Consider the following 64,542-nt stretch of genomic DNA (forward strand, 5'->3'; position numbering starts at 1 on the left):
TACCTCAGCTTCCAGTGGCATTTGTCTCATGGCCTTGGAGCTGCTTTCCAGCTGTGACTTGAGCACTTAGCAGGGAGGATATGGACCACTGAGATGAGGCGTTGAAAGCACAATTGGTGGCCACTGCCTTCCTCGGCAGTGGCCTAGTTTTTAGACAAGGCCTAGTTTTTAGATGGACAGCAGCTGTTTTCAAAATAAAAATTGGAGCTTGAGCGGACCAGGTTGGTCCTGTGAGGTTTCCTGGGTAGGACTCCTGGGGAGGCTGGTGGTGTCTCCTCCGTGGGGCTGCAGTCAGGATGGGATGCCCAAGGCTGGTGCAGCTCTGCCCGGGCTTGTCACGGGGACCGTGACAGCAACCTGCCTGGCCCGTGAGCAGTCCTGATACTCACCCCGCCCTGGGTGGGTGCCCTGCGTCACTCCTCCTGGGACTGCCTGGCACACAGGTCCCCAGTCCCACCTCAGGCACCAAGTGTGACAGGCACCTCTGCCCAACCAAACCCACGGGACCTAAACGAAATCCCCCTCACCTTTTCTGTTTACTTTTGATTATTTTGGGGGAGAGGTAATACATTCAAAATTTAAGAGGTACCAAAAACTGTACTATAACCAAATCCCCTCCCGGCCCAGAACCACAGCCCCTTATTCCTCTTCCTGGAGACAACCAACCTGAACTTTTTAAAACAAACTTAATTTGCTCCCCCCTTAGAACAACTGTAAGCACTCAAAGCAAAAACTAACTTCAAACCGAACCCAACCCAGCCCCCACCACCATGGAACACACATCCAGACTTTCAGCATTTTATTTATTTTTTTGAGGGGGGGAGGGGCAGAGGGAGAGAGAATCTTGAGGTTGCACGCCCACTGCGGAGCCCAACACGGGGCTCAATCTCATGACCCTGAGATGACAACCTGAGCCAAAATCAAGTAGGACACTTAGCTGACGGAGCCACCCAGGCGCCCCCAGACTTCCAGTGCTTTAGATGTCCTCAGACTTTGCAACACATATCCACTTTCCAAAAAATGAAAGCCAAACAGAAGATCAGAATCACAATATTGATTTTTCAATCTTTTTTTGTTTTAAAGATTTTATTTCTTTATTTGACAGAGAGAGACAGCACAAGAGAGGGAACACAAGCAGGGGGAGTGGGAGAGGGAGAAGCAGGCTCCCCGCTGAGCAGGGAGCCCGATGCAGGACTTGATCCCAGGACCCTGGGATCATGACCTGAGCCAAAGGCAGACTCTTAATGACTGAGCCACCCAGGCGCCCTGATTTTTCAGTATCTTGCCAACGTCTTGGGAAGTTGTCCTCGTGATTTTTCCTTCAACGACATTAATAGCTTTGTGATCTTCCACAAATATGGATTTGTTTAGCCAGACCCCAGAGATGGGCACTGGGGATTTCTAAGTTCCCTATTATGGGCTCTGGGACTTCAATGTCTATTTGTTTACCGTAATAAATTACTAGAAGGGAAATGCTAGGTCACAAGTTATGGCCATTTTTTAAGGCCCTGGATGCCCCTCAAACTGTCCTTAAGTTCAGCAGGACTGGATGTCCAATCCAAATCCTCAAGGTCAAGAAATCTTGGTTCCCACCCCTCTCACCAGCGGCTGCAAGCCCCTAACCCCACCTCCACATCTTGACTAAGGCCTGAGGCCTCCTCTGGGCCCAGTGACTTGCTTTGTTTATACACTCACAGGGCACTTACCTAGGTCCATCCGGGTGAGTCAGCTGACTGGGGAGCGGGCACCACCCTTCCCAGAGCAGGAACCTGGCTGGGACAAGGGCCACCCACTTCCAGACTCTCTCGGCAGTGACTGGCGGAGGACGCTCGGCAGCACCCAGCTGGCAGGTAAGAGCTGGGGCCCACATTACCCGGAATCAGGTTAGTGAGGCTGGGTCTTATGCCGTCTGGCCGGTCCTGACCCTTCTGGGGCCTCCCAGGCAGTTTTCTTTCAAGGTGCCTCCCTCTAGGGGCACAGGGTGAACGGAGGTCTCCTTCTCTGACCCCTGCCCTGGGTCAGGTTTGAGGGCTGAGCGATCTTTATCCAGACATCATGGGGGCCGCAGGCTCCTTGTTACCTCCTGTGGCAGCGCTCAGGAGATGCGGCCCACCCCCTGCTCCTTGAAGGGGACCTTTGGAAGGCCATGCAGAGTGGATTTCCACAGGGAATGGAGAGTATATGCCTCAGTTTCTGTTACGTCTCTGCCCGCAGCGGTTTCCACCCACTACCCTAAGTACACGAGAAAAAAAATCTGCTGGGGAATGTGGCCAGTGGCTTGACCTCTCTCAGAACCGGTTGCCTCGTGTGGACACTGGAAACATCCCACACAGTCGGGAGCGCTGAGCCAATGGAACTAAGGGGGACAGTCTGTGCCCCTGCACACTGCAGAAAATGGAGCTTCAGGCGAAGCTGCTCTGCGGGGGAAGATGCTGGACTGGCTAGTTACGTAGGGGGCGCCGAACTAACGAAAACAATTGTTTTTGTTTTTAAAGAGTTTTTCTTTGTTTTACATTTCCGATTTCCAAACTAATAATTCTCACACCACCATCACCATCACTGCTCCCCGGGGCTCCCTGTGTCCACCCTTGCCCCTCTGGTCTGTTCTCCCAGTGTTAGCCAAAGGGGAGGGGCTGTTAAAATGTAAGCTGGACCATGTCACTCTGCTGCTCAACGTTCTCCAGTAGCTCCCATCTCGGCAGAGTAAATGCCGAATGCTGGCCATGGCCCCCTGGGGACCTGGCCCCCACACATCCTATCCCACCTCCTCACCACTACTCCCCCTCTGAACAAGACTCCAGTCTCATCGGCCAGATGGTCTCTAAACAAGAGGCACCCCCACCTCAGGGCCGCCGCAGTGGCCATGCCCTCAGCCCTGATGCTCTTCTCTACCCCTCTAGGCTTTTACACAAGCCACTTGTCACTCCTGACCCGCAGTGAGGCCCTTCTGGACCTCTCAACACTCTACCCTCCTTCCTGCTTTATCTTTCTCCCGATGACTTCCTACCACCTAACACAGCAAACACACTTCTCTAACCAGCTAGAAAGAAACCCTCACGGACAGACTTTCCTCTTCCTCACTGCCTCAGTACCTAGAACAGCACAGGGGCTTAGGCGCTCAGTAAATGTCCTGAATGAACAGCTAACGATGACTGCAGGCTCTTTAAGTGGTAGGTACTGTGCTAAGTGAGCTCCATATATATCTTCTCTCTTTTTAAGGATCTTTAAATCTTCATGATAACTCTGGGATGCAAGTACTGTTACCCATATCACAAAGGAAGAGATGACACTCAAAAGGGACTTGTCCATGCTTGCTTTCACAAATTAGAGGCAGCAGTCTGAACCCAGTCCTGCCTGCCTACCAAGTTTTGCTCCTACTTTGCCCCTCAGGGGCCTGCATTCGGGAGCATCTGCATTCCCCACAGAAGCTCCCAGCTTTTCTCCAGCAGGCAGTACAGCCCTGAAGAGAAGGGGGTATATGCTGGTGGCCTAGCAACAGCCTCTTCCTTTCTAACTCACCACATCACATCCCTGGGCTAATCTGGCCTTCCAGGAGCTATTCCTCTGACACTCTAACCCACGCTTCCCTCCCGCACACACTGTCTTCTGAAGGATGGATGAGTTGTCCACAGGAACAAGTAGGAGTCCCACAGTTTCAGCTCTTTGGAACAAGGTGTTCCAAAGGAGTGTTCTCATTCCAAAACCCACAGATGGGAGCTGATGACCCCTTTCAGCCCTGCTGATCTCCAAGGACCTGACTGCTGGATTGCTGTGGGTGGTGTTACTGCTTTTATCAAAAAATACAGAGAAGTTCAGAGATGGAAATTCTGTAAAGTGCAGGGGAAAGGAAAATTCCTTTGAGAGAGATGGGTTATTTTCCTTTCACAGGAGCCAATTAATTGCAGGAAGCCAGCACTGAGCTGAGGGAACTCTTTCATTGTCAGATTGTAGGAAGCAACCTTTTAATCTAACTCATTAGGGCAGTGGGGTTTTTTCCTCCCTTTCTAGGCCCAGAGTTTCTCTTCAAAGGACTTTTTTTGGGGCTTTCTCTTCCTTCTGTGTCTTGCTTTCCCATTCCTTTAAGAAAGAGTAACTGGATTCCTGCCCTGTGCCAGACACTGGCCTCAGCACTGGGGAGGGAAACAGGCAAACAAAAACACAGAGGAAATTCAATCCTAGGGAATGCAGAAGACCTGGCTCACAAAAAGTGTATAATAAACATGAGTGGAATGAAGGATGAATAGGTGAATATGAGGTTCTGGGGTCTAGAGAAGGGAGGTCAGCCTAATTCTGTGAGTGTGTGTGAGTGTGGGGATTTGGGGGAAAGCTCAGAATTGGGGGAACAGGAGTTCACCAGATGAATGAGAGGGAGGGAGAAGGCGTGAATGTCATTCAAGACAGAGGGACAGGCACCTGAAAAGGCAGGGAGGCATGAACTAGGAGTGTTGAGTTCTAGTGTCAGCAGGCAGTCTGGAATGAATGAAATGTAGGGTGAGTGTGGAAAAGTGAGGTGTTGACTGCAGATGGTGCCAGGAATCGGGTCAGGGAGATCTGAATGCCAAGCTGAAGTTTAGAGATTTATCCTGAGAGCAAGAGCTGGGCAGGGCTTCAAGAGCAGAAGCTGAGGTTAACTCCTAGATTTCTGGCTCAGACCAGGGGGTGGGCTTGGTAGGGCAGCTGTAGAGGGGCAGCAATGCTAGGAAAAAAGGAGTTCAGTATGAATAACCTGGGAGGTGTTAAAGATCCGGAAGACAGCTGGACTCTTGGGTCCGGGCCTCCCTATCCCTGTAGTAGCACATTCCACACCCACTCTCCTGAACCCTCCTTCCTCCCTTCCTCCCTTCCTTCCAGAAGGCTTTCCTGGTCACCCTAGCCTTTTGTCCTGCACTCCGTAAGCCTAACTGCCTGAATCCCCCATAAAGAGCAGTGGGTCCAATTCTGTTTTGGGAAGTGATCTGCCTGGCCAGGCACAAAACCCCTACTCTGGGTACGGGGCTCAATCATTCAGCTACTCTCGGGTGGGATCCCCGGGTGAACCCGCGTAGAGTGGGGGCGGGGCACTTGCAGCTAAGCACCTGGTCAGAAGTCGGGGCCAGACAAAAAGAAAACAAACAAACAAACAAACAAAAACAAAACCTAGTGGGAGGGTCAGTGATGTCACAATGGGTAGGAACTGAAAGCGCTTCGCAAAGCTTACCGGGCGAAAGGGCTTCTATTCCAGCAACAGGCATTGGGGAGCGCAGGCGTGTCTATACCCTCCTTCCCTCCCACGGCTGCCTTAGAAACAGAATCTTATCAGCCAGCAGGGAGCGGATCACCCGTACCCTCCCTCCTCTGGAAGCCGTAAATGGTCTTCTAGGGTCGGGGGCGTGGGGGGATACTCGCCGCTTTAAAGCTCGATTTGTTCCGCGCGGCCTCCAGTCCAGTAAAGAGGGGACAAGGGGCCCGATCGAGCCTTCCCATCCCTTACTCTGCTGCTTTACCTGACTTCTTTTTGTGGGTGACAGCGCCAGCCAGGGGCACCTGGAGAAAGCGAGAGGCCTGGTGGAGTCTAGCAATCCAGCCAGCTACCAACCCGCCCGACGAGAAGGTCGCCATGTTTCACCCTGCTGCCGCGGGGCAACCTGGGAACCATCCGCAGCAGCGCGCAGGCCTGGGTGGGTGGGACGCATGCGTTTTAGACGCCGCAGCGCGCCCTAGCGGCCTGGCGGGGACTCTGCGCAGGTGCTGTAGCCCGGAGCGACCGGGAGACGTCACTTCCGGCCGAGTTCCGAGCGTAGGGTGTGTCGGAGTGGGAGTAGTTTGGCGATTTTTGAGCGGTGCGACAGGAAGGGAAACTGAGTCCTGGGGTGAAGAACAGGCTCTACGACCCGTGGGGCATTCCGCGGTCCCCGCATTCATGGACTTTGTGCCTGGTTGCGCAAAGCGAGAAAACAGACTGAGGGAGGAGGCGGGTTCGTCCCGAACGTTGGTTCCGGGTGGGTGAACCAACATGATGCCCTGTCGTTATTATACAGGCAAAACACGGGCAAGGAAAGTAATTTATAGTAGAAGAATATGCCTTTCACTTTGCAAAAGCTGAAAGAGGATTACACCAGATCGTGTTTGTACCTAACTCAAACCGAGTAAGTTTGGATTTAAGAGAAGACGGTATTCAACTGAATTTTGCCACAGTTTGTATTTGACGTCTCCAATCAAAGGCTAAGTATTTGTGTACAGGTGTGGAATTAGTACGACAGCCACAGTGCAGGCACAGATGGGCGTGTTCTGGTGACTCACCTGTGGTGAGAAGGATTGGCACTGATTTTCCAAAATGGTGAACAAAACAAAGTATAACCTCCCTTGATTAACCTGATATATGCGTGTTTGGATAACATATTGCATATTAAAACCAGGAAGTACTGTATTTGTATATGAAACAGGTTACAAGCAGGCTTTATGCCCACGTGAAGGTTTGGGAGGACAGTTTGTTGTGGTGAACGTTCTGCGTGTTCCAAGAAGTACAGATATCTGTTCGCTGCTTCCTAAATGTTAGTAATGTCCCCTCAGTCTTATGACACCCAGAAATGTCCGCAGAAATTTCCAGTCTGTTCTTGGAAAACTACTGTTTATTCAAATAACAATTTTTGCCACCGTGCACGTTTGCCGTTGCTGTGGTGGGGAGGTGTACTGTGTGGTCAACGGGATACGGCCCCTGCCTGCCCTTGTGAGGCGGGGTCCGGGGTGAGAAAATACCCAGATGTCAATCATGTAATATGATAAATAGCTTGACAGTAGAGAGCACAAGTCAGGGTTAGGAACACAAGAAGACCCAACCAACTAGCAGGGGGTCCTACAGCCTGAAAAAGGCAACCCAAGAAATAGATTTTGAGCTAAACCTTCAAAGAGCACCACGCAGGGAAGGGTGGTGTACCAAGCAGATGGCCCAGGATGACTAAAATAGGTCCAGGGTCCCTCGTGCACGGTAGATACTCATGCTATGAGTGGATAGACAGGTGATTGAATGAGGCACGGCCTATTTGCTGGCTGGGAGCCATTCCCCACTAGACCATACATGTTAAAAGGCAGGGGAATACCTGTTTCCTCACTCCGCCCAGAGCCCGAAACTGAGTTGGGACTCACCGAAGGTGGAGGTGGTGAAGGTCCCAGATACAGAGGAAGTGTTGTGTGGTCCTGGCCTGGGAGTGATTTCTAGGAAGTGGATCTCTGGTTCTGCTCTCCCAGGGGGCAGCCACTAAAAATATAACTGCTGTGCTGCTTCAGTGTTAGAAAAAGCAGGGCAGGGGTGGCCTCTCATTTTCACATAAGCTCTTCATGCATGATCCCGGTAACAGGGCTTGTTCTTGGTGAATGGTACCTGCTGAGGACTGTCCCAAGAGAAAAATCTCCCAGAGTGTGTGCACAGTGGGGGAGGCCACAGGCAAAGGGGTTTATTACCCCAGCTGGTCTAAAGGAGGTCAGAACCAGTCTTCCTCTCCTCCATGGGACAATCTCTGTCCTCTTTGGATGATCATTTCTGCCGCAAAGACCAGACTAGGGCAAGGATCTGGAGCTGCCTGCCTCCAGGGCCAAGCAGGGGATGTAAATCGCTGGCCAGGTACTTTGGGAACCAAGAAAGCACAGGCGGCCTCATCTAAGAGGCTGGCTGCAACTCAGCCTGGACTGGGTGTTGCTGTGCATGACTCCTGGTGTTGCATTGCCAAATATTTTGACTTTTTTAAGTACAAATTAGAAGAGAAGAATTTTTTTTATTCCCAGACTTTAAAATGTTGACACTAATTCAAATTTGAAAAAATAAGAAACAAGACTGAGAGGTGAATGAAATACATTCGGGGCCTCTGGTGCTCGTTTCCATCCTAGGAAGGTGGGAGGCTATCACAGCAGGGGTACACAATAAAGGGGTGCCTGGAGTGGTCACAGGGAACTGAGTGGGCTGCGCCAGGGGTGATGGGACTTCAGCCCTGCCCAGGTCCAGATCCTCTGGGCATCTCCCCTGAGTGACCCACAGGTGCTAAGGTCATCCTCATCCATCATTTCTCCTTCTCCTTCCTCTGCACCTGCTGCCTTCACACCCCTCCCCCACCACATACACACCATTCCTTCTAACTTGCCATCAAATCCCTTCTCTCTCACATCCCACCCGTAACCCCCAAGCTGTGTGCAGACCGCCATCATCTTCCGGCCCCTCCGCAGGTGACACAAAATCCTCCAATGGTTCTTGCCTCCTCTTGTGTTCTCCAGATGGCAGGCAGTAGGCCCTTCTGCATGAGCCTGGGATGTCTTACCCCTGCTTAGAGCCCCCTGGTGGCTCCCCACTGCTCTCAGTATCTAGCCCACATTCCCTAAAGTGGGCCACACAGACCTCTGATTCCTCCAGAGATTGGAACTGGTGGCTCGCAGGCCAGATGCAAACAGGTTTAATTTGACCTTGCAGAGTACTTCATACATTCAAACTAGTGGCCTAAATGCAAAACCTAAGACACATTTTTTAAAATTTTTTATTGTTATGTTAATCACCATATATTACATCATTTGTTTTTGATGTAGTGTTCCATGATTCATTGTTTGTGCATAACACCCAGTGCTCCATGCAGAACGTGCCCTCTTTAATACCCATCACCAGGCTAACCCATCCCCCTACCCTCCTCCCCTCCAGAACCCTCAGTTTGTTTTTCAGAGTCCATCATCTCTCATGGTTCGTCTCCCCCTCTGACTTACTCCCCTTCATTCTTCCTCTTCTGCTATCTTCTACTTTTTCTTTTTTCTGAAAATATGTTGCATTATTTGTTTCAGAAGTACAGATCTGTGATTCAATTGTCTTGCACAATTCACAGCGCTCACCATAGCACATACCCTCCCCACTGTTTATCACCCAGCCACCCCATCCCTCCCGCCCCCAACCACTCCAGTAACACTCAGTTTGTTCCTAAGATTAAGAATTCCTCATATCAGTGAGATAATATGACACATGTCTTTCTCTGATTGACTTATTTCACTCAGCATAACACCCTCCAGTTCCATCCAAGTCCTTGAAAATGGCAAGATCTCATTCCTTTTGATGGCTGCATAATATTCCATTGTGTATATATACCACATCTTCTTTATCCATTCATCTGTCAATGGACATCTTGGCTCTTTCCACAGTTTGGCTGTTGTGGACATTGCTGCTATAAACATTGGGGTGCACGTACCCCTTCGGGTCCCTCCATTTGTATCTTTAGGGTAAATACCCAGTAGTGCAATTGCTGGATCGAATGGGAGCTCTAATTGCAACTGTTTGAGGAACCTCCATACTGTTTTCCAGAGTGGTTGCACCAGCTTGCATTCCCACCAACAGTGTAGGAGGGTTCCCCTTTCTCCACATCCCCGCCAACATCTGTCATTCCCTGACTTGTTAATTTTAGCCATTCTGACGGGTGTGAGGTGGTATCTCATTGAGGTTTGGGTTTGGATTTCCCTGATGCCGAGCGATGTTGAGCACTTTTTCATGTGTCTGTTGGCCATTTGGATGTCTTCTTTGGAGAAATGTCTGTTCATGTCTTCTGCCCGTTTCTTGATTGGATTATTTGTTCTTTGGGTGTTGAGTTTGATAAGTTCTTTTTTTTTTTTTTTTTAAAGATTTTATTTATTTATTTGACAGAGAGAGACAGCGAGAGCAGGAACACAAGCAGGGGGAGTGGGAGAGGGAGAAGCAGGCTTCCCGCTGAGCAGGGAGCCCGACGTGGGGCTCGATCCCAGGACCCTGGGATCATGACCTGAGCCGAAGGCAGATGCTTAACGACTGAGCCACCCAGGCGCCTGAGTTTGATAAGTTCTTTATAGATTTTGGATACTAGCCCTTTATCTGATATGTCATTTGCAAATATTTTCTCCCATTCTGTCGGTTGTCTTTTGGTTTTGTGGACTGTTTCTTTTGCTGTGCAAAAGCTTTTTATCTTGATGGAATCCCAATAGTTCATTTTTGCCCTGGCTTCCCGTGCCTTTGGCGATGTTTCTAGGAAGAAGTTGCTGCGGCTGAGGTCGAAGAGGTCGCTACCTGTGCTCTCCTTTAGGATTTTGATGGACTCCTGTCTCACGTTTAGGTCTTTCAACCATTTGGAGTCTATTTTTGTGTGTGGTGTAAGGAAATGGTCCAGTTTCATTCTTCTGCAGGTGGCTGTCCAATTTTCCCAACACCATTTGTTGAAGAGACTGTCTTTTTTCCATTGGACATTCTTTCCTGCTTTGTCAAAGATGAGTTGACCGTAGAGTTGAGGGTCCATTTCTGGGCTCTCGATTCTGTTCCATTGATCTATGTGTCTGTTTTTGTGCCAGGACCATACTGTCTTGATGATGACAGCTTTGTAATAGAGCTGGAAGTCCAGAATTGTGATGCCGCCAGCTTTGCTTTTCTTTTTCAATATTCCTCTGGCTATTCGGGGTCTCTTCTGGTTCCATACAAATTTTAGGATTATTTGTTCCCTTTCTTTGAAAAAGGTGGATGGTATTTTGATGGGGATTGCATTGAATGTGTAGATTGCTCTAGGTAGCATTGACATCTTCACAATGTTGGTTCTCCCAATCCATGAGCATGGAACGTTTTTCCATTTCTTTGTGTCTTCTTCAATTTCTTTCATGAGTATTTTATAGTTTTCTGAGTACAGATCCTTTGCCTCTTTGGTTAAATTTATTCCTAGGTATCTTATGGTTTTGGGTGCAATTGTGAATGGGATCGACTCCTTGATTTGTCTCTCTTCTGTCTTGTTGTTGGTGTATAGGAATGCCACTGATTTCTGTGCATTGATTTTATAGCCTGCTACTTGACTGGATTCCTGTATGAGTTCTAGCAGTTTTGGGGTGGAGTCTTTTGGGTTTTCCACATACAGTATCATATCATCTGCAAAGAGTGAGAGTTTGACTTCCTCTTTGCCAATTTGGATGCCTTTGATTTCTTTTTGTTGTCTGATTGCTGTGGCTAGGACTTCTAATACTATGTTGAATAGCAGTGGTGAGAGTGGACATCCCTGCCGCATTCCTGACCTTAGGGGAAAAGCTCTCAGCTTTTCCCCATTGAGAATGATATTTGTTGTAGGTTTTTCGTAGATGGCTTTTATGATATTGAGGTATGTATCCTCTATCCCTATACTCTGAAGGGTTTTGATCAAGAAAGGATGCTGTACTTTGTCAAATGCTTTTTCTGCATCTATTGAGAGGATCATATGATTCTTGTTCTTTCTTTTGTTAATGTATTGTATCACATTGATTGATTTGCGGATGTTGAACCAGCCTTGCAGCCCAGGGATAAATCCCACTTGGTCGTGGTGAATAATCCTTTTAATGTACTGTTGGATCCTATTGGCTAGTATTTTGGTGAGAATTTTTGCATCCATGTTCATCAAGGATATTGGTCTGTAATTCTCCTTTTTGATGGGATCTTTGTCTGGTTTTGGGATCAAGGTAATGCTGGCCTCATAAAATGAGTTCGGAAGTTTTCCTTCCATTTCTATTTTTTGGAACAGTTTCAGGAGAATAGGTATTAATTCTTCTTTAAATGTCTGATAGAATTCCCCTGGGAAGCCATCTGGCCCTGGGCTTTTGTTTCTTGGGAGATTTTTGATGACTGCTTCAATTGCCTTAGTGGTTATAGGTCTGTTCAGGTTTTCTATTTCTTCCTGGTTCAATTTTGGTAGTTGATACATCTCTAGGAATGCACCCATTTCTTCCAGGTTATCTAATTTGCTGGCAGAGAGTTGCTCATAATATGTTCTTAGAATTGTTTGTATTTCTTTGGTGTTGGTTGTGATCTCTCCTCTTTCATTCATGATTTTGTTGATTTGGGTCATTTCTCTTTTCTTTTTGATCAGTCTGGCCAGGGGTTTATCAATCTTGTTAATTCTTTCAAAGAACCAGCTCCTAGTTTCATTGATCTGTTCTACTGTTAAACCTAAGACACATTTAATAAGATCAGAACTTTACAAGGAGAAGAGTGGAAGCCTAGGCTAAGATCAAGGCTGGAAATGGGTGGTATACAGTAGGAGCTCAAATACCCAGAGGTGAACAGGGGTGTGAGGGGTTGGGGAGAGATTCTAAATGCCCTGCTGCCTTTCTGTTGTAATTAAAATCCCACCTACTTAACACTGGACGGAATTCTGTGTAGTTGGGGGATGATGCTGTACACACCCCTAACAATACGTTCCTGATTTCTTTCTCATCCTGAGAGTCCTGAGTGGCACACATGAACGGGAGGTAGACATCCATGCTTCCTCTCACCCCTCACCCCTCCTCACCCTCTGTGCCTGTAGGGTGTTCCAAGGAGCAGCTATGTCCACCCTATACCCATCCCTGGAGGACCTGAAGATGGACCAAGCCATTCAGGTAAGCCGCTAGGCATGTGTTAGCCTAGGCCACCTCGAAGGGCCTTTGTGATTGCCCCAGGGTAAGTAAGGGAGGCTTGTCTTGGAAGGTGCTGGGTGTTGGATCCCTGGGCATGCAGGTCACTACTGCAGGACCTGCTAGTGGACAGGTGTCCAGAGGTTAAGGCAGTGGAGTTACAGCAGGAATGGAAAAGCCCAAACAGCAGACAGGCCTCTCTTGTGCCTCCTAGCACTTCTATCCCAGTTCAGGTAAACTCCACTGTAGACAGGCTTCCAGAGTAAACCCCATGGGCATGGCCTTTGGCCTGCTCATCCGCAGAAGCCCCCTTTTCCTTCCATTCATCTGTGGTTCCAGTGGGTTTTGAGAATTTGGGACTTCTCCACTGAGAATTTCACTGGGAGGTGGGCCTCAATGTTCTGGCTGCCTCAGGTAGTAAGCAGGTCATGACGTTTGGCGGGTTGCAGGCTACGGGGAGAACCTTCCCCAGAAACACGGACATGTGCAGAGGACACATTTACACACCTCCAAGGTTCATGGATACCCCACCTTAGGCCCGCCAGCATAACTAATGCCCTGATCCCCAGGGAGCCCCAGGCTCCAAGGGTTCTGGGGGTCCTGGCGGTCCTGGCCACAGCTGACCAGTGCTCCTCACCTCTCCCAGGCCCAGGCCAGAGCTGCACCCAGAATGCCTGCCCTGCCAGTCTCCCAGTCTTCAGGTGAGTGAGCCAGTCAGGGTGGGGTGCTCCTGACTGACAGTGACCTCTTGTGGCCGCTTCCAGCACAGCCTCTTTCCTGCCCCTGTGCTGTGGGCTTCCTGAACATTTTATCCCCACCAGAGCTCTTTGACGGGGACCCCGAGGAAACTGTGGCTTAGTGAGAGCATTAACTCCCTGATTTGGGGCTACCTTCTGTGGCTGAGTGAGGAGACCAAGGTGTTTGTGGTGGCCCCTTGAGTTGTTGGTGGCAGTCTTGATTCAGGTCGTGTGGCAGCTAACTTGACCTCAGGCCCACTCTTTCCCTGCAGTTTCCTGGGAGCTGCCCTGGGGTCAGATGCCTGCCTCCTACAGCCCCTGCAGCTCCTGCAGCCCCTGTGTCCCAGGCTGCTCCTGGGGAGACCCCTGCCCCTCAGCCCTTCTGAGGAGAGAACCCACATCACCAGCGAGTGTTCCCTTGCATTCTCGGGGATAAACAACATCCCCAGGCCCTGTTTCTTAATACAAATGAGTGACCACGGGAGCCAGGCAGGTGTGGCCAAGTTCACGCCCCTGAGTAACACCTTTCCTCTTCCTTCCATTCCCTTCCCGTCAGTTTTGTACCCAAGCCTGGCAGAATTGGAAAATTATATGGGTCTTTCCCTCTCCAGCCAAGAAGTCCAGCAGAACCTGCTTCAGATTCCAGAAGGTGCTAGTGTAGGTATTTGTCTCTTGCCTACTGTGGGCACAGAATGTGCCAACTCTCCCTCCTTCTTGGTCTTGCCATTCGAACAGACTGGAATCTCCTCTTCCTTGGCAGGCCTGGGCTCTGTTTCTTCATGGCACTTTTCATTCTGAGCCATTGTTAAAAGTGCTGTGGGGTTTCCTGCAGACCTGGACACTGGAGGACCATTGCCTGCCCTTGGACCCCTGGCTTCAGGCTGCTGGATGAGAAGGGAAGGCATTAAACCCAGCCTGAGCCTGGAGGCTTCTTTTTTTTTTTTGACTATTTTATTTTTTTATTATGTTATGTTAATCACCATACATTACATCATTAGTTTTTGATGTAGTGTTCCATGATTCATTGTTTGTGCATAACACCCAGTGCTCCATGCAGAGCGTGCCCTCTTTAATACCCACCACCAGGCTAACCCATCCCCCCACCCCCCTCCCCTCTAGAACCCTCAGTTTGTTTCTCAGAGTCCATCGTCTCTCATGGTTCCTCTCCCCCTACGACTTACTCCCCTTCATTCTTCCCCTCCTGCTATCTTCTTCTTTTTCTTTTTTTTTTTTTTAACATATAATGTATTATGTGTTTCAGAGGTACAGGTCTGTGATTCAACAGTCTTGCACAATTCACAGCGCTCACCATAGCACATACCCTACCCAATGTCTATCACCCAGCCACCCCATCCCTCCCACCCCCCACCACTCCAGTAACACTCAGTTTGTTTCCTGAGATTAAGAATTCCTCATATCAGTGAGGTCATATGATACTTGTCTTTCTCTGATTGACTTATTTTGCTCAGCATAACACCCTCCAGTTCCATCCACGTCTTTGCAAATGGCAAGATTTTATTCCTTTTGATGGCTGCATAATATTCCGTTGTGTGTGTGTGTGTGTGTGTGTGTGTGTGTGTGTGTGTGTGTGTGTGTGTATGACATCTTCTTTATCCATTCATTTGCTGATGGACATCTTGAGCCTGGAGGCCTCTAATGAAGGAGTTGCCTGTGCCTTGAGAGCTTTGCATGGATGGCAGAGCCGAGACAGGGAGCAGCTTGTCACCCAGCTCTGGTCCCCAGATGAAGCGGCAATGCTTGCTTGATTCCTGTTTTCCATGGTTTTGGGGAGCAAGGGAAATCATGACACAGAAATGTTCCATCCTCAAAATATTTTCATTTAGAGACCAGTCCCCACTCAAACCCCCCGCCAGTGGGCTCCAGCATCCCTGTGGGCCGTTGGTCGGGGGCTTGTCTGCCATCCTGTCCCCACGTGGGTGAAAATTGGTGGCAGGGCCCAGCTGCAGGTCTTGCTGAGGCTGCAGGGTCTTGTGAAGTGAGGGGGCTGAGGATGAGAACTGCCTTAGCCACTGGCAAATGAGGGTCTCACAGGAGAAAGTTGGCCAGGATGGGGATGCGTGGGGCCCTGGGGTGCTGTTCCACATTGCCCCCCGCCATAGTCATGCTGTGAAATACAAACAAGAAGCCAAGAAAGGCATGTGGTATGTACCTCACTTGTAAGCCCTTGACTGAATTCCTCTTTGTTCCAATAGTGAGGACATGAGTGCATTTCACCTCAACATTGATAAAAATATGACAGATGAATTCATTTTTATAATTAAAAATTTTTATGTTTAGCTTTTTATTTTTAAATGATCATAGATTGCTGGGAAGTCCCAAAGATAGTACAGAGAAGGGTACAGAAGATTGTACCCTCCACCCAGTTTTCCCAGTTGTTCTATGGGCGGTGGCTGCATAACTGTAGGGTAAGGAAAGCAAGCATTTTGCCTTGGTCCGGTGAGCGTCTGTAGTTCCGTGTCACTTTGTCACCTGTATAGATAGACCCATGTAGGTACCAGTGTAACCAAGGCACGGACGAGTTCATCACCACAGAGGTCTCCCTCAGGCTGGCCCTTCGCCATCATGCCCACCCTCTCCCCCTGACCTTCCCTAACCCCCTGGCCACCACTAGTCTGTTTTCTGCCTTGATAATTTTGTTTCAGAATGTTATCTACGTGTTTTCAGATTGGCTTTTTCCACTCAGCATAATGCCCTTGAAATTTTTCCAGGTTGTTCACTCTATTAATAGCTCGTCCCATTTTATTTATTTATTTGTTTGTTTGTTTTTATTTCATTTTATTTTAATTCCACTATAGTTAACCTACAGTGTTGTATCAGTTCAGGACAATATAGTGATTCAGCAGTTCTATACATCACCTGGTGCTCATCGCAACAAGTGCATGCTTGATCCCCACCCCATTACCCCCACCTCCCCTCCCCCCCCCAGTTCATGCCGTTGTGTTGCTGTGCAGTATTCCACGGTACGGATGTACCGAGGTTTGTTCAACCCACTGAGGGTCGTTTTCGTTGTTTCCCATTTGGGGCTATTACAGACTAAGTTATTATGGATATTTGTGCACAGTTTTTTGTACAGACATAAGTTTTCATTTCTCTGGGATAAATGTCCAGGAGTGCAGTTGCTAGGTTGTATGATAAATGCATGTTTAAATTTTTAAAAGATACTGCCAAACTATTTTAAGAGTGGCTCTACCATTTTATTTTCCTGCCGGCAACACGTGCCGCTCCAGTTTCTTCCCATCTTCACCAGCTTCTCACTAATGTTAGCCGTCATGATAAGTGTGTAGTCATGTCTCTTCACAGTCTCAGTTTGCATTTCCCCACTGGCTAGTGATGTTCAGTGTCTTGTCATGTGCTATTTACCAGCTGTAAATTCTTTTCAGTAAAATGCTCTTCATATGTTTTGTTCATTTTCTCAATGGATAGTTTGTTTTTTTAAGTCAAGTTTTGAGAGTTCTTTATGCTAGAGTCCTTTGTCAGGTCTTTTATAAAAATTTTCTCCCAAGTGTAGCTTCTTTTTTCAACTTATTAAAAGGATCTCTGGCAGAGCAAAAGTTTTTAATTTTGAAGAGGTTCCAATTTATGGATCTTTTTTCTTTTTCTTTTTTTTCTATTTTTTGTGGATCAGGCTTGGCTGGCCTGTCTGAAGACATTTACACCAAGCCCGAAATCCTGAAGGTTTTCTCCCTTATTTTTATCTAAAACCTATGTTTTACATTTTTAAAAAAGATTGTATTTATTTATTTATTTGAGAGAGAGAGCGTGCGCAGGCAGGGGGAGGAGCCTAGGGAGAGGGAGATAATTTCCAGCTGTGAGCGCAGAGCCCATTGTGGGGCTCGATCCCAGGACCCTAAGATCATGACATGAGCTGAAACCAAGAGTCAGATGCTTAACTGACTGAGCCACCTAGGCGCCCCATGTTTTACATTTAAATTTATGATGAAATTTGAGTTAATTTTTGTATAAGGTGTGAAACTTAGGTCAAAGTTCATATTTTTGTCTATGGTTGTTCAACTGCTCCTTTCGCCTTTGTTGAAAAGACTATTTCTCGTCCATCGAACTGCTCTGGCACCTCTGTTAAAAAGCAGTTGGCCCTACTTATGTGAGGCTATTTTTCAAGTCTTTGTCCTGTTTCATTGATCCATGTGTCTGTCTCTCCACTGTTACCAAACTGTAGCTAAATAATAAGTCTTGACATTTGGTGGAGTGATTCCTCCTGCTTTATTCTTTTTGTCAAAATAGGTTTAGCTACCCTACTTCCTTTGTCTTTTCATATAGAGTTTAGTTTAACCTTGCCTATATCTACAAAACATCTTGTAAAGATTTTGATAGAAATTGCATTAAATCTTTATATCAATTTGGGGACAATTGACAGCTTTACTATGTTCTTCTAATCCATGAATAGAAAATACCTTTCCATTTTTTTAAAAAAAGATTTTATTTATTTATTTGACAAAGAGAGACACAGCGAGAGAGGGAACACAAGTAGGGGAAGTGGGAGAGGGAGAAGCAGGCTTCCCGCTGAGCAGGGAGCCCGATGTGGGACTCGATCCCAGGACCCTGGGATCATGACCTGAGCCGAAGGCAGACGTGTAACGACTGCCAGGCGCCCCTCTTTCCATTTATTTAGATCTCCTTTGATACCTTTTTATCAGTCATTTTTTGTTTTTGTTTTCAGTATATAATTCCTACATATGTTTTGTTAGCTCTACTCCTATTTCTTATTTTTGAGTGATGATAGTTGGTAGTGTACTTTTAATTTCAGTTTCCAGGTGCATGTTGTTCATGTATAAAAAGTACAGTTGATTTTTGTGTGTTGATCCTGTATCCTGTGACCTTGCTGAACTCCCTTATAGTTTTAGGAGTTTATTTGTAGATTCCTGGGAATTTCCTAGTAGATCATCATATCATTGGCAAATATTTCTTTTCCAGTCTGTATGCCTCTTCTTTTCTCTTCTCCCCTCCCCTCCCCTCCCCTCCCCTCTCCTCTTTTCTTGCCTTATTGCTCTGGCTAGTTATTCCAGTACCATATTTAATAGTAGTGGTGAGAGTGACATCCTAACTTGTTCTGGGCTTTAGGGGCAAAGCATTCATTTTTATACTTTTTGCTTACATTCTTTTCAAGACAAAAATTAAATCAAGTCCTTTCCCCCCCTAATTGCTCCCTATTTGCTGCAAAATTTTATTTTTAGTTGGATTTCAAAGGGTCTTCTCCTGATACCAATGTGCCTTGCAAAATGAGGGTCCCTTTTCTGTATACCCATACTCTCTCTTGTCTCTCCTCATACTCTTAGCTGTTTTTCAGGGACGTAGACTTTGATGCCCCCCCAGTGGCTTCAGGGAGCCATGTCCCCTAGCAGCCCCTGCAGAGAAGAGTGTGGTCTGTGGATGGGATAGGGCCCAGGGACCACTGCATCCTTCTTTCTTCATCCTTACGAGGCCCCAGGGGCCAGCTGACCCCACCCTGGTGTCTGCAGATGGTGGGCTCTGGCTCCTCGCCGGGCCAGCTGGTGGCACCACTGTCTGGGAACAGCCTTGGCACACGGCGTGCGGAGATCAAGCCTGGGGTGCGTGAGATCCACCTGTGCAAGGATGAGCATGGCAAGACTGGGCTGCAGCTAAAGGCCATTGACCAGGTAGGGCTGGGGGCTGGGCAGGAGAGTAGGGGGCATTTCCCACACACATCTCCCACCAGCCTGGGAGGTGGCAGTGCAGGCCCTGTCCACAGTAAGGAAGGTGCGGAGCAGGCAGGTGAGCCAAGGCCTACCCCATCTCAAGCCCAGGCTCTTCCTCTCAATCTCCCTCCCCCAGGTCCTCAGGGCTGGTGCTGGGTTCCAGCAATAGGGACCATCCACTTACCCTTCCCGGGCTCCAACTACTCAGAGCCTCCCTTTCCCCCTCCCCTCCATCAGAGGGATCTGGCTTCCAGGCAGCTGTCTGTAGACAGTGGAAGCCAGGGGCGCCAATGCCATTGTAAGAAGCCAGGCAGTCTAGAGGCTGGGGGTGCAGCCTCCAGCCAGGGTTGAAAGCCTGACTCAGCTGCCCCCGGCTATGTGGCCTGGAGTGTTTCCTCCCCAGGAAAATGGGGTAACCGCTGTCCTGCCCACACAGAGCTATAGCTCCTAGATGATCAGGAGCACAGCCACAGGAGGGACCTGGGCTCAGAGTGGGCTGTGGAGCTGATGGCAGGGCCCTTCCTTCTCCAGGGGCTCTTCGTGCAGCTGGTGAAGGCCAACAGCCCTGCGTCTCTCGTGGGGCTGCGCTTCGGGGATCAGATCCTGCAGATTGACGGGCGTGACTGTGCCGGGTGGAGCACGGACAGAGCCCACCGGGTGCTGAAGAGAGCATCGGTGGAGAAGATCGTCATGGTCGCTCGGGACAGGTGGGTAGCCAGGCCCCCAGAGCCTCCCTGTCTGGCCCCAGCCACGTCCCAGGCCCAGCTCACTGTCTTTCCCCGCCAGGCCCTTCCAGCGGACCGTCACCATGCACAAGGACAGCATGGGCCACATTGGCTTTGTCATCAAGAAGGGGAAGGTTATCTCTGTGGTCAAAGGGAGTTCTGCGGCCCGCAACGGGCTCCTCACCAACCACGCCGTGTGTGAGGTGAACGGGCAGAACGTCATCGGGCTGAAGGTAGGCCAGCGGCTGTGCCCTGGCCCCAGGGGCTGCAGCGGCTGAGAGCTGGCTGGGTGGACAGAAGGTTCATGTCTGCGGGCGAGCTACTGTCCCCACCCAAGCCTCAGGTCCCTCATCCTCCAGTTGCTGTGGGGGCGCAATAAGATGAGGTAGGTAGAGCTCTGAGCACAGTGCCAAAGCCCATGGTAAGTGCTCAGTAAATATGAGCTACTGTCACCAACGTGTGGAAGCCAGACGAGAGGCAAGGAGGGGGTGAGGGTGGGCGGCAGGACAGAGCGCCAGGGGAGGGGCAGCTGACTGCGTGGACGCCTCCCTCCTCAGCACGGCGCTTCTGTCTGCATGGTGGCTCACAGTCCATAATGGAGTATTTTAGAAAATTCCTGCTCAGAAACACACTTCTGACCTCTGTTCATCTTCTGAGGGGGTGTGTGTGTGTGTGTGTGTGTGTGGCGTTTTATTTTTAAAAAGCAAGAGAGAACAAGGGGCCCAGGGTCTAGTGGACGCTGACCAAGGGGTGGGTGCTTTCAGGCACCAGGGATGATGAGTCATGTGGCTTTTGGTCCCTGAACAGGTGAAAGTGGTTTGATCCTGACTTGCTGCCGCCAGGACTGAGAACAGGGCTCCCCTGACCGACGCGGCCTGGTCAGTGGCATCTCGAAGCCAGCACAGGCTTCGAAGCCACTTCTCCACCCCTCTTGAGGGCCATCACCAGGCCATTCCTGCCCCGTATCTGCTTCCCGTGCTCAGCAGTCTCCCCACCTTCGTTGGAAGCTTGCTCTGGGGGCTCATGAGCATTGTGATCAGGAAGTTCTTCCTGATGGGTGTCTAAGGTCCCTCCCACGGTGTTTCTCCCCCGAGCCAGGGCTCAGGCATGACCAGCCAAAGGGAGCCCTTTATCCCTAAACAGTTGACTCCGCCAGTACGGATTCTGAGTCACTGTCTCTCTCTGGATACTAGCAAATCCACTCCTTTCAAAGCATTCCAGTTCTTTGATCTTAACTCTTCCAGAGAGCAGTTGTGCTACAATGTGCTGCAGATTCTCTCTTCCTCCCCGAAGGCTCGGGGCCTCGTGATGAACTTGTCCGTTATCCTGGCAAACCGTGGTGCTCCGAGGCTCTGAGGACAGGGGCTCTCCCTTTCCTGAATGGCCCCGCGTAGCTGTGCTTTTTGAGATGGTCTGTCTCCTGAAAGCGGACCCGTTTCCACCCTGCGGCTGTCACTAGGCCCATCTAGCATGTCTTTGCCGCTTGTCCTGCAACAACTGAGTGCTTAAGCAGGTTAGATATACGTGACCAGTCCTAGTCTCTGAGTAAGGGCCAGAAGCTCTTGTGTGGCCATGCCTCAGAGTTTGGTCTATTTGGCCCAGTTTGCGTAGAGCCTTGACCTTTCTTGTTCTCCCCCTGGTCTGAGTGGCGTCCACAGACCTTCCTTTCTTTACTGGGCAGCAAGGTGTAAGAGGAAGAGGGCCCAGGAGGGCCCTGCTGGGCTGGCGGCCAGCAGGAGCACAGTGGGTGGGTGGCTGCACCTGATGGCCCCCACTGCATGGTAATTTTCCCTGTGCTTTGGGGCCAGAGCCTGAGGGTGACTGACTCCCACAGACAGGCCTTCAGGGGTAGGGTGGGGAGGGGCGTGCTCGCTTTTACTGCAGAGATCCTCAGGTCAGGGGACTTATGCTCTTGCTCAAGCAAGGCTGCACCCGGGTTTCTGCCTGAGACCCCCACCTGATGGCAGCAGGGTCCTCTAGCAGGGGGCCGTGCTGAGCGCCCCCCCCCCCCCGCAAAGGTGCCTCAGAGTCGCCCCTGGCCCCAGGGTGACCCCTCACTCACCTCCTCTCCAGGACAAAGAAGTCACAGAGATTCTGGCCATGGCCGGGAACGTTGTCACCTTGACCGTCATCCCCACTGTGATCTACGAGCACATGGTCAAAAAGTAAGGCTGCCCCTCTCCTGCCTTCCCCCTCACCTCCCCGCCTCCCACCACACCAGCCTCCTCCCTCCCCTGCCCTCCCTTCCCAGGGCCCAGTGGCTGGTGGCTCCCAGTGGGGGCCCTGAAAGTCTTAGAAGTGGACATGAAGGCCCCCTGGGGCTGTGCCGGCTGGTAGGGAGGAGAACCTTTTGCCAGTTTTGGCGACTGTCCTGGTTCCTGTATCTAGGTTGTCCTCGACCCTGCTCCACCACGCCATGGACCACTCGATCCCAGATGTATGAAGCCAGAGGAGGGCCGCTCAGCCGGCCCACTCTCCCACCCTCCTGCAGGAAAGGGCAGAGTCATCGGAGGACAGGTGTGGGGGGAGGCCGGCTGCCTGGGGCGGGGCTGTCCTGAGGGGCGCACGCAGACCTCCTCGGAGCCTCAGACTCGGAGATGCGCTAGGGCCCACAGGCAGTGACTCTCTGTGTGGTTGAAATGGGTTGAAATGCGGGGCACGTAGGCAAGCCGGCCAAATGCTTCTTAAAGTTGCAGCTGGGTCCCTTGCAAGATTTTTGCTGCCTCTACCAGAAAAACAGTTTCACGTTTTGAGAGAACATGACCTCGTTCTTTGTGAGAATTTTTTCTTTTCCCCTTGCGGGCTGTGTGTCACAAACTGTACATAGTTACAATCCTTCACTTCTTTTGAATAAAGATTTGCTTTTAAATACAAGCCCTTCTTCAAAAGTAATTGAAAATTCCAGAATCCTTGGTCCCATGACATGCCAGGCCTGGTTTTCTTCTAAGCAGTGGTGACACATGGTCTCTGAGAGCAGAGATTTGGCTCTGCCACCATCACGTGCTGCCTGCCGGGGTGACTGGAGAGGGGGAGCCGTGAGGGACTCTGGAGGAGGGACACTGGTTTCAGAGCACCCCTGCTTAACCTGCTTCTGCATCTGCAGAGCAGATATGAGGTCCACTTTAGGGGTGCCGGAGGGGATGCGGTACGCTTACAGGCCCCAGCAGGGCTAACCCTCAGTGGGGGGGCTGGGGCAGGCCCTTCTAGATCCTAGATCCTTTGTGTGACCCAGGAGGGGAGTGACCCTCAGCTGCTGGGACAGGCACATGGCAGCACTGAGCCAGCATGCGGCTCTCTGGTTCCCGCAACCTCAGAAAGGATCTCTCCCCTCAGCCCTTCCCTGTGTGCTCACTGTGCCTCCCAGCTTGGCAGGGATGGTTTGAGCCCCCTGCCTCACTCCTCGGGGTGGAGGGGAAACACGATATAAAGAAAACAGGCCGAGGGTCTTGCTGTGTTTTCATGCTTTAATTCAGAGCTGTCTGCTGTGGGTACAACTCTGTCTGAACAGAAGGACAAAGGAGACAAAATGGAGACCCTCCCCACCTTCCCCCTTCCCGTATCCCCTGAATTCTCCATTGAGGGGATGGCCCAATGGGAGAGTATGCTGTGACTTCTTGGTACTGGCCCTCTAGGTCAGAGAAGGAGGTCCTGAGTTCCCTGGGCTCAGGCCCTCGGTAGACCCTTGTCCCAGAACTTCGTGGATGCCCACCCCTCCCCAAACGCTGTCAGATACCCTGGTGCTAGCGATGCCTGGGAAGGCTGTTCAGTGAAAAGCTAAGTTATCCCCTTGGGAGATGCCCGGAATAAACTCCGCTGGAGGCCAGCTCTCGGTGCAGAGTCCCAGCCCCGGCTCTGATTCCTGCCTGAGCCCGGAGCAGAGGAGCAGCAGGGAGGCCCAGACTCAGGCCCTCCAACTAACAGCAGCCACTTCTGGCCGCTGGGCTCCAAGGGACCAGCAGTTCAGTAGGTGGTTCTTGGGGAAATGTCCTTTAGGACTGAATCAGCTCCAGCCGGAGGCCAGGGGGGCAAGGGCCCCCTCCCCCGAGGATTTCTGCGTTAGGAGCCGAGGGCAGAAGGGCAAGGCCATGGCCCAGCAGGAGGAGGTATTAAGCAAGAAGGTAAAGGGGGAGCTTTGGAGGAAGAGCACTGTGCGGGCGGCCCCCTCCCCCGCCCCCCGCCCCCCGCCCCGGCCCTGGCCTCGGCCTCCTGCCCCCGGCCTCCTGCCCCACACTCTGTGCCCCGCGGTGCCAGGGCCGGCCAGCAGGCCGCGGTGCCCCCAGTGTTCGGAGCTGCGCGCGCAGCGCTGCCCCCCCCCGCCCCTTGCATAGATGCGGCTACTGAGCACGCACGCGCGTGCGCACCAGGGCCCGGGCCAGGGCCGCCTGCCCGCGTGCTCTCGGGGTGTGTCCCCGGGCCGGGCGCAGAGCCACGGCCTCCACTGACCCGAGGAGGAAAAGCCCGTTGAAGGCCCCAAGAGAGAAGACCCTCGACGCTGTGGGCGAGGGCCCCTCAACCCAGAGCGGCGGCCCCACTCACCTCGGGCGCGGCCCTTCAGCAGGGCGTCCTCCGGCGGGACGGAGCGGCTACGGCCCCGACCACGTCCACCGAAACACAAGACACGACAGGAAGGCCACAGATAGCAAGACACAGGAGCAGAGGGGCTGCGCGGCTCGACTGAATTCCAGTGTGAAAAATACATAGATTTCATGTTGTCAAATAGAGTCATACATTTATTTTCTCGGCAAAGCTTGGGCTACTTCTAAGGAGACACTACGCGCAGCTTCGCGAGTACACGGCACAGGAGGCTGGGTCCACGGCCAGGCCCGGCTTGGCTTTGTTCACTGCCCCTCCGTGTCACGACCCCAGCGTCTGTGGGGCAGCCCCAGCCAGGCCCCAGGAGTTTGGGTGTGGTTCGGCGAGGGGGGGGGGTGGTGCTCCACAAAGGACGGCTGGTCTGTCTGAGGCCCCAACCCGTGGGGGGAGCTTTGGAGGCACAAAGCGTGTGGCAGAGGGGGCTGTCGCCCCCATGGCTGAGCTGGCTGCCCACTCCCAGTGCATGCAGGTGCCCCCCCCCTTGACTGGAGGACGCAGAGAGGAAAGGCGGGGCCCCTAAGTGAGGCAGCAGCTGGCTGTCGGAGCAACGGGGGTGGGTGAGCAACCTGGGCAGAGAACCAGAGTGGCCCCGGGGCCAGAGGGATGAGTGAAACACGGGGTCCCACCCCCCCCAGATGTGGGGCCTAACCTCTGAAGAGTGGGAGGGGCCGCCAGACAGGTGTAAGCCCCTCAAGGGAGAAGGAGTGCGTTCATTTTGTCAAATAATAGTGGTGGTAAAACGTCAGCAGCTTTGCTGGAGGACCACATGGGGTCCCAGGGAAGGAGGGGGGACAGTGAAGGTCCCAGGCCGCCTGGCCTCAGGCTGTGAGCAGGGAGGCCGCAGGGCTCCCACCTGCCCTGCCCCGTCCCTGCCTGAGACAACCCGGGGCACCCTGCTTTGGTCGGGAGAAACATCATGGCTTCAGTATCCCATCGTGCCATCCGTCCTGCTGGGAGTCCCTCCAGGGGCAGGTAGGTCTAAGTCTAGGAGCCCTCACCCTAGAATGCAAGCAGCCCCTCAGTGGAGATGCTGGGGTGCATGAGAGCCAAGCCCCAAAGTGAACATAGTGCAAAGCAGAAGTTGGGCCCGAGGCCCCCCAGAGAAACTTCGGGTGAGCTCCAGGGGCAGTCGTCTGGCTTCTCAAAGCAGCTGAGGATTGCCGAGTCCAGCCCCGCCTCCCCGACTGCAGGACCTTGTCTCAGAAGGGCTGGAGGAGGTCCCCCCCACACACACACACAGCTGCCAGCCGCCGCCTCCTCCTCCGGGGCCCGCAGAGGCTCCAGCCCCAGCACTAGCCTGTCCGGCTCAGCTCTCATGGGAAGAACGATCTGACACAGCCAGACGCGCCGAGAGGGAAGCGGAGCCTGGGGAAAGGTCCAGGACGAACAGACACAGAAGCCACGCTGCGCTCTGCCGCCTCGTGCCCAACATCGCCCCGTCTTTCCTCCGGCCCGCGCCTATCGCCAGACTAGGCTTCCGAATCCCACAGCCGGGAGCAGCCTGAAGACGCTGGAACTGCAGCCGGGGCCCAGGGGTTGCAGACCCCGTTTCCGAGTCCTGGGCCGGTGGCCTGTGCTCTGGGCGAGGAGGTAATACTGGCCCAGAAGGCTGGACTGAGGGCAGGGGGCGGCTGGAGAGGAGGCGTGGGCGGGCCGGATCGGGACACGGGGGTGGGGGCGCGCGGGAGGCTCCCGCGGGCACCTCAGGCCCCGCCTCCCCACATCGACAGACCGGAGACTTTGGGGAGGGGGCGGTGGGCGGGCGGCCCCGTGCGGAGGTCCAGGTGGACAGGGCCGGGTGGGGGAACCTCCCCACCTCCCCTCTCTGCAGTGCGTCCCTTCGGCGTGCCTCCCTGCCTTTGGTCTCTCTCCCCTTGTCCTCTGTCACGGTTTGGGGGTGCCTTCTCCCAACCCCGACTCCCAGCCCCCTGACACTGTTCACGTCCCGAAAAAGCCACTCCCAAACCCCAAACTGAAGTAAGATGAGGCCCCCGGGGCACGAGCGGGAGGGAGAGCGGTCAGGCCGCGCTCACAGCTGGGAGCTGCCTGCCGCGGCGCTCGCGCTCGGGCCGTGTGGGCTCAGCGAGCGGCAGCTGGCCCTGCGGATGGAGTGCAGGGCCACAGTGCAGCAGCCCCTTAGCAGCGAGCTGATGTTGTAAACCGGCTGGCCCTGGCGCCGCTGCGAGCGGCAGAGCCAGGCCACCGTGGGCACGGCCGGCACCACCACGGCCAGCAGATCCACGATGTAGTGGCGGCTCCAGTAGCTCTTGGGCTCCTTCTCGGCGGCGGCCGCCTCCTCCTCTTCCAGCGGGCACGCCACGCTCACCGACGGGCCAGGGCTGCGGTTGGCACCCGGCCGGTGCGCGCTGGGCCCTCGGGTGATGGGCTCCGGGGCCTCCAGCTCGTCACCCACCGTCACCACCACGGCGGAGCTGGGGTCTTTGGGCCCCGGGGGATGGGGCTCCAGCTCTGGATCCCCGACCCCCAATTCAGGGACTGCCCCGCAGACCTGGGCCTGGGTCACTTTCTCCAGGATGGCGTCCAGGTCCGGCTGGTACTGCGCGAAGTCCGTCTGGATGGCGCGCTCCTGCATGCAGCTGGCCTGCACCCCGGCCTCCAGGCCGCACAGCAGCTTCTCGTAGGTGTTGCTGGCGGGGAAGCGGGGGCCCAGGCCAAAGCTGCTGTGCAGCGAGCCCTCCTCGGGGCCGCAGTCCACCCCCGACGACAGCAGGCTGCTGGCCTCCAGCGCGTCCGTCCGGCTCAGCGTGTCCTCGGTCAGCCCCGCGAAGCCACTGTCAGCCCCGTCCTCGGCAGAGGCCCCAGGGTGGTCGCTGGGGGGGCGGTCGCCGCAGACGGCGGGGTCACTCAGCTTGGTGTAGGTGGAGCTGCGGGTGAGGGAGCGGGCAGGGGACCCGCCGGCCGACTCCCCGGTGCCGTCCTCCTTGGCCGTGCCGTTCTGGGCCACTTCCATGCTGTGTAGCAGCGTCTCCAGCTTCTTGTTCTGGATGTTGATGTCCACGAAGTACTTCTGCAGCCCCTTGTCCTTATCAATCAGGTTGTTCTTGACCGTGTCGATGACCTGCTTGAGCTGCTTGATCTCCTTGCGCGCCTCCTTCAGGGCCAGCTGGGCCTCCACGCGGTGGCACTCCTCCTCGATCCAGTCCTCCTGCATGCGTGACAGCTGTGTCTTCAGGTCATCGATCTCGGTGTCCCTGGGAGCAGAGAAGACACACATGCTCGCTGCCCGGCCTGTCACCACCACCAAGGACAAGCAGGGGGAGGGGCTGTCACCCAGGACAGAGGGCCTGTGTGCTTCCCGGCCCAGAGCCAGACAAAAAAGCCCTGACTCAGTGCCTCCTTCTCACTCCAGAGGGGGTGAGGGGGCAGCCAAGGGGCCTCCTTCCCCCAGCCCCCGGGGTCAGGGTCGGGGGAGAAGAAATGTCTAGGCCCCTTTGCATCCTCAGCCCTGTAGGCTGAAATGCAGACGACTGTCCCCACTTAAATCCATTACCTACAGGAGACGTTAGACAAGAAAGATGCTCAGTGTATAAATAAATGCCTACTGCTATAAAAACCAAACACATCTATTTTAAAATCTTAACCGAAGACAGTAAGAACTAAACGTAAAATATCTGCCCCTACGAAAGCCGGTGGTGCAGACTGTCCTCGGGGGTCCCCCGCCGGAGCCCCCGGGGGAGAGGCAGCGGGCTGCCCTGTTTTGCTGTGGAACTTACTGCCACTATGTGGGGTGGGGGGAGGCTGCCGGCCTCACGCCTCCCCTCAGTGCGGGGGATGAAACGTGGTGGGTGCGACAGAGGAAAACGGTGACCACAGGTGGCTCTGTTTTATCCACACTGGTCATCTCTGCTTTGTATCTACTGTGAAGGGGATGGGCCCAAAGGATGGACAAGAAGGCACAGGCCGTTCCCGAGAGAAGAGGCCAGCGCCAGGCAAAGCAGACACAGGCACCTCAAGTCACAGACGAATCCGGGGTGCAGCGGAGGGAGGCGAGTTAGAAGAACATCCTATCAAGTCTGGTAGAAAAGGCAGCATGAGGTGGGGCAGGATGCGGTGAAGGCCATGAGGGTGGAGGAAAGCCACTCCTGAGCCAGCAGGTCTTGCGGGGGGTGGGGGGCAGGGCGCATCCACCCAGGCACCCCCCCCCAGCCACGCGGCCCACGTGCCCCACGTTCACGGAAACGCAATGCACGCAGGGCTGACCGTCGCTCAGGGTGAGGAGCCCAGCAGAGGGACCATCCCCGATCAAGCACCGTGTGCTCTGCGGAGTCAGATGGGAGGGTCAGTTCAGGAAATGAGGCCAGGAAGTGTGCTCTGCAGAACGTCGAGGGGTCCGGGCTGAGGGGCTGCGGTGGCTGGCAAGGTCAGCAATGCCATTATCTGGGAAGGGGCGGACTGGCCCGCCCACCCGGACACAGCCCTGTGATGGCAGCGGGGAACCAGAGTCGCTCAGAGTGGCCATGACGGACGGACCACTGGGCATGGGGGCCCTTACTGGGGTTCATTCTAGGGAAACCTGCCACACTGACGCCGAGTGCCGGGAGGGAAGACCTGCTTGGAGGAAGGGGTTGGGCATGCTCCGTGGGGCTGGGCCCTGCCCCTCTCTCCTTGGAGCTGGTGGGACCCCAGGCCAGGGAGCTCTAGCTTCCCCACCATGTCTAGGACATTACAGTTGAACTGAGCCTTGAAGGATGAGTTTGCCCAGGGAGCAGGATAGGGGCAAGGCCATCTCAGGAAGTGGGGACACAGCAAACAAAAGCACAGGGTGTAGAAGCTTCTTTATGGAGAAGGTAGGTTACGGCAGGAGATGGGTATCAAAGTGAACACACGGAGCACGTGTGGCAAAGAGCTGTCACGGGTCCCTGCGGGACTAACAGGCAGAGAGCGGCCGGGGATTTAAGGTGGGGCGCGTCCACGCCAGGGGAGCGTGCCCAAACCACGCGGGGCAGATGGTCCGCCCGAGCCGCTGGGCCAGCCCCAGAAGGGAAGCCAGGAGACGGGCTGTCTGCTTCCCGAGCCCATGAGTGCAAGTGGCCAGGCAGACCCAGGGCATCACCTAGAAGATGATGGGAAGTAAAAATAGAAATGCCAGCTCGACAGAGGAGGCCACAGAATGCCACCTGTAACTTCCCATAGTTCAGAACCACAGCAGAGCCAAACCGCATCGGCTGCTTGGCAAAGCTCTGGCCACGGAAGCCGCGCTCATGCATATTACATGCTTCCGTTTATATGCGGTGTCCAGAACAGATGAATCCAGAAAGACAGAAAGACGAGTGGTTACCAGGGGCCTGGGCCATGACTGCTACCAGGAATGGCCTTCCTTTCTGGGGTGCTGAGAATGTTCTGGGACCGGATACCGGTGAGGGTTGCGTGATTCGGTGCCTATATGAAACATCGCTGAGTGGTACGCTCGAGAGAGGGGAACTGTACGGGGTGTGAGCGACATGTGCATCACCCTGCATAGTTTTACAAAAAGAGCAAAGAGGAAAGCAGCCATGATCGTGTCGGCCTGCCCCGGCCCCCAGTGCCCGGGGCAACTCAGTCGGCTGCATGTTGGAACGGACACCATGCAGAGGAGATGGTGAGGAGTCAGAGGGCAGCGCTGAAGCTGCGGTCATAAAGATGAAGCCGGCGGCCCAGACAGGTAGCAGCCGAGAGGGTCGGGATTGCCCCTCAGGTCCGGAGAGTGAGCTCAGAGGGGGTCGCGGGGGCTCCCGGGGGGACCCCTGGGCTGAGTAGGAGCTCGAGAAAGGTTTCTCATGATCTCCCATTGTCTGTAAGTACATGAGCAGAAAGGCCTCTGCGGCCTGAACCGGTGGGCCAAGAGCCCCCTGGTGACTCGTTGGGCGGAAGCAAAGGGGCCGGGGGGTTGTTTCTTGCCCCGCAGGGAAGGTGAGCCAGGAAGAATGCCCGGGGCTCCTGCTCTCCAGCTGGAAAGGAGCCAGGGGACAAGAAGTGGCCCAAAGGGGCCGCCAGGCTCAAACTGAGAGAGCACTGCCATGGGTGTGGGGAGGACCAGCAGGCCGGCCGGGAGAGCAGCGGAGGGGAGGAGGTGGATGGCTGGGGGCTCTAGAAAGGGGCTCCTACGGGCCTTTGCCGGAAGGGAAAGGGCAGGCTGGGTGCCGGGAAGCCCTCAGCCACTCCTTCCTCCCAGAAGTACCCCGAGGCCCTGGGGCCTCTGAGCGTGGAGAGGGCAACGTGTCTCCAGGGCTGCCTCTGATGGCAGCTCACCGGTCCTGCAGCCGGTCCTGGGTGTCCTTCAGCCGGGCCTTCAGGTGCCGGATGCACACCTCCTTCTGCTGCAGGGGGGTCAGGTACTGCTCCGGGGTGGGGGGCTTGACGCCGTGGTTGTCGCTGCACAGTGTGTACTTCATGGAGCGCCTGCAAGGGGACACGTGTCAGCCGGGAAGACGTCCCTCACCATCCTGGTCCCACGGCCACCAGATGGCTCCGGGCTAGGCCTCCCCTAGCGGCCCGTGTGGGCCTGAGAGCATCCAGGCCTTCAGGAAGGCGGGCTTTATTAAAGCTCTTCTGAGTGAAGACCACAGTGGGGAGCCCGGGGCTCCCCTAGTTATGGGTGGGGATGCATGACAGAGCAAGCGCATGGCCTGGCACCATGTGGGGCATTCCACTGATGCTGCCATCTCAGTCCTGGGCGGGGGTGGGGGGGTCCCAGAACTCCGGTGTCCGGTCTCTGAACCCAGAGAACGAGGTGGGGGCCAGAGGCTGGGGGGGGGGCCTGCGCCTTCCCTGTGTAATTCTCCCAGGGCCTGCGGCAGCGGGGTAAGGACTCAGCCCTGTGTAGGAGGGCGCACCCCCAGAGCGGAGAGCCTTTACTGCCCGGCCTGCTGGGCCCTGGGGGGGACCGGGAGCGCAGACACACGTGTGGGCGCAGCTGTCTGCAAACGCACTCTGGTGCCCTCCTCACTGTGCTCACGTACACACGGGCTCCCACGAGCATGCACATGCCTGGTCCATGTGTGCCTGCCCACCTCCGTGTGTACACGCCCGTGCCCGTGCCTCCCCACCGCCCTGCGGCCACCCTCAGGGACATTCACAAGGACCAGCACAGCAGCCCAACACACGGGTTCACACAAATGCAGGTGCTTTCCACCCCGCCCCCGCACACACGCGTGCTCTGAGGGCACACACACACACACACGTGTGAACACCCACCGGCTCCGGGCATCCCCTCGTTCACAGCTGTGCCCTCAGGTGGCAGCAAGCTGGCTCCACATGCTGCCCAGCCTGGGGGGGGCACAGACATGTGTGTGTGTGTGTGTGTGTGGTGAGCACACCCTGGTCTCAGCACTGCACAGTGGAGGACCTCTGGCCCAGTGGAGGAGTGGGGAGGGCCAGGCCTTGCACCCAGCGAAGGACAGCACCCAGTTCCAGCGTGCTACGGCCCAGGTGCCTCAGCCCACAGCTTCCTGCTGCTGCGTGTGCCAGGAAGCCTGCCTGGGTCTCGGCCTAACAGTTCGGGCAGGCTCTCACACAGCCCACCAGAGGCCCTGTGGCCACCCAACGCTGCTCCTTCAGGGGACGCGGAGCCCCGGGGTTTAGGGAGGGGCAATGACACCCACAGGTCTGAAGACAGGCCAGGTTTGCTGAAGCAGCCGCGGTGAAGGCAGTTTGAAAGGTTCCGCGGGAGCTGCCTAATGTTTACGGAGGGAAAGTATTCATAAACCATCAGCCACTGCAGAGAGCGTGGGGCTAGAGGTGGAGAGAAAGAGGCGGATTCTCTTCTACTGACTCACCCCGTGGTCCCTAGGTTTAACTCAAGGCCTATCACACGCCAGCCTGTTTTCCGCGTGACAAGGGGCAGAAGGGTGGCGCGGGTCGGAGCTGGGGACGCCCCGTCTGTGGGCCGCCGTGCCAGGACTCGGGCTAGTGGGGCGCGGAGCTGCGGTGAGTGAGAAGGGGCTCCTCCCCGGGCCCCGGACAAACCAGTTAAACTAGTACAGGTGAGAATTAGAGAAGAAGCTGTTCTCACTCTTCCCATTTGCTTTCATGAGTGGTTTTTTCTAATATAACATTTCACACTCATACATTTTTAGTCATTAGCTCTATCTTTGTGGAAAAAATATATAAATAACTGAGAAGAAAATACTATAATCCGTGGGTCTCCGCTGTTCCTGCCTCAGAACACCTGTTTGCACTGAGGCCACAGCCGAGGCCCCGCTGCTCGCCCATAATGGCCACCATCCACATGGGCAAGAAGACCCTCCCATGGGGGCAGTGCCCAACCTCAGGGCTGGGACAGTCCCTTGTGCTGCAGTTATGATGTGCACTGCAAAAATCTGCTACTAATGAGAAAGTGTTCAAGTTGCCAGTCGTATACTTTGCAAAATGTGAGCGCATCATCCTGCTCACACCCCTTGCACTCAGGATGGGGTCCCAGCCAGGAGGCTGGGGCATGGGTCCTGCACGTGTGTGTCACCCATCATGTGTTGTCGAGGTGGAAAACTCTGAGAACGGCTGCCTCAGCGTGATCTGAACATCACTTCACACCAATGACACCCTCTCCACTGGAAGGGCAAGACTAGCCTTCCCACGAGGTGCTCTGGCCGTGGGAGCCGCAAGCCAGCCTTGGTGGCCCAGGACGCTCATGTGGGACCCAAGTCCTCATGATGGCAGCTACCAGTTCGGGCCACCTGCAGACATCAACTCACCGAAGCCTGCGGGATGTTAGCCCCACTTGACGGATAAGGGAAAGACTCAAGGACTGGAAGTATGAATGCCCAGCCTGCGCTCCCCAAGCTCTGGGCTCCTCTGGGGAATCAGGATGGAGTGCTCACCTTCCCTTCACCTGCCTCCCCAGCCTGCTCTTCCGGTTCCATCCCGCCTCTCCGGAGCACACAACATAGCATGTGCCACATTGCAACACACTCCGCCTCCCAAATCTGCTGTACTTCCGCCACCGCGCAGGTGGCCCCCCAAGGAGAGCAGGATGGCAGACGCCCGAGTGGCCTGCCACTCTCCATTCTTGCCTTTCCCCCCAAGAGAACCCCAATTCTGTGCACGGTGGCAGGGTACCAGGGACAATGCTGGTGCTCCCTGCACCACCTGGCTGGCAGCCATCACCCAGTCCCATGTCTCAGTGCCAGCCGGCAAGGTGTAGACAGAATTCCTGGGGAAGTGTCCCTTCTCAGAAAACATGAGCTTCTTGTCGGGGGGGTGGGGGGTGGCCCTTCTACCTTCTTCCTTCCTGGCCCTGATGCTGACCTGATGCCTGGAGGTGTAGGAGCCTCTGGTAAGGGCGAGGACAAAAGCTGTACCCCAAGGACGGTAGAGCAGGAAGATGGGACAGGGTCCCGGAACCTTCAGGGAGCTGCCTGCCGCTGGGCCCCGGTTCTGAAAGCATCACCCCCAGCTTGTGCAAGGCCCTGTCTTTGGGACAGGGAGTCCCAAAGTGTACAGCTGGGCATCACCCTTCCCTCTCTCAGGCAGGAGCTGAGGCTCTGGGGGGAATGGGCTGCTGGAGGTCACACAGCCAGAGCTGGCCGGTCCCCACCTGCGCAGCCGGGGTGCGGGGTGCAGGTGCATCGCTGGCCGGGCACGGGGAGTGGTTACCTGGGCGTGGGGCTACTGTCGCTGCCCTTGCAGGAGCCCGAGTTGCTGCTGCTGCTGAGAGAGGAGGTGCCGTAGGCGTCCCGCACGCTCACGGGGGGGGAGGTGCGCCTGGAGGCAGGAAGAAGAGGCAGGTGCTCGTTCGGGCTGGCGGGCAGCTGCGGACACTGGGCGAACACCGCCAGGCCGCTGCGGCCCAAAGGGCCCCCGCTGCAGGGTCACGGGCCGGGGAGAGAAGCAGAGGGGAGAGGGGGACGCACAGACAGGGGTGACAGAACAGACAGCGGAAATCAAGATGGAAAACCAGGAGGAGGCTGGTCCTCCCGGCTCCCCAGGACAGGAATGGAGGCTGGTCCTCCCGGCCCCCCAGGACAGGAATGGAGGCTGGTCCTCCCGGCCCCCCAGGACAGGAATGGAGGCTGGTCCTCCCGGCTCCCCAGGACAGGAATGGAGGCTGGGCAGGGCCGAGGGTGGGGTCCCATCAACCCTCGCCCAGGGGTCCTCCACTTCCAGGGTCCCCCCGAGCCTGGGGGCTGATGCAGGTGGGGCAGAGGGGGCACGCAGGGGTAGGGACAGGAGGAGGGGCACGCACAGGTCAAAGGGGGGGCCAAGCGAGCCAGAGTGGAGGACAGCACCAGTCCCCCCTGGTCACTGCGAAGCTCAACAGCAATACTGAGGATGGCATGGGTCCAGTGGTTTACTGCTTCGGAGAACTTTATATCCACTGTGTCCCTTGAGCCCTTCAGTAGTTCCCGGAGGAGGTGAGTGATAGCAAGCCCATTCTAAAGCCGGGAAAACTGGGGAAATGACTTGCTCAAGGATACACTGTAAGTTCGGTGGCAGTGGGGGCAGAGACCCTCCCTCCTCCCGCCCTCCGAAGCCAAGGGGACACTCACCTGCGGGATCCAGCAGAGGCCCGTCTACTGCCCGGCAGGGACATGGCCATGAGGCTGCGGGTCCGGGTGAGGGGCGGGATGGGTGGTGTCCCCGGGGCTGAGGAGAGAGGGCGCGTTGGGGGTGCCGCGGGGAGGGCCGGCCCAGGCCATGTCATCCTCTCGTTAGGGCCGCTGCCTGGCATGGCTTGTCCTCTTACCCTTTAGCAGGACACCCCAGGACCGAGCGAGGGCCCGGTAGGCCAGGCGTTAGCCACAGCTGCCTCCGCCAACGAAGTTAGCACACTCCTGCCCCCTGACTTAAAATCTCGATCGTCAGGGCTTCAAGGGCAGCCAGAAATCATAGATCCAACCCCGCGTTCTCCAGATGATTGAACGTGGAGAGAGAGCTTGAAGGCCTTGACCAAGGTCACAAGGGCATCGGGGCAGGGCCTCCCGACCCCCAGCGCAGCACCAAGTCCTCTACGCTATAAGCCAGGCCCCCCGATCCCTGACTCGGACCCCAACCCGCGCTGGACAATCCTCCCTCCTCGGTGGGGGCTGCAGGCTGGAGGACTCCTGGAGCAGGACCAGGAACCCCAAATTAGGCTGGGCTAGTCTTGACGTCACCTTCCCAGAGCGCCCGTTGGCATGTGGCTTGGGCCTTCCTGTCTATAGGGGAGACAAGACAGACCAACATACCAGCACATGTGTAGAAAGACATATGGATACACACGAATGTGAAAAGGTACTACGTCCCTGCCATTCCAAGACAGGCCGCACCCGTCTCAGGGAGCATGCTCGGGATCTGCCCACGATGCAGGACATGCAGCCGGGCCCTCCCGCATGCATGCGGCACACAGGCATGCCTGCACCCATCCATGCAAACATGCATGCTGACTTCGGCATGTGTCAGGACCTCAGAGCACAGGCTCAAAGAAGATAAGGAAGGGGGCAAATGGGTACAGAAGCCCTCCTCTGGGGGTGGGGTTGGTGGGCTGGAAGGAGTAGGAAGTGACCAGGCCTGTAGAGACCCATCCTTGGCAGTCTTGACAAGCAGGTAGAGGCTTAGGCTCCAAGGGCAGCCCTACAGGGGTTGAAGGAGGGGAGAAGGCCCCTGTTGGGCTGGGCGTTGGCTGTTATAGGAAGGAGTCCTATCCTGGGCATCATCCCAGAGACGGAGGGGCCTGGGCTCTTTGCAGCCACGAGTCCTGTGCCAGCCCCAGAGACCCCTGTTCCCTCCTTCCATGCTCAGAGCAGGGACTAAGGACAGAAGCCTGGGTTAGTGGAGACGTGGCCAAGGACACCGTGCCCCGACCTTTCCCCATGCTGGAGAGAAGCGGTCACCGAGCCCCGCTGCGCACAGACCCCGGGCCAAGCACATTACGTACAGTGCACCATTGGTTCCTCCCAAAAACCCTATAAGGAAGTGCTGTGATTAGTCCCCTTACAGATGAGGAACCTGAGCCTCTGAGAGGGAGGCACGCACCCCAGTCACACCCCCAGCGTGTGGTTGGGCCAACAGGGGAACCAGACCAACACCAGGTGCCCAGGGGCTGGGCCTCAAACTCTGGAGTCCCCTGGCTGAGCGCCACCCCTTCCCATGTCAGGGCCTCCGGGGAGCCTGCTCATCTTGCCCAGTGGTGGGGCTGCCTCCTGGGGGGACAAAGGTACCGCTCAGGTGGCCTGTTTCCTGGCTGTGACACCAAGCGGAGCCTGTGCCCCTGGAGGGCCCGGACACAGCCGGCATTGTCTGCCCAGAGGTATTGGGTGCCGGGCCCAAGAGCTGCTGACACCAGGCCTGTGACCTGAGTTGCTCGCCCCAGCTCGGGGAGGTGTCCCACCCATCGTGCCCCGGTCACTCAGGCACAGTCGGGCCAGCCCCTGGAGGAGGAACCATAGGACCACAGTGCTCCCCGCACTTGTCAGGAAGGCCACCAGGGGCTCCACGCCTCCTGGCATGGCTTGGGGGGCCCAGAGGGGCGATGTGTTATCACATTTATCACATCTGGGCCCGAGGTGGCTGAGCTGCAGGGCCAGACAGACCCTGGCTTCTAGTCCCAGGCAGCCTGGCTTCCCTGGCAGCCTCCTCCCTTCCCTTCTTGTTTTTGGGAGGTTGCACTGAGGGGGTGGTGCCTGCAGGAGGACAGCCTGGCAGAGGCAGGACTCAGGTCGGAGGACCGGCCTCACTCTTCTGAGCCAGCTTGGGCCAGGGTTGCTACGGAGCCTGGAAACTCCAGGTGGAGTCCCAGGCCTCTGTACGGGGAGGCAGGCAACATGCCCGGTTTGCCTTGGAGCCGAGTGTGGCCTCAGTACAATGAGGGCTTTGTCTCAGCTGTCCCTGCTCCTACCTCGCTTGACAACCCCACACCTCCCTCCTCTTGTGCTCCCTCTTCCTTCCTCCCTGGCCCGGGGGGTGGTGGTAGGGGGACAGGGGATAGTGTTTGTACCTGGATGGACCCAATGGTCTCCTGGGAGGCCAGACTGGCCATTCCTCCGGGACAGAGACTAGAGTGGCATTTCCCGTGCTGGGATGGGACTTTGCAGGCAGGGGTCCCTCATGGGAGGGCAGAAGCCACCCAGGCCCGAAGGGAGCCACCTCTCCAGGATCCTACTCAGAAGGCCGCACGTGCTCTCTCCAGTCCTTCCTCCACTTCTGGGCCCCAGAGAGGAGGCAGGTTGCCATGGCATATGTCGCCAGGCCGCCTGCCTGCTCCCCTGGATCCTGCAGCCCTGTGCCCAGGCCGCCAGAGGCTGCTACTTGGAAGGGAAAGGAAGGCGTACCTTGGGGAGCTGGGCTCAGAGTCTCTTATCACCTCAACACCAGAGTAAAGCCAGCCCCTTCCTCCAGCCTCCCTCCACTTCCCCATCCTGCCCGCACCATGACAACGCTGCTGCACGCCCCCTTTGATCAGCCCCTCACACACACAGCAGGTTCCCGAAGGCCTACAGTGGGGGTCCAGGGGATACAGCGGGATCCGGGGAATGGGAGACAGAAGGATGCAGAAATAGAGTCAAACAGATCTGGGCTCAAATCCCAGCTCTGTCACCCTCCAGGTGCATGCCTTGGGCAGGTCACGCCACTTCTCTGCATCTCAGCTTACTCATCTGTGACAGAATGCACCTCGTGGGCTACTGTGGCAGGATAATGCATGTCTGGGGCTCAGCCCAGCACACAACAAAACACACACTCAAAAGCGGGAATCGCCAGTATCTTGGAAGTAGATCATTGCAACACGATGTGAGCTTCAAAACAGAAACACATTCAAGGCATCATGTGACCTCTCAGGGGTCAGAGAAAGCTTCTCCAAAAAGAAATTTACACTGGGTCTTGAAGGATGAATAGGAGTTCGTCAGTCAGAGAAAGCAAGTGGGAAGGAAGGAGAAGCTGGGCAAAGGCAGTGAGTAGTTCAACGGCATGACAGCCGAGGAAACCAGGGTGCCTGGTGCGATCAGAGGCACGGTGGAGGTGAGGCTGCAGGACGAGGCAGCACCAAGCCACACAGCGCCACCTAAGGCAGGATCCTGTTGTCCTGTGGGCAACAAGAAGCCAGGAAGGGCCTTGGAAGGGGGGGGGGGGGGCGGGGAACATGATCAGACTTGTAGTTCAGAAAGCCCCTGGGTAGGGGGCCTTTGTGGAGTGTGGCTGGGCAGAGTACGGGCAGGGAGACCAGGTAGGTTATGGAGACCTCCCAGGTGAGACACGAGAAGAGTCTGGGTCAGGGCGGCAGCAGAAGCAGCGGAAGCCATGGAACCTCCAGATGCAACAGGGGCCCCCGATTATATAAAAATTGGGCACAATGCTTGATTCTGGCATTCAAGGCCCGCTCCTCTATACCCCTGCCCCCGTGCTCTCAGCGGCCCCCCAGAAAGGCCCCGTCAGTCACTCCCACAGCTCCACACGGGCTGTCGGTCCAGCCTGCAGCCCGCTCCCTGCCCTGTCCTCATGCACACATCACACGCCTTCTGCAAGCCTCTGCCCTACGTGTCTTCTCCCCTGGACTTCTCCCATCACTCACGGTCGTGACCACTCAGCATGCCATGCCTTGGTTCGAATCTCAGGGAACACCACCCTCTGGGAGAGTTCATAAAAATAAACACAATCAACACACAACTGTTACTGACACAATGGTCTAAGCAGGCACGTCTGGGAGGCCAGGAGTTGGATTAGATGGTCTCTAGGACACTTCTGGATCCAACCTTCTCTGATTCTGGGCTGTTAATGAAATGATGGACTTCCAACGAATGCTTTCTTCTCCTTCCGTTACTAGGGCTCCTGGGTTTCAGCTTCCCCCCCTGCAACATGAGAAAGCTGAATTCTTCAAAGACTCAGTGGCCTTTTACTCAATCAGCATGTCATGGGGGAGAAACCAGGCACTTGCGTTAATCTAATATTCTAGCTAAGTGAAAGTCCCCGTATGTACTAGAAATGATTTTTTTGCAAAGACTCGGCCATCAGTAAAAGAAGAAAGCTATCCTGAAATCCAAGGGAACAGAACAATCTGTGTCTCATGACTCAAGCCTCTGACAGCTGTGGAAAGCAGAGCCTTGCGATCCACAGAACAGAACTTGGGGGGGGGGTCCTCTCTCTGCCAAGGCAACATGAGAAGGCAGAACATTCCTCCCGGCAAACAGCAGCGCGCCTGGTGCCCCTCGAATGTCAAAGCTGGGAGAAGCAGGAGGTGGAAGGCTGGCCTGGGTCAGTGCCAGGAGCCGTGCTCTGTGTCTCAGAGGATTAGTGCTCCTGGGGCTCTCCACAGCCGAGGAGCTCAGTAAACCCTCCACTGGCTTCGTGACCTCACCGGCCCCCACGGTTGGCTGCACCCTCAGAGAAACGGAGGACCTTTCTTCCCGAACTTGGGAAGGGGGCTGCGGTGGCACTTCTCCAGCTCGCTGCCTGTGCCTTGCACAAGGTGCCCTCGGCGCTGGACCAGGAGCTGGGAGCAGGACAGACAGCCGCCGGGGGGCTGACCGAGGCCAGCTGGACCCGGCTGAGGGCTGCGAAGGCCACTCCACAGGAGGCCTTCAGGGATTAGACTCGGATTCCCGTCCTTGGAGAGCATGGAGCCCCAAGCCCCGGGGGCTGCAAACCACCCAGAGAATTTGCCTCTGGGGCTGTGGGGGTGGGGGGGGGATGGGCTCAGGGCTCCTTCCCCTCTTTGCCTGCAGGGACCCCCTCCCGCATCCGTTCCACACAGGCGAGATCTGCAGTCAGATTGCTGCTCTAGCTAAAAAGGTTTCGCAGCTAAAATCTCTGTACTGTGTATTTTCCACAGTGAGCCACTTCACATCTAGAAGGATGGCTATTATCAAAAAGACGGACAATAACCAGTGTGGGGGCGGGAAGGGAGAAGCTGGAGCTCTCATGCCCTGCTGGTGGGAAGGCGGGGCGGCCTAGGGAAACAGTGGCAGTTCCCCAAAATGTTAGCCGTAGAGTTACTGCATGGCCAAGCAATTTCCCTGGTAGGTAGATACCCCGAAGAACAGAAAACAGGAGCTCACACAAAAACTTGTTTAGGAATAGCAGCACTCTTCACAGTAGCCGAAAGGAGAAGATCAACCCAGGAGTCCGCCAGCGTCCAGGGAATGGATGAACCAAATGTGGTACGTACAGCGGATGGGGTATCAGTCCTAAAAATGCCCGGAGGGACACCTGCCACAACACGGGTGACCGTGAAATATGCCAAATGAAAGAAGCTAGACACAAAAGACCACACATTGTCTGATTCCATTTATATGAAAGGTCCCTAACAGGCAAATTGGTGGAGACCCAAAGTGGATCAGTGGTTGTCAAGGGCTGGGAGAAGGAGGGAGAGGGCATGATGGCTAGCGGCAATCTCTTTTGGGGAAGAGGAAAATGTCCGGGAATTAGATAGCGGTGATGGATCACAACTCTGTGAATATATTAAACCCCCCTGAATTGTACATTTTTTGGGGGGGGCACTCCTTTTTTAATTAATTTAAATTAATTAATATATAGTGTATTAGTTTCAGAGGTAGAATTTAGTGATTAATCAGTTGCATATAACACCCAGTGCTCATTCCATCACGTGCCTCCTTAATGCCCATCACCCAGTTACCCCAGCCCCCCACCCACCTCCCCTCCAGCAACCCTCGGTTTGTTTCCTAGAGTTAAGAGTCTCTTATGGTTTGTCTCCATCTCTGATTTCTTCTTGTTTCATTTTTTCCTCTCTTCCCCTATGATCCTCTGTTTTGTTTCTTAAACTCCTCATATCAGTGAGATCATATGCTCATTGTCTTTCTCTGATTTACTTATTTCGCTTAGCACAATACCCTCTCGTTCCATCCACACTGTTGCAAATGACAAGATTTCATTTTTTGATGGCTGAGTAATATTCCATTGTCTGAACTGTACATTTTAAAAGGGTGGATTTTATGATGTATGAACTTTTATCATAATAAAAAACACATTTTTTAAACCTACATAATATATATATTTTAAATGAACAGTTGTAAAAGGACAGGCCTGGTCCAAAAAGGGGAAGGGAATTGCCTAGGGTGGCCCGGCCAGGTGCCACGGGGTGAGCACAAAAGAAGCAGCCCCTCCAACCCTCCGCCTGACTTCATGCAGCCGGCCCTGGGAGCTTTCCTGGCACTCCTGACTCTGGGTCAGCCCGGAGGAGACAGGAGATGGAGGATGCCCCTTTTGAAGTTCTGTGTCTCCACCAGCCCATCTGATCCTCGCCTGTCCCCTGTGCAGGGAGGCTGGGTGGATGCTGTTCCATCTGACACGTGGGAAACCTGAAGCCACAGAGGTGGCAAGACTGCCCAAGGTCACACCTTGGACTTCCAGGCTGTTGGCACCCGCATTTCTACTGCATCAGAAGGTCTCATAATACAGTGGAAGTGGGACACATAGCATTATGCTGCACAAGAGAGGAGAAATCTGCTTTCCCAGAAGATTCTAAGAGTGTGGTGGAAGAGAGGGGGTGATAGGGTGCTTCTACAAGGTAGGACACCACCAAAACAGGAGGTAAGCAGAGCAAGGACCAGCGTTAAAAAAGAAATTTCTCATGTGCCTCTCCCCTAGCCAGTGTCTCTCCCTGCACCCCCTGGTACCCAGGCAGAGGGCAAAGGAGAAGCCCTCACCATGAAGACCACCGTTCTCACTTCCTCAGCAGAAGCAGCATCCTGCCTCTTAGCCCAGAAGGGCTCAGTGAGCCCTCCTCCACTGAGAGACCCTCAGCATCTTCCGGCCACCTCGCCTGGTTCCTCTCGGTGACCTTGAGTCTCAGCCACCGTGCATTTGGTGGGAGTCACCCTTCTGACCCCACCTATCTCTTCAGGCAAGGGAGCGGACTGAGGGATGGCTGGGGAAGTCCTGGGCCATTGGAGGACTGAGTGTTTCCAGCTATTTCTGTCATGGCCTCCCTCCTGAAGGGGGATCTCTCTTTGCCCTTCTACAGAGAGAGTCTTTGCTTTACCACCACCTCGGGCTCATCAGAGCAGGCCCAGAAATGACTCTGAAATTCCTAGCACCTTCTCCCAGGCCAGCTGCCCCAGGGTGGCCTCCTATATTGGAAGGGGGCGGCAGGGAACAATGGCTTCCATCCCGCCCCCCCCCCCACCAGCTGCTCCAGTGCTGCCTGTCTATAGACACCCACGGGGAGGTAGGGGAGCCAGGGGGCTCTGGTGCTGGCCCCAGCTCAGTGGCTTCCTGGCAAGTGACTCTGGCAGACGGAGGTCCTCAGCGACCTTGGCCGCAGCATATGCTCTCCTGGGCTTCCTGGCTGATAGAGCTGTCAAACCTGAGCCTGGCTCCTCTCCCTACCCTCTCCTCCCGAACTTCCAGCTCTAAAGCATCAGAGGAAGGGGAAGATGGCGGGGCCTCCACGTCTAGGGACTCCCCCATTGGTCCAGGTCTCCGCCTGGCCCCCTTCTCCACTCCCACATTTACCCCCAAGTACCAACAGGGCGAACACGCTCTCAGAAGTCCAGAATGGAAGGGATCCTGGGTAGACTTTGTCATGACCTATCATCGTACAGCGAGAAAACAAAACCCAGAGAGGAGCCTGAGATCTGTCTGAGGTTTGTGTCCAGCACCAGGCTGGGAGCCCCACTCCTGACGCCAGTGACGAGCCCCCACCCCTTGCCCTCATTTGAATCCAGGCAGAAGTTCTATGAAGTAAGAACAAAAGGTAGCTTTTTGGATAAAAAAAAAATCATGGAAGAGAGGCCTAGAGGTAAGACAATGTATGTCCCACCCACTTCAGGGCAGTTCATGATGGCACATGATAAAGCATACACTGAAACCGGGGAGGGCAGAGGGGGTGCCACAGCATGATGACGACGCACCGTGGATGAGGTTCAGACGCAGCTCTGAGCTTCCTGGTCACCAATGCAAAACAAGAAATTATGCCCAGTCTTCTTGTTCTCGTGGTTATGGGAGAGCAAGAAGCAGACCAGTTCTCCAGGAGACATAAGGATCTTAAAGTGAATGCTACAAGAGACACTTCGGCATGGGATTTGCGGTGGAGAAGGACTGCCCCCGGGGAACCTGCAAGTTCAAGGAGAGACAGTGCCCTCAGAGCCTACCCGGGGTGCCCTGTGTGTGCTGTGCTCCGCCTATGGGAGGCTGCAGGACACATAAACACGTGGGACACAAGAATCGAAGGGATGTGAGCCTCTCATCCCCTCTGCCTGGGACCACAGCCCCTTTCCATGGAGACAGCCCTTCCCAATCCGAGATCAGAGGGCTTCCATCTTCCCGGGACCCACATCACCTCCAGCTGCCTCTGGCTCGCCCTCCCTCCCTCCCTTCCTCCCTCCCTCTCTCTGGGCATTGCCTCACAATCTAGTCCAACTGCCACACTTTCTTAGCAGAAAAACGCAGACTTGCCAAAGGCCACGGTGTGAGCTGCGGGACGGGGACATGAGACTGAAGGTGGGTCAGCTGATTCCCATCCCACCAACCATCCTGGGCACGCCGCTCCTGTTGGGAGCCAAGTCTCATCCAGATCCTTGAAGCTCCCGGGGGCTGCATGCGGGGATAATAGTCCTGCTTGCCCAACCGTTCCTGTTTGAGCCCAGGAGCCATGGCCCCCTGCACCCCCTTGTCAGCACGCTTCATCTCTCTTCCCAGGGCCCCTTTCCTTCCCAGCTGCCGGCTTCCCTGCCATCCTCAGCAGCTGATCACTGTCTGGCTCATTTCCAGCGGGCATTTCCCGTATCAGGCCCAATTCTTTCACCTTCGCTAAGGTCTGGAGCCTTTGGTGGGGCCCGGTATGGCTCACACTTGCTATAGGAGGGTGGGTAACTATAAACCCTTCTCTCAAGAAGTCTTCCCTCTCTGGAGGGGCTGCCCCACCCCTTCATTTACCAAAAATGAGCATTTAAAAATGCTTTAAAAGGGAGATTCTGCAAACATCTATGTTCTATTTTGAAAGTCCTCTGAATGAGGTTAAGAGACTTAATAATCTAAAAGAAAGGAACCATGGTTTTGGCCTCAAATATAGCTGGATTTGAATTCCAAACTCCACCACCCATTATCTCTATGACAGTGGGACTTGACTTCTCTGAGCCTTTGTCTCTTTATCTGTAAAATGGGGCTACTTCTAGTTGTTGCGCATGAGCACTGTCATGGTTAGTGAGAAGGTCACTAAATGCCTAGCAGGAGCCCAGTTTACGGAGAGCATTCCACAAACAGTAGTAACTGTTTATTAACCTAAATCTAGTCTTCTTTTAATGTTATTCATATATATTACATCTTTACCCCAGTCCAGAGTCTAATCTGAAATATCATAATAGCTTGTATCTCAGGGGCTCCTGACTACAGAATCATTTATATACACTTAGGTCCAGGGGCGAAAAGAAAGAAAAAGTCACAAACCAATCATTGTCTACCAAATGGCAGAATTTCAGGACATTGCCACTTCGATCTAACAGAAGGTCTTAAAAATGAACGTGTCCACAATTCACAGTGGTGATGGGTATTAAAGAGGGCACGTACTGCATGGAGCACTGGGTGTTATACGCAAACAATGAATCATGGAACACTACATCAAAAACTAATGATGTAATGTATGGTGACTAACATAACATAATAAGATAAAATTAAAAAAAAAATGAATGTGTCCAAAATACAAAGTGCTGCTCTGGATGTGAGACCTCCCTGCTCCGTCTCTGGCCCAAGCCACCAGCTCCCTCCAGGTGATGCATCAGTCTCAGCCTTACAAGCTCCGCAGAGTAGCCAGAGGGATCCTTTTAGAGTATGAATCTGGTCATGTCGCTCCTCTGCCCAAAACCTTTCCCAGTGGTCCCTTGTTGGAATGCATGCCAAAGTCCTTACACTGGCTGATGTTGAGCCCTGCATCCTGTCCCCCCTCCTTCTCCCTCTGACCTCACCTCCTGCTCCCCTCATGCATGCTGCTCCAGCCACACTCCCACTCAGGGCCTTTGCACAGGCTGTTCCCTCTGCCTGGAATGTTCTCTCCGATCTCTGCCCCGTGTATTCTCTCCTTCCCTGTGGGTCTTTACTCCAAGGCCACCTCAGTGAACCTGCCTCAACCACTTTGTTTAAAATACAACCCTCCCTCCCCAGCACTCCTTCTTTCTGCTCGTGCATTTTCTCCACAGCCCTCAGCAACAGATATTTCTGCGTTCACTTTGTTTCTAGGATACAAGTTCCAGGAAGGTAAGGATGTCTGTGCATTTTGTTCTTTATCTAATTCTCACACCTAGACCAGTGCCTGGCACATCACAGGCCCTCAATAAATATTTGCTGAATAAGTGGGTGTGTATGCACTTGGGTTGATGTCACCACCCACGTACGTGCAGGCTTCTTAGCAAATCGAAATGGGGCAAAAAAACAAAACAAAACAAAAACCCTCTATGGCACTTGGTTAATATTATTACAGTCTTTTGTACACATGGTGTCTTATCTGGGGGCTTGTTTCTCCTGCTAGACCATGAACCAGAGGTCATGCGAATCATCAGGATGTGGCAGGGACTGGAACACAAAACCTTTAATAACCACACCTGAGGGAAAAGGATAAAAGCAGTCACTTAGCACCTCACCAGGCCCCTGGGAGTCCTGCGGGCTCCACATCTATGCTCTCAATTCACACTTACGTCCCCCCATAGGCTAGGGAGTGTCCTCTCCATTTTACTACCAAGGAAGCTGGGGCTCGGGGGACCCACTGGTATATACGGGGTGGCAGTGCCGGGGGGGCCCAGGACCGGTGCAGCTGTCCCTCCAAATTACATCTCCACACCGGAAAGTCCAAGTAGTTATGCCGACAACTCCTAATCCTGGTAGCAGCCCCCAGAGAAAGATGAAGGAGACACAATTAGAGTGGATGGAGCCTCATTATCCGCGGATTCTGTATTTGCGAATTCACCTACTCACTAAAAATGATCTGTATCTTCCAAACCAACACCCATGGTTCTTGCACAGACATGCACAGTGGGGTGAAGAATGGGAGCTCCTGATGTGCACGCTCCCAGCTGGGGGTAAAGGCAACCTCATTTCACTTCTTATAGTGCTCAGAGGTCCTTTCTGCAGCCTATTTAGTGCCACATTTTTAAAACATTTTTGTGCTTCTTGTTGGTGATTTTGCCGTGTAAAACGACCCGCAGTGTAGCGTGGAGGCTAGTGTTCCCATGCACAAGAAGCGGTGATGTGCCTTCCAGAGAAAATCCGTGTGTCAGGTGACGTTGTGCAGTAGGAATTACAGTGCTGTCCGTGTGAGTTCCATGTGAATGACATCAACAAGTTATATTAAAGAAGGTGTCTTTAGACAGAAACACCCTAAAACAAGGCGACGCACTGGTCCGTTGATGGGAACGGTGTGACTGGGGGCTCGCAGGAACCCAGCACCGTGTTCTCCCTCAGGAGCTTTGGTCACTAATTCCAGGTCTGCAGCCGCTTCACAGAACATACCAGTGCAAAGAACAAGCATCGCCTATACTAAGTCCAGCTCTCCAGGACACAGATCTGCACACACAGCGTGCATACGTACTCCCGCTCCACATGTGCTAGGCTCCAGGTACCAAACACCACCGTTAGCACCAGCACCTGCCAGGTCCCCTCCAAGGGGTGTAATGACCACATGCAGGAGCTCAGGGGATGGAGGCAGACACTCCTGGATTCAACTTCCAGCACAGCTGGGGTTGTATGCCTTCAGGCGGGTCACACTCAGGGCCAACTTCCTTGTGGGCATTTGAGGTTCATCATGGTCACAATGATAAAGCGAGGCTGTGCAGGACAACTGCCAAGCACCGTGCCCAGCACACAAGCCACAGCTGGGATTGAATTTCTGGCAGGCAGCAGGGCAGAGCCTTTTAAAGCCCATGCATTTGCCTAGGGCGTGTAAGGGGGCCCAGGGGAGCCACTTAGGGCCACCTCCTCCTTAGCAGACTGGCCTTCCTCCTCTGACAGGCCTGGGCCTCCTTCTGCCTAGCACCGTCTCCATTTGTAGACTAGGAGTCCAGGAACCAGATGGTCAAAGCCAGAAGGTGCCAGAGACAGGCGACTCCAGAGGTCCGAGATGGGGCCCACAGGCCGTATCATCATGCCTGTAGACCACTTTCCCTCGGCCTGCATATGTACATATTTTCATCTGAGTCGACATTAATAAATTGCAACATTTTGTATTTTAAAAAAATCCAGATTTCTGGGGGCGCCTGGGTGGCTCAGTTGTCAAGCAGCTGCCTTCAGCTCAGGTCATGATCCTAGGGTCCTGGGATGGAGTCCCGCATTGGGCTCCTTGCTCAGTGGAGAGCCTGCTTCTCCCTCTGCCTGCTGCTCCCCCTGCTTGTGCTCTCACTCACTCTGCCTTGCCTATGCTCTCTCTCTCTAGCAAATAAATAAATAAAATTAAAAAAAAAAATCCAGATTTCTGGCTTGTCTTAAACACCCCAAAAGATCTTGCCTCTCTGCGTCTGCATTCCTGCATGGCACTGACCCCCTGAGGCTGGAAGGCGGCTCCTTTTTGCTAGTGTTCTTATGGGGCGCTCTTGCTCTCACACCTCGGCTATTTTGCTTGTTACTGCCTCGTGTTGGAGTTTGGAACCTCTGGTCTCATCCAATCTCACTTTACAGGTAAGTGGGCGGTGGGGGGTGCTCGCCCGAGGCCCCAGGTAAAGCAGTGGTGGAGCCGGGACTCAAACCCTAGACCTGCAGCTCTGCATCCCGGGTGCTGAGAGGCACAAGGAGGCTGGGAACCTGCAGAACGGGGACGTGGGCTGAGGGGGAGATCCTGTTGGGCAAAAGGCCTCTGGGGCCGGGCGGAGAGCTAAAGCGCACCTGCTCTGGTTGCAGTCAGCAGAACTCTTCTCCCCACCTGCTGGTGAGCTGACCTTCCCCACCCTGCAAGATAAACTCTTGCACAGGCTCTGCTGACACTGCTCTCAGGTGTCCCTCTCATCTGTGCTGCCCCACCCCCACTCCCTCCCACCTCCCCGGCACCCCCCCCACAAGGTGAAGATCTTCATAATCATAAGGGGTCCCTGTGGGGGGTGGCATGCCAAGCAGCGGCTTTGTCCTGGGGCAAAACCTAGTTCTTAGCAGAGGATCGACTGCAAGCTTTAGCTTCCTCATCTGCAAAATGGGGTATCCGCTGGCAAGACTGAATTAGACAATGCATGTGAAGAGCCTGGCGCACACCCCCCCCCCCAATGAACACTAGTTTCTTTCCCTTATTTTATAAACCAAGGGCCTGGAGACAAGTGAATGATTCATTCCAAGAAGTTCAAGGAATTGAAAGGGACTCCCTTAGCTCCCACTGGATAATTTTAAAAGGTTAAATATAGTTATATTTGCGAAGGTATTTATTATATTTATAAAAGCAGCACACTTTAAAAAAAAAACCTACACTTTTGCTACTCAAAGATAAACCACTGATTAAATTCATTGCTGCTTCCTCTAGTTTTTTTCTAAGCACAGAAAAAAATGTTTTTGAGGGGAGGTGGGGAATTACTTTTACATAGTTATAACCATGGTATATATGCACCTTTATATCTTTTAAAAATTTAACATAGTTTAATAATTGCCTATGCCATGCATATTCTTTATAAAAAATATGTTTTCTAAAGATTCTATTTTTTTAAAGTAACCTCCACACCCAACGTGGGGCTCGAACTTACAACCCTGAGATCAAGTCGGACACTCTATCGACTGAGCCAGCCGGGCGCCCCTATAAAAAGTATTTTATGGACTGCATAATTTTCCATTTCATGGGTCCATCATGGTTAAGTTAACTTTCTCCCTTGTTGAATATTTAGCGTTTCTCACTATCAAAAAGAATGCTACCATACAGACCTTTGTGCATAATTGTTTTCCTGTATTTAGAACTACTGCCTCAGGATAGATCCCCAGGGGTGGTTTTATAGCATCAACGAATATGCTGCCAAACTGCTTTCCTAAAGGGTTGAGTTACCAGAAGATTCCCCCACCCATAACATATGCACATCAGCTGTGTTTCCCATTGGACGGAACCACTGGCACTTAGCTCTGCCTCTTAAAAGGCAAGAAGTTCAAGTTCAAACACAGAATTATCCGAGATGATCTTTCTGGGTTTCTTCAGCTTTGGGACAAGTGTCTTCACCTGCATGGGGCAAGCAGGGAAACTCCTGGAGACACCTAGCTCAAGAGTGGCCTAGCTCCAAGCAGGACTGAAAGCAAGTCCCCCAGAGTCTCTCCTCTCTCCTAATGATGGCACTCCTTCCCCGTGTGGCAAATTGCTTCAGTCGTATTCACCCAGCCTCTGCTGTGTGCGAGTCTTCCCTAACAGTCCTGGGACTCACAGTTCTTGCCAGGGAAGGGCTGCGCACGGGAGGGAGAGAGTCCCTCTACAGAACTCACGAGGAGGTACCCAGAAGCGGGGCTCTGAAGGTTGGGTGCAGAGCTGCCCAGGGAGGAGCATTCCAGATACAGGGCGAGGTGAAGGCCAGCAGGAGGCGGAGAAGGAGGAGAGCTCCAGGGGTAGCTCGAGGCACAGGGGAGTGGAGAGGGAGGCTGGGCGCAGGGGGAGGGCCTTTGGAGCCTATGAGTTCTGAGCAGAGGAATGACAAGATTGGGTTTATCTTATAGAAGCTGATGCTGTCCCAGTTGTGCTGGGGATGGGCTGGAGAGGGATGGGGAGGGGCACCAGGAGACCCTAGAGGGGAGCAGAGGAGAGGGAGTGAGAGAAGCAAAGATGGCTTCAAGAGAAACTGAGGACGGAGGCTTCTGAGGGCCCAGAAGAGAGGGGCGATGGGGAATGAGGACAGGGGGAGAAATGTGGTGAAGCCCAGGCATCTGGGTAGGTTCAGGGTGGTGGACACCACTCACTGCCTGCCCAGTGTTTACTCTCCCCCTTAGTCACAGGACCCTAGTGTGGGTCAAGGGTGGTGATCGATACACCTGACCTGACCCACACAAGCCTGCAGAGCAGCCTCGGCAGTGCCGGCCTTGCGCTGTGAGCAGCGGCACCCCGCCTGGGTCCGCGAATGGGGCCACGTGTCATTTAGCCTGCAAGGGCCCAGAGGAGTGGGCATCACGCCCCTGGCAGTTCAGGTCTCCCAGGGGCTGGGGACATGTTAGATTCCAAATCAATGCCTAGCAGACACCTGCTGACGGAAGTCAGGCAGCCAAACAGAATGATCCGGGAGTTCCTGAGAACCCCACGAGCTCAAACCAGGTACCAAGAAAGCAGCCCTGAGAGGGTTCCACCCTCCACCTCTCCTGGGACACAGCCTGGCAGGGCATCAGGAGCCAGGACACTCAGCTCTGCCAGTGACTGACTCACGAGCCTCAGGGCACAACTCCCTTGACCTCTTGGTACCTCAGTCTCCCCATCTGTAAAATGGAGAGAACACCTTGATGGCACAGTTGTGCTAAGCCGGTGTCTGCCTTGTCATTCTGTTTCCCAACACGTCTGCTTCCCAGCCATCTCACTGAGCTCACCCTGTGGACTCATGCTTTTGCCAATGCAGTGCCCTCTGCCCAGAAAGCCCTTCCAAGCTCTGCTCTTCCTCGTCTTCTAAGCTCAATTCAAGCACAGATGCCTGTGTGTAGCTTCACAGGAGACGGAGCTCACACTTCCTCCTGGGAGGCCCCTTGCACACGCTCCCTTCAGAGCACTTCTTACACCAACAGGACACAGGTTGTTTGCACACAGGCTCACCTGTGCACCACAATCTTCCATCTTTTGAGGGTTTCTAACCCGCCCCCCGCCCCCGGCATCTGGCGTAAGCAGCATGCGTGCTGCAGGCTAGTGGTCGGAGGGCTCTGGCAGAAGAGGCGATGAGCCTTCAAGCCGGCACCGCCCAGTCCAGAGCAAAGCAGGAAAGGTCGCCCAGCACTGCTCCAGCCTGCACAGCCCCCACACCTGGCTCAGGGTGGAATCCAACAAACCTTTCTCAGTGAGTACAGAGCTCCTCCTCCTCCTCTGCCTCTCAAAGGTCTTTTGATGGCAACAGATAGCACCAACACATACTCCACGTCCTTGGAGCTGGATGGCCAGCTAGAGAGCTCCACTGGCCTCTCACTCATGAGCTGTGTCCCCCTTACAGACCAGGTAAGGGTGGCTCAGAAAGGTTACCTAACTCGCCTCGGGTCAAGGAACAAAAGGCATCAAGGACCCCACCATGGGCCCTCTTCCTCTCGAGATCAGAGGTCTGTGTGGGCTCTGAGATCCCATGGGATCTCAGGGACAGAGAAGCTGTTGAGATGTGTGACCTTTAAGAACCTCCAGGAGCTGTCCTTCTGTCTTCTACCTGTGGTAGAGAAGACATGAATCCAGAAGCAGGAGTCCCTCAGGAAGCCAGTCTCCCTCTAAGCCTTTCTCTCTCTCTCTCTCTCTCTCGTACCCGCATGTGCACGTGCACATTGGGTCTGTAACTCCCACTGGGCCCTCTAGGGCAAGACACACGTTGGGAGAAAATACTTGCAAAATACATATTTGACAAAGAACTTGCATCCAGAATGTATGAAGAACTCTTACAGCTCAATAAGAAGACCAACAACCAAATGATTAAATATTAAAAGTGGGCAAAATGTTTAAACAGAAATTTCAAAGAAGATATATGGATGGCAAATAAGCATACAAAGAGATGTTCAACATCATCATTACGAAAATGCCAACTAAAGCCATAAAGAGATACCACTGCACACCTGTTAGAACACGTAACATTGAAAAGACTGACCATACCAAGTGCTGGTGAGGATGTGGAGCAACTGGAACTTTCAGACACTGAAGATGGGGTTGTAGAATGGTACAGCCACTCTGGAAACCCTTGGGAGGTTTCTTAAAAAGCTAAATATAGGGCGCCTGGGTAGCTCAGTCAGTTAAGCGACTGCCTTCAGCTCAGGTGATGAGCCTGAGGTCCTGGGATCGAGTCCCACATCGGGCTCCCTGCTCAGCAGGGAGTCTGCTTCTCCCTCTGACCCTCCCCCCTCTCATGCGCTCTCTCTCTGTCTCTCATTCTCTCTCTCAAATAAATAAATAAAATCTTTAAAAAAAAAGCTAAATATATATTTGCCAAATGATCCAGCCTTTCTACTTCACTCCTAGGTATTCACCCAAGAGAACAGGGAAGTGTCATCCATACAAAGGCTTACACACATGCTCACAGCAGCTTTATTTCTAATAGCAAAAAACTGGAAAAAAACCAACTGTCCATTAGCAGTTGTCCATTAGTGATAAACTAATCATGCTTTTTCTTTATCCACACAATGGAATACTACTCAGCAATAAAAAGGAATATATTGATATACAAAACAACATGAATCCCAAAATAATTATGCTGAGTGAAAGAAGCCAGACCCCCCCCCCAAAAAAACAAAAAAGGCACACACTGTATGATTCCATCTATATAAAATTCTAGAAAACGCACAGTCATGGACAGTGATAGAAAGCACATCAGAGGCTGCCTGGGGATGGGGGAGGTGTGAGAGGGAGGAATTACAAAGGGGCAAGAGGAAACTTTTGGGGATGATGGATTTGTTCATTATCTTAACTGGGGTGATGATTTACACCATGTCAAAACTTACCAAACTGTACACTTTAAATGTGTGCAGCTTGTTGCCTGTTGACTACGCTTCAATAAAACTGGGAGAGGGAGAAAGAGAAGGGGAGGGGGAAAGAGAAGGAGAAGCAACCCCAGCAAGCAGGAGTCTTTCTCAGGAAGCCGGGCACACACACACACACGGACACAAACGGACACACAGACGCTGAGGATGAAATTACCAGTTGGTCTCTAAGAGTCTCTCAATCCAGGATTCCAACTAAAAGGGGCACCAAGCTACTTGTCATTTGCTCATGACTTTTCCAGAGTCCCCTGCCCCATGTGCATGGCTCGAGCTGGGCCCTGGAGATGAAGCACGTGCAGGCCTGGCCCTGGGAAGTTCCTTCTGTCAGCCGTAGTGTGGCCACCCCAGAATCCGGCCTTGACACTGAGCTGCATGCCTCAGACACCCCAGCCAGGTTCCCTTCACACCCCGTCTGAGGTCCTTCTCTGCTCTAGGCTTCCTCCCCAAGCAGAGGCCAGCTTCCCCTCTGTGCGGGCCAGGCGGCAGGGCTGTATGTGGGGAGTGCGCTCGCGGCCGGACCTCAGCATGACCCGATCAGACAGCGGCAGACCTCGGCCGCAGGGCCTGCGTGACTTCCAAAGAATGGGACCTGTCCCCCATCTCACGCACTGAGGAGTGGCCAGAAGCCTCTCCTCACACCTGTCTCTCAAGGGTGGTTTCTGTGCCGGGCCTCCCAGGCTGCCAGCCAAGTCCCCTCTTCAGAGGCTGCTGACCCAGCTTCCAGAATGCCTGTGGTAGGGAGGCCTGGCCAGCGCCAGCTTCAAGAGGGGCAGCGAGGTGTCTGGAGGCCTCAGTCCCCGGAGACCTGATCCTGACAGTGCTGCTGAAAAGGGCACAGGGAGGGCCTTTGGAGCCATGGGCCCAGAAGCAGGAGATCACAAAGTGCCTAAGTCATGTGGCCTTGCGGACGCCGGACGCTCTGGCCCAGGCCTGCGGTTCCGGCCTCCTTGCCCTTCTCTGCCATCACTCTAGCCCGGCAACTACGAAGCCCAGGTGCCTGGTATCTAGAACTTTACACAGGAGGACGCTGACGGATGGCCTGCCACAGATGCATTTTAATAGGCGCACTTAAAAATGTTGCCTAGTTGGCCACATTTTAGAAACAAGAGATGTCACGAACATCTCTGTTCTGTCTTATAAATCAGAAGATCTGCAAAACACTGGCCCTACACGCTGGCCTGGCAAGAGAGGCGAGAGCTGGCCAGCAGCTGCCTCTTGCAAGCAAGCACTCTGCAGTGTGCTCTAATCCCTAAACAGCCCAACAGACCCGTTCTGCCTCTGTCAACAACAGAGCTTGAGGTCCCCTGCTTGCCATGTTTTATTCTGGCACCTAGACCTCCTAGTGACCTTAGGAGGTAGATAGCCTCATGTCTCCATTTTACAGAATAGGAAACAGAGCAGCGTGACTCCAGAGCCAAACACAAGAACACGTCTGTGATGAATGGAGCAAAACATGGACAGTGGAGTTTTTAATAAAGCAAAATGCATTTAATTTGGAGTACTTTTTTTTTTAACTGATATTTTATAGTCTTTTTGCTTTGGGAATAGAAGTGTTAAAATGCTCTTTCTCTTACTGTATGGCAGTGGTAGTAAACAGAAATCTGTTTAAGTGTCACTTGAATGTCCATCTGGCAAAATATAAAGTTGGCAAAGCTAGGACAGATTCCCAAATGTACTGGTCTTTGAAATCTAAGTCTGAGAACCACTGTTCTGCTATATAGCCTTCCAGTCCCAGAATGATAGCATGCTTTTGTTATTTCTCCTGATTCAAAAAACGAAAACAAAAACAAAAACAACCCAATCCTAAATCACCTCTATCCGCACCTCATCATGCCTTTGAAGAGGTGGCTTTTGGACTGAGCGTTCTCCAAGCGCCCTCCCTCCAGCAAGCCTGCAGAGTATTTGCTCATGCTTCTTGTTATATTTATCTCATTCCTCCTCGGGTTACAGTTATCTGTATCCTACCCACTCTTGCACCCCCTGAAGAGCTTATAGAACAGAAGAAAGAGTTGGCCAGTCAGCTCTTGAAGGGCCCTCAGAGACCTCCCCCCCCCCCCCCCCCCCCGCCTCTGCCTGTCAGTTTGTAGGTGTGGAAAAGCCAAGGGCCTGGCCTCAGGCCACCCAGGGAGTTGAGGGCAGAGCAGAGCTGAGATGAGGACCTGAGTCTCCTGATACCTTGGTGCTGGCTCTTTCCACTTCCCAGGCTGCTCCCCAGACACTCCCTTCTGGTTGGCTTAGCACCTCGATTCAGAGGACAGTGAACATGTAACTAATGCTGCATGAATATCTGTCCATTAGGAGGGGCACAGCAGCCTGGGGAACACAGGTCTCCTCTTCCCTAAGGGCCCTCTGCTCTAGCTACATATCACCGGCATTAAGCCTTCACTCAGCGTGAGCTGCCCATCAAATGAAGAAATGGCCCTCCAGCCCCTGGTGACCTGGATGCAGAAAGACCCCATATGGCTCAGGAATACAATCCCAATTAGGCCAGAGTTATGATCCCAGCCTTGCTGAGTAATCTTGGGTAAATGCCTTCACCTCTCCAGGTGTCAGGTGCTCCAGACAGGTGGCATGCTGAGAATAGAGATGAAGAATTCCCCAAGCCTACTGGCTTAGTTATCCAGCACTAGACAGGCTTTCCAAGAGGAATTTCAGAGTCTTGCCTCTAGAAGCCTCTAAAGACAGGAAAGATTCTCGTCCGCCTGGGACAGATGGATTATTCCACTAGAGCTGTGCCAGAGTGAGCGTGAATGGTCCCTCAGAGTCTGTGGCCACTTTTTGTGTTCCTGGGGTCAAAAGCCAACAGATCTTTAGAACGGTTTGGAAATGTCCTAAGCTGGGCGGATGATGAGGGTGATGGTGATTCATAAACTCAATTCAGAGAACAAGGACATGACAATGGCATCATCTCTCTAGAGCCTTCCTGACCCCTTGGAGTAGGAAAGATCATCTCCCCTCTCTGACCCACCATTACACACTGTTACCAGTATGCATCACAGCTCCTAGATGGTTTATCATACCTGCATGTTTAGATGTTTGTCTCCTGCTTAGGTATCAGTTTCTTGAAACTAGGGATCACCTCTTACTTTATCCTGTATCCCATGCACTTAGCCCAGGGCCTGGCTAAGAAGTAATAAGTAAATGCTGATCAATGTTTAGCTAGACAAGGAATCCCTCCCCCGCTCCCCGTTCTGGGACAAGGTGGCAGTTAGGTCATTTAGAGCCAGTAGATGCATCTATTCCATCTGTAGGATGGAAACACCAACTTTCGGTGGGAGACTGGCTTACCCAAAATTACTCAGTTAACGCGAGGGCCCAGACTAGAAGCAACCCTGTTGACTCCCAGTACAGTGTGCCCCCAGCTAAACCTTCTCAGCTAGCCACACATTCGCTGTATAACTCTGGGCAAGGCTCTATGTCTCTCCACCCTGGCTTTCTCTCTTGTGAAATGGGTAAAAGTCATAATGGGATTGTCTCAGGAATAAATAAAACAGAGCCCAACACATAAGGAGCACTTAAACAGTGTGTCTGTTGTGACTGTCGTTCAGGTCCAGCAGTGAAAAGGGCACCCACCACCCATCAGCAAAGCAGGGCTCATGGTGACAGGAGGGCTTCCCAGCCCTGACGTACACGCTCTTCAACCCAGCAAGTCCCCTGCAGTCATCACTTTGGGGAAGCCCCTGATCTCTGGTCACGAACCCTTATCTGCTTTCCCTTCTCCAAACCCCGAGGCAGGTGCACAAGGGCACACACAATTCCCAGCCATGACAGCAAGGTACCTACAGGGTGGGGGAGCGAAACCTTCAGAAGGGCATGCTCTTCCGGGTCAGACCGACCTGGTGTCAGGTAACATGCTGCCCTTCCTAGCCATGCAACTGCAGCCAAGTCACTCTCTCTCAACCTCGGGCTCCCCATCTTTCAAATAGATATAATTTGTGATGAGGATCACCTGAGGTAGGTAACGGCCTGGTATTCCACAGATGATATACTAAGAGTAATAATACTTGTCCCATTTTCATTTAACAAAATGCACATGACAAAATGTCAGAACCAAAAGGAGCCTTAGGGATCAAGTAGTCCAGTCCTGTCATCTGATAGCTGGGGACCCGGAGGTCCTGATTGGCCCAAGGTCACACAATGGGGCAGGGGTGGAGTGAGACCTGGGGCCTGGGTCTCTGGATTTTCTACTGCGTGTCCACTTTGGCCCACTTGATTCTCCTCACCTGCCCCCCCACCCCCCATACCTCCAAGCACAGTGACGGGCTGGAATCACGTTCTTCCCAACCCTCTTCCCTTCATGCTCCTCTTAAACCAGGTGGCACCATCGGTTTGCCAACATCACCCTCTGCCAGGCACACTGAGCCCCTTCCAGCCTGCCTCGAGGAGAAGGTGAACCAGCTGCTGGCTACTGGCATTAGCACTAATGATACTATTAGTAATAGTGATTAATGGCAACCAGCAACCTGCACAGTGCCCTGTGCTTAGCAGCGCTTTTCCGACAACCGTCAACACATTCCCGCAGTTTCTCCCTAACCTAGTAGGCTTAGGGACATAACTTCCTCAAACTTACTCAATACTTACTGAGCACCATTTTGTGCCTAGCCATGGGCTAGAGGTTGGAGACACAGAGAGGAAAAAGATGGGGCCTCTGTTGGGAGGAGCTCACAATCTAATGGGGATTTAGGGCAGGTGGGGACATAACTTCATTTGGCCCAAATGATGCAGCAGCAAAATGCCCTGCCCCAGCCTACGGGGAGCCTTGTCTATCATGCTGTCAAGAGGCAGAGTGTTTCTGTGGAATAAATTGGAGAAAGAAAGGGTGAGTGCTAGGCTGAAAGGACAGCAGGAGGGAAGATAAAGAATAGGAAATACAGACACCAAACACTCGACTGCCTGTCTCAGGGAGATTCTAGTGGGAGACCGCAGGGCGGGCAAGGGAGGAGCAGCAGGCCCCATATGGGATCGGGAGGCCCTGGCCCCGACCCCTGCCAGCACACAAGATTCTGATGCTTCTCTTCCCTTAGGGACTTTGCCCTCGGATGCCAAGATTTTCCAAACCCAGTGCTGGGCTGTATATGCCTCCTTGGGTCTATCGTTAGCTAGAATGATGTCATGGTCCTTGCAGTGGAAGTGTTTGTACCTCCTGGTCGCTTCCTAGGCCCTCAGCCCAACACACTCCAGCATTCATTATGCCCTGGCAGGGAAGCCATCCACAGGGACGTGGAAGAGACGGGTGGGGTGGGGGGAGGGGGAGAAGAGGCTAAAAGCAGCCACCCCTCTTCTCTTCCCCCAGTCTATCTCTCAAGTCCTACGACCCTGAACACCTACTATGTGCCGGGCACAGGCACGGTTTTAGGTACTTCCCTATATGTCTCATTTAATCATCACTCAACCCTCTGAGGCATGCCTGTCTCTTCCCAGATTTACAGATGAGGAAATTGAAGCCTGGGGATGGAAAGTAACCCCACAAAGGTCACCCCACTATAGGACTGTCTGATGCCTCCTGTTCCATGAGGCTCACAAGGTCATGTTTCACTAGAGAAGTCCAGAGTTGAAAGAGACCAACTGAGGAAACCCCAATTATTTCATAAACCCAAGCTTAAATTCTGGGTTGCTTTAGAGGGGCCCCATTGACATGTAAGAGCTACTTGAGTGGCATATCACAACTATACAGACCATCGAATCCAACTCCTGCATTTAACAGATGAATAGACAGACACCCACGCCTAAAGGATTTTAAGATGGCTACTGGTGGCCTACTAGCAGGTTAAGGGAATCGAAGCCCAATCTCTGGCCCTGTAGGGGACTACACCACGCTGCTTGCAGAGACCACCTTTTCCTGATAAGCTCCTCTAGCCCATCCCACACCTCCAGATGGGCAGAGAGGGCAGAGGAAACAGGAAGCTGTGTGACCAGGCCTCTCCTCAGTCTGCAGGGTTGAGGAAGGGAATATGGGGCTTCCCAGGCTAGTAGGTGTTCTGCTGAGGAGCGGAGGGAGAAACCATCCTATCCCGAGGGAGCTCCAGGGAGACTGAGGCTCAGATCTCCCCTGTAGCGGTCATGGGCACGTTTTCCAGTGCCCTGAGGCTTCGCCAGGGGGAATGTGGTAAAGAAGCAGTCACTGGCACTTGACCTTGGGCTGGGTGTGGGGGGGTCCACCCCTAGGTACCCTTGCTCCTCCTCAAAAAAGGAAAGGGGCTTAAATATTTGCTAAATGCCCGAAGAGGAAGACATTTAGGAACGGGGTGGTCCCTAAACCTCTCCTAATCGCCCACCTTGGGCATCTTCCCTGCAGCAATCAGCATCCTGTAATTAGTGATTTTCAGGGTTTGGGGGCGGGATGGTGGGGGGGAATGAAGGGAGGGTAAGAATGAGTCACAGTTAACCCCTCCTCGGCCGGCGCCCTCTGAGGGATTCTACTGCAGCGGGCGGTCGCCAGCGGCCCCCGCCCGCCCGCCCGCCGGGTGCAGCTCAGGGCCCCCTCCGGGCTTGGCCGCGGCCTCCTCACCTGAGTCCACTGGCGCTCCGCAGCCCGCCGGCTCGCACCGTTCCGGCCCCGCTTGGCGCAGCGCCTCTGCAGTCGCGGCTGCAGCTGTCTGGCCCTGATCAGCAACCTGCGGCGGTGGGGGAAAACACACAGACAGGGGCGGGTGAACGCGGGCGGGGACACCGGGCAGCCGAGCCCCCCGCAGCTGACAGCTGGGCCGCTGAAGCCAGAAAGCCTGGGGGGCAGGCTGCCTGCCGGGCGCTCCGTCCCGTCTGCTCCCCGGCGCGGCCCGCGCCTCCCCTCCCCCCACCCGCACGCGGCACTGGGCGCTTTGGTGGATGCAGCTGGGCGGGGGGCCCCCCGAGGTCCCCAGGGTCCCTGTCATCACCTGCAGAGGCTTCCATGGCTTCGGCTGCCCTGCCCAGGCCGCCGACCTGCTCTCCGGAGCCCCTGCTGGAGGCGGCTCGCCAGGGCTGGGGCTGCCGGGAGGGAGGGAAGGGGAGGGTGAGGTGGATGGAAGGGACCAGCCAGTGGGCGGCTCTCTGGCAGCTGCGTAAGCGGCCCGTCTTCACTTTCCTTCTTAAAGAGATAGTTGGCATCTTGCTCCACAGGACGCGGGAGCCGGGGCCCGAGCACGCATGGGGTGGGGTCCTCTGGCACCTACATGCCACCCTGTGCTTAGAGCTGGGCCGTGAGGCACGGAGGAAAGTGCATTGTCCACTGACGGTCTGTGGGATCCCGGGCAAGTCCCTTCACCTCCCTGGGCCTCAGCTTTCTCATCTGTAACATGGGTTGATGACACCAATCTCACTTCCTGGCACACTGCAGGCTTATGTTAAATAGTAATGTCATCTGAATTCCGTGAGGAACACTTTTCACTTCTGAGTACCAGGGTTACTTATTTAATGTGAACAGCATTTGGACTACTAAGAAAAATGATGGCAAGAATCTTAAATATCTGAAAACGAAAATGTTTGTCTTTGAAGTATTAAGATGGTGAATCTTTGAAAACATGGAGAGATAATCACAACCTAAATTAAATGTTCGTTATACACCTTTTCCCTCTGTCTTCCATCTGCTAATGCTGGGGAGATAAGGGGACCAAAGAATCCAGAGAAGTGGCTTCTCTGCCTAGCCCTTCCACTTCTAGCCATGCAACTTTAGATAAGTTAACTAGCTCTCTGGACCTGTTTATCTGCTCCATGTGTGAGAAGCGGGGTGCAGCAGGAAGGGGCTCTTCTGAAGCAGCCTCTCTGGCCAGTCATTCCTTGCCTCAAAACCATCCCTCACTTTTCCAGATCTCTGCTCAAATGTCACTGACTCAGGGAGGCCCTCCTTGGCCACCGTACATAACATAGTAATTTCCTCCTCCCCTACTCCTTTTGCCCTAGTTTTGCTGTATTTCCAGCTGACATGCTGTATAGATATACTATTTGTCGGTCATTGTCACCCCTACTAGAATGTACACTCTTTGAGGGAAGGAACTTGGTACTTTCCCCTGCTATATTCCCCGTGCCTAGAATAGTGCCTGACACTTATCAGGTGCTCAGTAAATATTGACTAAGTGAATGAGAGAGCAAGCATACACTGTATGCTTCCAGTCTTCCATACAAACATTAGGCCAGATGCCATCCTTGTCTCCTAAGACTCTCATGTCAAGTCTCTGTCTACTCTTGGCAAGGCTGAACTTGGTACCCTCTACCCTCCACCAAAGCTGAGAGAGAATTTGTAAAGTGATTTTACCCATTTTATATCATGATTCTGCAGTACAGGCCTGGTGAGAAATAGCACTTATAAAGTACAGGGGAAAAAAAACCAGTTACTTTAAATTTACTGTTACTTTTCAAAGTTAAGTCTTTTTCTGTGGCTGGAATTTGTGATAAATCCACCACTCTGTAATGATGCCTATAATTTTGAAACTTATGCCTATAAATTTTTTTGGTGTTGCTTATATTTTTCCTTCTATTCTATTAAATTAAATTTTCCTATCAGATGGCCATCATTACATTATGCTTTGTGGAGAAACATGGCAGGCAATTGTAGCAGGAATAGGAAACTGCTGAAAAAGCCATGTGAAATAAGGTCTGCTGTCTAAAAAAAAAACCCCAAAACTAATGCTGTATTAGCAAGTTAATCAATAATATGTTCTATCTGCCCTAAAGCCCACTTAAATTATGTAAGTGACTTCTTTGCACCTGAAGCAAAACCAAAGGAAGCCATACAATTTGTTTTCTTATCAGGAGATAATTTCTAAGATCCTCATTAAAATAAATTTTGTCTGTCCCCATGGGTTTTTTTGGGGTTTTTTTTTTTTTTTGCTTGGTACTTAGAAGACTACATTTCCCAGAAATCTCCACAAGGAACTTCCCCCAATCAAGAGAGCACCTCCACCCGCATTACTTCCATCTGGGATGGTGTTAGCTAGTAAAGAATTCTCTCCTCAGCATCATAAGGCATGTGAAGAGAGCCAGTGTTTAGTTATAATGTAAATTACAACAAATGAGGATTTTAAGCATAAATCAAATTATTCTAAAGAAATTAGTAGTTTTGGAGTACCTGGGTGGCTCAGTCAGTTAAGTGGCTGCCTTTGGCTCAGTTCATGATCTCAGGGTTGCAGGATTGAGCCCCCCCACTTCTGCGGGTAGTCTGCTTCTCCTTCTGTCCCTCCCCCCCACTCGTGTGGGCGTGCTCAAGCTCTCTCTCTCAAATAAATAAATAAAATCTTTTAAAAAGTTAGTTTTGTATACTAATTGGGAGATACTTTTTTTTTTTTTTTTAACAGAGAGACACAGCAAAAGAGGGAACACAAGCAGGGTGAGTGGGAGAGGAAGAAACAGGCTTTCCACAGAGCAGGGAGCCCGATGCGGGGCTCCATCCCAGGACCCTGGGATCATGACCCGAGCTGAAGGCAGACGCTCAACGACTGAGCCACCCAGGCGCCCCTAATTGGGAGATACTTAAATTTGCTTAGTTTCAAAAGCAATTTTGGTTCCAGTTCTGGGTAAACACTCCTCCCACTGAATGCAGCAATAAAACCTGAACAAGTAGCAGCTAGTGAGTAGTCTGAAGAGAAAATACTAGCAGGCAAATTGGGGAAGAAGGCCAGAATTTTCTGGCCTAGTGAACTAGCAAATTTACCATTTTGGTTTCCTCTGGTATCCCTTGGCCTAGTCTCAAGGCAGCCCAAACCTGGAATTGGGGAATCAACATAGAGAGAGCTCCCAAAGCAGTTCTCTAGTTCCGACCTGCAGTTCAGGAAAGGAGACCCCCTTATGTTCAGTGTGAGTGGGGGAAAATAATTTTTCTTTTTTAATCTTCTCTCCATTGTCTCATGACCCAGCCCCCAGGCAATCCTGCAGTGGTGGCTAGGACAACAGGGAGGATGTCCTGCAGGGACATGTCTCAAACTCGGAGGAAGGAGAGACTTCTCCAATCAGAGTAACTGTGGTCCTGAGAGATGGTGAGCCTCTGATGTTTTTTGTCTCCTTCTGTTCTCCCATCATTTGGCTCCAGATGCAGGTGCAATTGTGGGAAGAAGCCAACAAAAGAGAAGAGTAAATAAATCTCCACACTCCAGCTTTCTGGTGAACCCCAAAGAGAGAAACCGAATCATAATAATAGAAAAATAATAATTTTCAGTTACTACTGAAAACAAGGAAAAAAATCTTGAAAGCAATCAGAGAAAAATGATGTATTAATTATATAGGAAGAGTGATTTGAGTAACTGTGGATTTCTCAACCAAAACCATAGATGACAAGAAAATATGGAACAAAATTTTTAAATTGCTGAAAAAAAAGATCAGTCAACCAGGATTCCATATCCAGCAAAATTATACTTCAGGAATAAAGGTGATATGAAGACATTCTCAGATAAAGGAAAACTAAAAGAATTCATTGTCAGCAGATCTGTTCTGAAGGAACTGCTGAAGAAAATTCTTCAGACAGAAGAGAAATATTAGAAGGAAACATGGAATATAAGGGATGAAAGGACAATAAAAATGGTAAATATCTAGGTAAATTTAATAGACTATTTTTCTCTTCTTGAATTCTTTGAAGTAAGTCTGACAGTTGAAAGCAGAAATCATAACACAGTCTGATGCTGTTTCAATATAGGTAGGTAAATTACAATATAAAGGAGGGAGTGTAAAGGAAACTTCTATGATGTAAGGTTTCTACACTCCACTTTAAGTGGTAAAATACTGATTCTAAGTAGGGTGCGAAAAGTTAAGCATATATACTGTAATTCTTAGAGATCCTTAAAAATATAGTAAAAAAACCCAGGTAAATTAAAATGGAATTCTAAAAATATGTTAAAATATTCCAAAATAAGGCAAGAAAGGGGGAACAGAGAGACAAACAATAGGGGGAACAAATAGTAAACAAATAATAAAATGGTAGATCGATGTCCAAACATATGAATATTTATATTAAAAATAAATGGTTTAGATACATCAATTAAAGAGATAATCAGAATGGATAAAAAATGACTTAAACAGATGTTGTCTATAAAAAACTCACTTTAAATATAATGATATAGGTAGTTTAAAAGTAAGACATAGAAAAATACATACCATGCAATCACAAATCAAGAGAAAGCTGGAATGGCTTAAGATGGGAAAAAGTAGACTTCAGAGCAAAGAAAATTACCAGGGATAAAGAGAATTATTATACAAAAATAAAAGTGTCACTTACCAGGAAGACATAATTGTAAATGTGTATGCACCTAATAAAAGAGCTTCTATATACATTAGGCAAAAGCCATCAGAACTGAAAGGAGAAATACAGAGTCACAATTACAGCTGCAGAGATGAACACTCTTTTTCTCAATAATTGGTAGAATGAGTAGAGAGAAAATAAGTAAGGATAAGGAGAAGTGAAGAGCACTTGTCAATCAACTAGGTCCAATTGACATTGATAGAACACTTCACCTAACAACTGCAGAATATATGCTTTTCAACAGCCATGGAACATCTGCCAAGACAAACCCTATACTGGGTCATAAAACAAACCTTAACAAATTTAAAAGAATCAAACTCATTTAAAGTATGTTCCCTGATCATCATGATTTAGACTAGAAATGAATTACAGAAAGATAACAGGAAAATCTCCCTTGGAAATTAAATAATATCCTTCTAAATAATCTACAGGTCAAAAAGGAAGTCTCAAAAGAAATTAGAAAAAAGGGGTGCCTGGGTTGGCTCAGTTGGTTAAGCACCTGCCTTTGGCTCAGGTTGTGATTCCTGGGGCCCTGGGATCAAGCCCCGCATCAGGCTCCCTGCTCAGCGGGGAGTCTGCTTCTCCCTCTCTCTCTGCCTCTCCCCCCACTCAGGCTCTTTTTGTCTCTAATAAATAAATAAAATCTTAAAAAAAAAAGAAATAAGAAAATATTTTGAACTGAACAAAAGTGAAAATACAACATATCAAAATTTGTGCAATGCAGCTAA

General features: G+C 52.9%; 2 protein-coding genes across 5 annotated transcripts; one reads left to right on the top strand and one right to left on the bottom strand.

Annotated features, from left to right (window-relative positions):
- Positions 1 to 1,700: 1,700 nt before the first annotated feature.
- Positions 1,701 to 22,398, top strand: SDCBP2 (syndecan binding protein 2). 3 transcript variants are annotated; one of them, XM_028118855.2, is made up of 9 exons: positions 1,701 to 1,850; positions 12,282 to 12,354; positions 13,016 to 13,070; positions 13,663 to 13,763; positions 18,602 to 18,760; positions 19,331 to 19,506; positions 19,586 to 19,757; positions 21,598 to 21,689; positions 21,913 to 22,398. In XM_028118855.2, exons 2-9 carry the CDS (start codon positions 12,301 to 12,303, stop codon positions 21,965 to 21,967), a joined length of 864 nt encoding a protein of 287 aa, XP_027974656.1. In that variant the 5' UTR covers positions 1,701 to 1,850; positions 12,282 to 12,300; the 3' UTR covers positions 21,968 to 22,398. The 3 variants fall into 3 exon arrangements, with proteins under 3 accessions (XP_027974656.1, XP_027974655.1, XP_027974654.1); XM_028118854.2 differs by lacking the exon at positions 1,701 to 1,850 and adding an exon at positions 5,231 to 5,657; XM_028118853.2 differs by lacking the exon at positions 1,701 to 1,850 and adding an exon at positions 5,760 to 6,125.
- A 3,748-nt stretch (positions 22,399 to 26,146) lies between these two features.
- On the bottom strand, positions 26,147 to 38,615 carry SNPH (syntaphilin). 2 transcript variants are annotated; one of them, XM_088026259.1, is made up of 5 exons: positions 38,597 to 38,615; positions 34,602 to 34,698; positions 33,709 to 33,915; positions 30,367 to 30,516; positions 26,147 to 27,329 (listed from the first exon to the last, which is right to left on the bottom strand). In XM_088026259.1, the coding sequence occupies exons 1-5, from the start codon at positions 38,613 to 38,615 to the stop codon at positions 26,147 to 26,149; spliced, it is 1,656 nt and encodes a 551-aa protein (XP_087882385.1). The 2 variants fall into 2 exon arrangements, with proteins under 2 accessions (XP_087882385.1, XP_087882384.1); XM_088026258.1 differs by lacking the exon at positions 38,597 to 38,615 and having other exon boundaries at positions 34,602 to 34,783.
- Between the last annotated feature and the right edge of the window lie 25,927 nt (positions 38,616 to 64,542).

Source organism: Eumetopias jubatus, unplaced genomic scaffold (assembly GCF_037043125.1).
Source record: "Eumetopias jubatus isolate StellerSeaLion01/CBP00866 unplaced genomic scaffold, mEumJub1_p1.0 scaffold_9, whole genome shotgun sequence".
NCBI classification, from domain to species: domain Eukaryota; kingdom Metazoa; phylum Chordata; class Mammalia; order Carnivora; family Otariidae; genus Eumetopias; species Eumetopias jubatus.

Excerpts from the sequence above, each read along its gene's own strand:
- SDCBP2 (XM_028118853.2), top strand. The coding sequence starts at position 6,058 with ATGCCTTTCACTTTGCAAAAGCTGAAAGAGGATTACACCAGATCGTGT. Across the intron at positions 6,126-12,281 it reads TTGTACCTAACTCAAACCGA|GGTGTTCCAAGGAGCAGCTA; the intron begins GTAAGTTTGGAT and ends CTGTGCCTGTAG. Across the intron at positions 19,758-21,597 it reads AGAACGTCATCGGGCTGAAG|GACAAAGAAGTCACAGAGAT; the intron begins GTAGGCCAGCGG and ends CCTCCTCTCCAG.
- SNPH (XM_088026258.1), bottom strand. The coding sequence starts at position 34,783 with ATGCCAGGCAGCGGCCCTAACGAGAGGATGACATGGCCTGGGCCGGCC. Across the intron at positions 33,916-34,601 it reads GCCTCTGCTGGATCCCGCAG|CGGGGGCCCTTTGGGCCGCA; the intron begins GTGAGTGTCCCC and ends GTGACCCTGCAG. Across the intron at positions 27,330-30,366 it reads CAGGACCGGCTGCAGGACCG|GGACACCGAGATCGATGACC; the intron begins GTGAGCTGCCAT and ends CTCTGCTCCCAG.